General features: G+C 39.9%; 4 protein-coding genes and 1 pseudogene across 8 annotated transcripts; 2 read left to right on the forward strand and 3 right to left on the reverse strand.

Moving 5' to 3' along the window:
* Positions 1-979: 979 nt before the first annotated feature.
* LOC101828161 (vomeronasal type-1 receptor 4) lies at positions 980-3,594 on the reverse strand. The gene has a single exon (XM_040734259.1). It carries the CDS (start codon positions 3,098-3,100, stop codon positions 2,159-2,161), a length of 942 nt encoding a protein of 313 aa, XP_040590193.1. The 5' UTR covers positions 3,101-3,594; the 3' UTR covers positions 980-2,158.
* A 660-nt stretch (positions 3,595-4,254) lies between these two features.
* On the reverse strand, positions 4,255-24,188 carry LOC101826595 (zinc finger protein 551). 5 transcript variants are annotated; one of them, XR_005872577.1, is made up of 6 exons: positions 23,892-24,188; positions 23,259-23,297; positions 20,689-20,812; positions 17,523-19,334; positions 5,839-6,050; positions 4,255-5,684 (listed from the first exon to the last, which is right to left on the reverse strand). XR_005872577.1 is itself a non-coding variant. In XM_013126473.3 (5 exons), exons 1-4 carry the CDS (start codon positions 23,922-23,924, stop codon positions 17,539-17,541), a joined length of 1,992 nt encoding a protein of 663 aa, XP_012981927.1. In that variant the 5' UTR covers positions 23,925-24,188; the 3' UTR covers positions 4,255-6,050; positions 17,523-17,538. The 5 variants fall into 5 exon arrangements, 4 of the variants coding, with proteins under 4 accessions (XP_012981927.1, XP_040590191.1, XP_005087800.1 ...); XM_013126473.3 differs by having other exon boundaries at positions 4,255-6,050; XM_040734257.1 differs by lacking the exons at positions 4,255-5,684; positions 5,839-6,050 and adding an exon at positions 14,839-16,995.
* Positions 6,057-9,255, reverse strand: LOC121135474 (annotated as a pseudogene).
* A 23,662-nt stretch (positions 24,189-47,850) lies between the features above and the next one.
* On the forward strand, positions 47,851-48,756 carry LOC121135446 (vomeronasal type-1 receptor 2-like). The gene has a single exon (XM_040734225.1). The coding sequence runs from the start codon at positions 47,851-47,853 to the stop codon at positions 48,754-48,756; it is 906 nt and encodes a 301-aa protein (XP_040590159.1).
* Positions 48,757-64,108: 15,352 nt separating this feature from the next.
* Positions 64,109-65,050, forward strand: LOC121135447 (vomeronasal type-1 receptor 2-like). Its single transcript, XM_040734226.1, has one exon. The coding sequence runs from the start codon at positions 64,109-64,111 to the stop codon at positions 65,048-65,050; it is 942 nt and encodes a 313-aa protein (XP_040590160.1).
* Positions 65,051-72,089: the final 7,039 nt, after the last annotated feature.

The following is a 72,089-nucleotide window of genomic DNA, read 5'->3' on the forward strand; positions in this document are numbered from 1 at the left end:
TGTCTTCTTCCCATCTCTTCTTCCAGTGGGTGCTGGTGGGGTCTTTCTGTCTCCACTGGTCTCCTTATTTCATGAAGCTGAAGCTGAATCTGGGGTCGCCGGAGGTTGGGGCCTGGAAGGGCTGATGCCTTTCCTGTGTGTGGGGTCCTCTGGATGCCAGGAGCAGGCCCCTGGAAGCTTGAGGGGATGGGGGATGGGCAGGGGATGGGGAGTGTCCCCAGAGAGACCCTAGCTCACCTGAAGATGGGGATGCAGGAGCTTGGGGTCTGGAAGGACTGATGCTTTTCCTGTGTGGGTAGGTCCTCTGGATGCCTGAAGTGGGCCCCTGGAAGATTGAGGGGATGGGTGATGGGCAGGGGATGGAGGGTGGCCCCAGAGAGACCCAAGCTCACCTGAAACTAGGGATGCAGGAGGTTGGGGCATTCATACTATGTTTGTCTTTCTGGGTACCGGTTACTGGAGTTTATATTTGCTTTGGGCCCAACCAGTTCCCCAATAAAAACACAGAGACTTATTATCAATTATGAATGCTTGACCTTAATTAAGGCTTGTCCCACTGATTCTTTTAACTTGATTTAAACTGTTTCTATTCATTTACATTTTGCTTTGAGGTTTTTGCCTTTATTTCATTCTGTATGTCTTACTTGCTTTTTCCTCCATGTCTGGCTGCCTGGTCCCTGGTGTCTTCTGGTCATCTTTTTCCTTTTTCTTCTGTTTTGTTGCTTTCTCAAAACTAAATTTCCCCCTCCTATTTACCCTTCCTGCTCGGAAGTCCTGCCTATACGTCCTCCCTCACTATTGGCCATTCCACTTGTTATGAGATCCACAGGTCCTTTAGGCAGGCAAAGTAAAATAGCAACACATCATTATATAACTAAACAAATGCAACACATGTTTACACAGTTAAACAAATTCAACACATCTTTAATAGCTAAACAAATGTAACACATCTTTACATAGTTAAACAAATATTCTGCAACAGGTTACTTCACTCAAGATGATTTTTAATATATATCCATTTGCCTACAAATTTCCTGTAGTCATTTTTTTAACTACTGACACGACTCCATTATATAAATGTATTACATTTTCTTTAGCCATTCTACAGTTGGGGGCCATCCAGGTCATTTCTAGTTTCCAATTATTATGAATAGAGCTATTATGAGCATAGCTGATCAAGTGTCTTTGTGGTAGAACGGAACATCCTTTGGGTATATGACCAAGAGTGTTAGATCCATTACTAGTTTTTGAGGAATCACAACACTGATTTCCATAGTAGCTATACAAGTTTGCATTCCCACCAGCAATGGAGGAGTGTTCACCCTGCTCCACATCCTTACCAATATGAACTGTCATTTGTGATACTGAATTTATCCTTTATGACAGGTGTGAGATAGAATCTCAAAGTAGTTTTTATTTGTGTTTCAAAGTTGGCTAAGGATATTGAACATTTTTAACATGCTTCTTAGCCATTTGAATTTCTTCTATTGAGAGTTCTTTGTTTAGAAGCATACCTCATTTTAAAATTAGATTGTTTGGCCGGGCAGTGGTGGCACATGCCTTTAATCACAGCACTCGGGAGGCAGAGGCAGGCGGATCTCTGTGAGTTCGAGGCCAGGCTGGACCGACACCCTCCAAAACAATACAGAGAAACCCTGACACGTAAAAACAAAAAAAATTAGATTGTTTGGTTTATTCATGTTTAGTTTCTTGAGTTATTATGTATTTCATATATTAGCCCTATATCATATATGGAGTTGGTGAAAATCTTTTTCCATTCTGCAGGACGCCATTTGGTCCTATTGCCAGTGTACTTTGCCTTATAGGAGCTTTTCAGTTTAATGAGGTTCCATTTTTAATTGTTGACCATAGTGCTTGAACAATATGTGTTCTGTTCAAGAAGTTGTCCCAGTGGCAACTAATTTAATGCTATTCCCCCTTTTTGTGATATCAGGTTCATTGTATCTGATTTTATGCTGAGGTCTTTGATCCCTACAGACTTGAGTCTTATTGCCAGTTGTTGTGGCACACACACCTATAGGATTTGGTGAAGAAGGTGGAGAGAAGAGTATGTTCAGTATTTTCAAACTGGAGTTTTAACATCCTACAATAGATAAAAGAGTATGCCAATATATAAGCAAAGACAGATAATTACAGCTCACGTCAAACTTGAAAGAAGCTTTCTCTTACCACAGCAAGGTAAAAATATGCTGCAACTAGGCTTGATATTGCTGAAGAGAACAAAGGGGCTAACTGTGGGAAAGCATACTTCTAGAAATAGAAATACACTTACTACCCATAGCATTGGAACTTTGGAGTAGGTCGTAAAGATTACCAAAATGGAAGACAATGAATAAGAAATGACAAATATGCACACAAGGGTGAGGATAGTTTGGGAGGCTCTGTCCTCAGGTGAGACTTTCAGAAAGTGCTGAGCACTGTGTATGTGCTTGACTTGTCTCTTGTGTCTGTAGAGGATACTTACCATGGAGACACTTGAACAGGCCATGAGACCAAGACAAAGGCCATCAGTGAAGCACAGTAAGAACATATACAATGCTGTTGACACATTACCAGAAGCAAACCATGAGCAGTATCCATAACTAGTCATACTGGTTGCATTTTTGTTGTAAATGGGTCCTGACACTCTTATTGGTGTTGAGATGTTTAGAAGCAGGTGAACTAGCCAGCTGAGTGAGCACGAGGGACCAATATACTTGGTGGCTCTGTGTTTAAGTTTCATCCACCTGGAGTTGCTGGGACTGATTGTGACAGCTTGAAAGCAACTCAGTAGGCACATGGCATACAGGGACACCCCCCTTGATATTCGATAAATGTACATTATCAATTTACATCCAATGTCATCTAGGAAATACTTAAATCCAAAATCTGACATTGTCTGTGGAATGCCTCTTGAGATGATAGACAAGCAGTTGGCAAAAGACAAGTGTTCTATGATGAGGTCTTTGGGCATTAAATGCTTTCCAGTGACTATCAAAATGACATAATAAAGTAGTATTGAGAAATTTCCAAGCATGCCCACTATAATCTGGGAGAAGAGGAAAATTCCTACCGCCAAGTTGTCAGAAGCCATTTTCATTCCTATTAAAAATGTAAATAAATTTCTTATGGTCAATAAAAACTGGAAATATATTATGGGTATGCATTATTTCATGATGTTAGCTAAAATAATATATTTCTCACTTTTCCGTATTATATAGCTCACTTATTGAAGAAGAGCATCTAAAGCTTTGTTCTTTTTTATCTCTTAATGTTCTTTTCTTCCTATTTAAATTAGAAACATAAAGCTTTGTTCTTTATTGAAGTTCATATTCTGCATTTATTTAAATAGAAAATTTTGGGTATGTTTACTGAAGATTAGTGTTTTCACTTGATAAAGTACCACATGACCTTCAAACAGAAGGTCATGTGATACTTCTTGATGATACAGTGACAGTCTTGTTTCTGTCCCTGCAGTTTTCCTTGAATAACAAGGCATAAATGTATATTACCTCTTGCTTTAAAGACTATGTTTGAATTGTAATAATTTCCCTCCTAAAAGCAATACATTTCTAAAACTTATTTCTTATTCATTATTGATTCTCTTGGTATTACATATACCTATCTTAAAGTTCTCATGGTGTGTATGCTGCATGTATATAAAATATTTTTATATGAAACAGGAATAGCTATTTCATCAACAAGTTCCACTTTTTAAAATATGAATGATAAAGAAATAAATCAGCGATTTGAAAAGATAGCTTTCTAGACACTTTCATAGCAGAAACATCCAAAACAGCTGAAAGATGCAATCATTCCACAAGCCCATCAACAAACAAACAAATCAAGACAACATGTGTATATATACAATGGTATATAGTATTTTGGCTATAAAATGAAGGTTGACACATGCTACAACCTAAGAGAACCTGTGTTACGTGCTACAATGAATTATACTACTGTGTGATTCAGTCTAGCTGTTGCAATTACAATGAATAACTACAAATGCACAAAAACAGAAGTGATGAGCTCCAGCAAGATGGCTCAGCATGTAAAGGTCCTTTCTTCCAAGTTCGATGACCAGAGTTCATTCCATTGTCCCCAAGGCAGAAGGAGAGAACCAGCTCCCAAAACACATCTCCTAACCTCCACACATGTATGCTGTCTATGGGGCACAAACCTTTCCAACAGTCACTGAATCTTGTGATGAAAATGTAAAAGACATTAGAATGATGACTGATAGGGATGCAAGGAGGAGGTAATAAATGTTGGTTTATTGGGCATAGAGTTTGAGTCTGTGATAAAATGTTTTGGAGATTGGCTGCAGAACCATGGGGTTATTTTTCACACGATTGCATTGCATACTTACAAGGTTAGTATGATAAATGTTTGTAGTTAGAACTTGGTTCTAATTCAGAAAATAAGGGCATTGTGGTCAATAAATGAGAAATTCTTGCTATGTTGTTTGCTACAGAGCTACAGTTATGACAGTTAATTAAGAAGACACTGACTTGGACTCATAGGTTAGTGATATAAAGCTTAGGGGTCTCATTGGCAAACTTTCATTTTTGCCTATAAGCAAGAGTTACAAATTTATTAGACAGGTGTATAATATTATATACTTTTGTTGCTGTTGTTTTAATTTGGAATTCACATATTAACAGAATTCTCTGATATCAGGCAGATATATTACACCTTGTGAAACTCAACACAGTGACAAAACAACAGAAATAGAGAAAGCCAAACATACCTGGGTGTATTTTCAAGCAGGGATCAGGCCTAACTCTTCACATGAGAAGAGCACTGTATCTGTATGTTCTTATAGATATCAGGTGAGCTGCAACCATACAACAACCAATTTGGGTGTATATTTACTGAAACATAGAAATAGAATCAAGAAAAAATCTGCCATATTTTAGAATAGCTGAAGGACCAAGAAATAAATCATATTCCTGATATGCATTGATTCCTTACTTGTAATTCATTCAATCTTTAACTCTTAACTCTCAAGCTCTGTATAATTCATCTTTCCTAGAAGAATAATCACCCTAAAATTATACCATTGATAAAATTTTAATTACTAGTATCAATATTCTATTCTACAGATTCCTATAATCTAGCTATTCAGACACAAAAATAGAATGTAGCATTTTCCAGAAGTATATAAACTGATGAAAAGAATGAAAGCAGTTCAAGTGAACATGATGACATTGGGATGTAGCTCATGACTTGTCCAGTTGGTGCAAGTCCCTCCAGTATCATCAGTAAACAAGAAGAATCCAAATAGATCCTCCTTTTAAAAACTAAAAAAATAAGAGGCATGCAGAAAGAGAGAGGGGGTGAGGGAGATGAAGACAGAGAGGAGAGACAGAGAAAGGGACTGACCAAGTGAAGCTAGAAAGATGAAAATGAGTTGATGTCACTGAGTAAAATGAGATATTTTACTCCGATATTTCTCCTATGAGAGACTCAGTACCAGCTTATGGAAGGCACAGGGTTCACACACCTTAGGGAGAATTGGAGACAGATGATGCTGCCCCAAATAGCCCCAATTTCATCCAAAAACCCATTCATATTCCTTGTTTCTAAACCAGTACACCAATACCAGAGTTTTCCCTACCCCATCTATTCATTTCCTTCCTTCCTCCGTTCCTTCCATCCTTCTCTCCTTTCTTTCATCAGAGCTGTTGAAAGAAATATTTAATAAGATTTTTAATACAAATATGAATAAGATAGACACTTAGGAAGAAAATAAGATGTATCCAATAGCACAAGCACGTCTTCCCCAACAAGTGCTTTCTAATGTCTTTAGTTCTTGCTACTCTTCTGGTCACTCACCTTAGTCTTCCATGACACCATGGTGGTAGATGTTGCCATGAGAAGTGAGACTCTGCTATAGCTGTGATGGGACACTTTCCCGGATTTAAAAGTTCACGATCTCTTGGTATTGTTTCCCAGAAGATTGGTGATTTTCAACTCAGTTCTGTACCCATGATGACAGCATCTCCACAAGGATCTGAAGTAACTTTAAACAACGTGGTCCCAAGTTCCTGTCACAAAACAAAAGAAGATGAGCAACTCTGAGAATACAATTAGGAATTAGAAGGGAAACTTTTCTGTCAGTCCTTTGAGAGTGAGTGTATGGCAGAGAGGCATGCAGAAGGAACAGAGCTCCATCGCTATTAAAGTATAGGCTAGTTGCATGGCCTTGTCACTGGAAGGACTTTTCCTATCACCTTACAACCTAAATAGAATCAGCTTCTCAAAACTGGTAGGTCCCAAAGACACACAGGAAAAACACCTACCCGAGGTGCCTATTAACATATTAAAGCAGAAGCATTCAAGAGATGAGACAATATTTCAGTAGCTAAAAGTGCCTGATGTAGAAACCTATGACCTAAGTTTGTATCTAAAAACCAGAGTTAGAACACAGATCCAAGAGCCCTTACCACTTTTGCAGATGACCAAGGTTCAGTTCCCAGCTCATATATGACGGCTCACAAGAGCCTGACGCCCCCACTGACATGCAAGTGCTTCTTCACACAGGTTCAGATATATACACTCAGGCATGCACACACAAAATAAAATAATTTGAAAGGCAGATCCAGTGGCAGAAACATCTGTCCTATCAGTTCCAAAGAGGTTTGAAGATGCAGACAAGAGGATCTCTATGAGCTACAAAGCCATCTCACCTGGGGTTCAAATTATAGAACAAGAGAGTCTCAAATAAGGTGGAAGGTAAGGCCCAACAGCCGTACACAGAGGCACTCACTAACACATATACCACATGAAAACACATGGAACATAACATACAGGAGAAACACAGAAGTATCAACATTTATTTACTAATGAGAATTAAGGTAACAACCAATATTTAGGCATAGGTTAACTTTAGTGAACAAACTGTCAAATCACTCATCTTCTTTACCCTCACCAGAAGGATGGCAAAACAGATGGAAGGAACAATCTGGAAGTTAAATGACAAATTTTCACTGGCTACGTGTTAGTTAGAAGCTGAATGCTTCTTCATGTACAGATGAGACACTGAGGCTGTAGCCCAGCAAACCTCTGCTGAGGAAGGTTAACAGTTCAGTCTGATTTGTGGCGATTCCTCAGGTGACAGTAGTAGGTGGATGACTGGAGGAAGCTATGGTTACACAGGGAGAAGGTGTGAGGTTTCTCTCCTGTGTGAATCCTCTCATGAGCCTGCAGATTGGTCTTGTGGCTGAAGGACCTTCCACATGTGCTGCATGTGAAAGGCTTCTTGGGTATGGCTTCATGAACTCAGAGGTCTGTGACTGGATAGAATTCTTTCTGACAAATGGGACAGACAAATGGTCTCTCATTGATATGTCTTCTCTGGTAGGCTGAAAGGTTTCAGGGATATTTGAAGATTCTGGGACATTCCTCAAATTTGTAAGGTTTGAGGTTTCTGTGGAATCTCTAGCTTTGACCAGTGTATGTAGAGATTATCTCCTGGTTCTGGTATGCAGGGACCCACAGGAACTCTTCCTATAGTTGGAGGTGCCTTTGGCTTGATCTTCTGGCATTCTGGGGAATTCCAAAAGAAACACCAACATCTTCAGGGTCAGGATACTGTCCTCTCTGGAGAATGAGAAGAGAGTCCTTCACATTTATGATGAGACTATTAACAGCCATTTCCTTCAGCATTCTAGAGAGCATTGTAGTCATCTTGACTGTTTTCATACACTGTGGAAATAAGAGAGTCTGTAAAACTGTGCTCAGGAAGGGGTCCCCACAAAACACCCCTCTGTTGTCCAGGTTCCCATTTGAACTGTAGCCAGGAATGTATCTTAGGGGATCTGAGAAGATGTCCCAGCATTCTTTTGTGCTGGAGTTGCTTCTGGTTGCTGTTCTTTCAAAACCTTGATGACTTCTTTTGAGGACATGTTCTTAGAAAAGAAGGCTTCCTGCCCAATCATGGAGAAATGGACCTGTAAAGGGTGACAGATGACCATTGTCGATGAATCTGTGGATGACAGAAAACCTGCCCTCAACCTTCTCACACAGGATTCTGAGACTGTGGGTTGGTTCATCTATCTCTCTCCTCTCTAATGACTTCATCCTGGCATTAACATGTTCTGTTTCCAAAGTCACTATTCACGTTGTGTTTGCAAGTGTTGAGTCACTGTCCCTGGGGAAAAAACATAATTTCTTCTGAGCTCTGGCTACAGTGTTGTCTGTCGTTAAGTGGCCAGTCTCTGTTTTTCCAGATGAGCCTAACTTCATCTGATCCTCCTTCGAGTGCATTGTCTCCAAAGAGGCACACTGCCTCTGCTCTTAGAAACATAACTTGGCATTATGGTAATAGTTTACTCGGAATTGGTTTCAGTCATGAAATTATCATTTTAAAACAAAGCTCAAAGGAGTGTAAATGTGGAATGAATGAAACAAAGTGTGAAATGAGAAGTTGTTTATAGAATAAGAAATTAAAATAAACAGTAGTGTGTAAAGGTTGTAATCATTAATCCCAGCTCTTAAGAAGCAGAGGGGGTTTAACTGACCTGAGTTCCTAGCCATCCAGGGCTACAAAATGAAACCAGGTCTATAATAACAAAAGAATTGACCAAACAAACAAATACATAACCAAAAATCCTGGACCTCTAAGAACTTATTTGTAATAGCAATATGTGTGTATGGGGTGTTTGAAAATTAGCCATTTCTGTCATGGAATTAGAGGTATGAAAATCCAGACCCTGAAAAAGGATCCAATCTAACTACTTGTATATTAACCTTTTCCAGATTTGATAATTTTCACTGAAGCACATGTAATCTTGATGGCATTTCTTATGGGGGTGTCACTGTTGTGTATGCATGTGAGTGAAGCATTTATCTAATCTTTATCAATAAAAAATCAGATATTGGGGTAAGAACCTGAAAGATCAGAGAAACAGGGGAGCAGTCACCACTGGCCTCCTACCTCTTCCGTTCCTTCCTCCAAAAGGGCCAAGATCCTCTCTCAACTATGCTTTATTACTTCTTGTCGCCTATCTGTCTATAGTCTACCAAATCTCTATGGTTAATTTTGATCAGCTAGTGACTGGTTCTACCCATTGACTCCAAGTAAGCTTTACTTGTCAGAACCCAATCAAAATATCAGGCAAAATGTGAGAGCCATGATTCCAACATCCAAAACCTTACTCTAACATTCTGCCAATTCAGTTTCATAGATACCTTCATCCAGAGACTGATGGAAGCAGAGACAGATACACACAGCTAAACACTGAACTGAACCCCTGGAACTCAGTGACAGAGATGGAGGAAGGATGAGGAAAGGGGTCAAGACTGTGCTGGTGAAACCCCAAAGACAGCTAACTGGACAAGGGGGGAGCTCTTGAACCCCAGACTGATGGCTGAGAGGCCAGTAGGGGACTGTTACAGTCTCCATGAATGTAGTGTCAGTGAGGAGCCCTCAGAAATCTCTGGAGCCTTGGGTAGTAGATCAGTATTTACCATGGTGTACGAATGAACTTTGGGAGCCCACTCCACATTGAGGGATGCCCTCTCAGCCTGGACACATGGGGAAGGGGCTAGGTCCTGCCCTGGATGAAATGACAGACTCTGGAGATCCCCCCCAAGGATGGCCTCACCCTCTCTGGGGAATAATGTGGGGATTGGGTGGGGGACTGAGGGGGCTGGTGGAGGGGCAAGGGAGGAGGGGTGGGAGAGAGAGCTGGGATTGACATGTGAAACATGCATGTTTCGAATTTAAATAAAAGCATATACTGAAGGAAAAATAAAAATAAATAAATAAAATAAATCTCAGATATAGATGTAGATACAGAGATAGATAGATAGACGGACAGACAGACAGACAGGTAGATAGATGAAAAAAAAGATACGGTGTTTTCATGACATGCTAAAGACAATTTGGAAAGACATGTAACTGCTTTGATGACCAGTTTCTGAATTCATGTATCAGGATCACATGCTAGTGTCTCAGGCCATATTTTTAAGCACATGCTGAGGTTCCAACCCAGTCCTCATGATTACAACGTAAGCATCTCCTCTACTGAGCCGTCTCCCAGACGCAGGGTATCTCCCCTAAAGCCAGAACCAGGAGGCTGAAGCTACCAAGTTTTCCCTGCTTACTCGGGCTGGAACATGCCACCCTCCTTTAAAATTACATCTTCATCAACTTTCTGTCTTTCACTGCCCAAGCTTGGCTGTCCTGAAACGTGCTCTGTAGACCAGGTTGGCCTCAAACTCACAGATCTGCCTGCCTCTGCCTTCCCCGTGCTGGAATTAAAGGTGAGCCCTGCCACACCTACCTCTAAGATTTTCTTTAGTTCCTTTTCACAACTTGGAAACTTATTTGGGTGGGATCTTGCCCTGAGGTTACCACTCCCTTTATTCCATTTCTTATGTTTTGATGTGCAGTTTTTATTAACTTACATTTTACATTCCAATCTCAATTCTCCTTCCTTTTATTCCATTTCTTAATCAGTTTATTTCCTTGAACGTAGGACTTAGCTTCCGTTCTACTTCCTAGTACTCCTTTTCTCCTCAAAGTTTACAGTTTCAATGTGCGCTGCTCAGTTGGTTCCTTTTCATTATAAGTCTCCGGTATAGTTACCAGAGTATTTTCTAAGCCGTTTAATATTTCTCCTGCCAGCCGGGCGGTGGTGGCACACGCCTTTAATCCCAGCACTCGGGAGGCAGAGGCTGGCTGAAAAATCTATTTTATTTCTCCCTCCCAGGGAGATCCATGTGTCACTCCTAGATTCCTCCTCTTTTCCTAGCATCTCTGTGTATGAATTGTAGCTTGGTTATTGTTTACTTAAAGGCTAATATCCACTTATAAGGGAGTGTGCATTTGTCATTTTGTGTCTGAGTTACTTCAGTCATGATTATTTTCTAGTTCCATCCATTTTCTTGCAAATTTCTTGATGTCATTTTTAACAGTTGTGTAATATACCATTATGTAAATGTACCACATTTTCTGTATCTACTCTTCTGTTGAAAGAGAACTAGGTTGTCTCCAGTTTCTGGCTTTTATAATTAAAGCCACAATGAACATTACTGAGCAAGTATTTTGTCAGATGGATACTCTTGTGAGTATATGGCCCAGAGCAGGATACTTGAATCTTGTCATAAATCGATTCCCAACTTCCCAGAATCCCCCTCTTACAATCTTCCACATTCCCCAAATCATTTCTAATTCTCTCCTACTCCATGCCCACCGAGTTTTATTTTCTTTCTCCTTGCTAAGAACAATAAAAGCAAAGAAAAAGCAAGTGAGAAAAAGTCACTAGTATAATAGTCTAACCTCTGTTGGCCAACTATGCCTGATGTGAAGCCTGCCCTTGAGTGTGGTTAATATACAGTGTCACCTCATTGAGGAAAATTGATCTTTTTTTCCTAGCAGCTTTCAAGTATGAGTTGCTTCTTGGTTAGGGGTAGAAATTTCACACATTTTCATCAAAGGTAGAATGAAACTGCAAGAAGAAAGGAAGCAATGAATACACAGAAAGGGGAAAGAATGAATAAAGAAAAGAATTCTAACTTAATGAGGGATAAGTTTTGAGATCGTGTGGAAGTGATTAGATTTTTACCCAGCAGTACAGAACCTCCAATTCTTGTTAAATACTTCAAGTCTCAATTCTAATCACAGCAATATAGTCAGCCCCCGACCCATGTAAGTCTCAAGTTTACAATTATCCATGTGTTGACATGAAAATAATTCTCATCCGCATGCTCTCTGATGCCACAGTAGCAGGTGCTGAGCTGAAAGGCTGAGTCTGCCGTTTTAAGATGAGACTCTGAGCCCTGATTTATAGGTTTATTATTCCCTGGTCTCCTTTTACTAAAGGTTTGTCAACTCTGCTCTAGATCCATAACGTCATGTACACAGGGAGTTGAGAAAACTTTTAAATGACTTTCCACCAATTGCATGTCAGTGTATGGTGTTCACATCACTGGAGCAAATTCAATGAGTCAATTAGGAATAATTGGAAAGAAAACATCACTGTGAGCCCTCAGTGTTACAAGAGGGATGCAGATGGCACAGAGAGCTAACGCTAAGAAAATGAAGTTGGTTACATGACCTTGATGCATAGGGGACAAGCGAGAACTTTTTTTAATGCGCAGACATCCTTGGAGATTTTTTCAAACTCTGAAGAACAACTGAATTAATAGGCATGAAAAACAGGAGATGCAGTAGATAATCTTTGTCTCCCTTCTTTAAATTACATTTTCTAAAAGACAGATTAATTTTTGCTGTGAAGGTGTCATTCTATTTTTTACTAATCATACTGTAGTCCTTTCCATGTTTATAAAATATCGTATGGATAGTTATACGTGTAGCCTCTCATTCAGAGTTGTTTTGCTCTGAACTTCCTTATATGTGGAATGTAGAGCATACATCCATATGTTTGCTAGTACAAACTTCAGTACAGATTATGGTTACTGGGGTAATTTTTATTAATTCTTTGAGAATAGCATATATACATAAACTGTATTTGATCATGTTCACTGCCTCACCTTTACTCCTAAATCCTCTAGATTTATCCCTACATTTCTACCTCTCTCAATTTCATGCCCTCCGTATTTTATAACCGATTACATCCAATTTCTGCTCTCCATATACTCATTGATGTGTAAGGCCATCCACTGCACTTTATTGGATCTACTAAGAGCCATACCCTTAAGAAAAACTAATTCTCCCAGCCCAGAAGCCATGAACTGTCCATAGTTCCTCAGTTAGGGCTGGGCTCTCAGGAATGCCATCCTATGCTAGAATGTTGAGTAACCTGATCTTGTACAGGTCTCATGCAGGTCACCAAGTTGGGAGTTCATGAGTGCAGCGGTCCTGTCATAGACAATAGATACTGATCCCCCTTGAAGTCTTTCAATCCCTTTTTCTGTCACCTGAATCTTGCAATGAGGAGGGTGATACAGATGTCCCTTTTGGGACAGATCATTACAGAGTCACTTATTTTGGCACTTTTATCAGTGCAATAAACACCTTAACAATATAAAGAAACTCCTCTGATGGATTCTGAATGTTTAACTGATACAGGGACATAGATGTATGGATTTAGAATTTGACACTGTCCATTTAGAAATAGAATACCAGTCATCCCATTCATAAGACCTGTGAGTTCTTGGCCAGATTTGCAGCATCAGACACGTATTTCTTCTTGAGGAGCAAGCCCTGAATCCAACCAGAAATTGCTACCAGTGTATCTATGGGTATATCTTACGGTGTCAATCAAGGATTGTCTGTTGGGTTTTTCTATCAATTGTAATATATGAATTTATCACCTAGTGGTTAAGCATGCATTTTAAAATTGGGTAACATTTGCTATTTTGACCATGCAAATGTGGACTTTTATTAAATGATTGTTAAAATTAAAGTCTTATTTGGGGGTGTCAAGCTGACAATATGGACTTGTGAGGTTACTCTTGTCATCTCATTTGTTTTCATGTAATGATGCAACTGTTTTCTAGGGAACATGAACAAACTGATTATAATATTTGTAAAATGATCCTTTGGCAAAAAAATACATATGCTGGAAGTGTTCCAATCAAAGTTCTGAAGCAAATTAACAATCTCCTCTTATCAGAAACAAGACCATAATAGTTGCCAAAACTACACATGTGCAAAACTATTATCATGTCTGCTCCCAGGCACCTCCATAAAGAGGAGTTATCAGTGCAAACATGTCCAAGTCCAAGAGGGACACCACACACACTCAGTCCTAACAATCCCACAGAAACAACACCAAGCAATCTTGAATATCCCTTACTCCAAGGTCAGGAAGCATGTTTCTGACTAAATGTAATTCCACCGATTTTCCTGCAGGTCAAACACTAAGATCAAGGATGAAACCAAATCCCATACCCAGGTTGCAGGTCTACTGTCAAGCCAGTTCTGGCTCCCAGATGAGTCACCAAAATGATCCAAGTCTTCCATAAAAAAAAAAAAATCAGTGTAGAGTCTGTGCACTGATGATGTGCCTTGAATCTGCAAGGAACCAGTGTCTTTATGTGATGTTTGCAAAAGTAAATCTGAGGTTTAGGGGGAAAGTGCTGTCATGTATCCCGTGATATGGGAAACTTAAAATACCCCCCAAAATTGTAAGTAATAACATAGCTAGTCAGACAATTTGGCTGTAAGATTCAATTGAGTATATCAAAAATGTAATTAATAGAACACTAAGTAGGAATGAGGATAAGGCTCAGTTGGTAGAATGAATGCATACCATTCAAGCTCAGAGCTTCAACTGCAGTACCGTACAGGCTGACGTAATGGAACATCCCTGTAATCCCAGCCCTTAGGAGGGAGAAGGGCTCAATAGCTCCTAGATGAAGAGCTATTGACAGCTGATGGGTACTGGGAGGAGTCCATTTTCTTTAAGGTTGTGGCTTAAAGAAACTGATGGGTGACATATTTAAAATGCACATTATGCAAATGTTCTACTTGGGCTTCACACATATGACAAGAACCTTATGGGAAAATGTTGCCTTCCAGTACTTAGAATCAGTTATTCTACATGACAGAATACTGTTCCTAACACTTTAGTATGAGCAAAATCCTGTGTAACTTTGTTATTATACTCTGTCACATCTGTTCAAATAGATTTGGGCCTGGCATAGTCACACACGTCTTTAATCCCAGCAGCTAGGAAGCAGGAAGGCAGAGGTGGTGGATCTCTGTGAGTTCTAGGCCAGGCCAGTCTACATAGGAAGCTCCAGGATAGCCAGTACTACATAGAATGACCCTGTCTCAAAATGATGATGATGATGATAATAATAATAATAATAATAATGATAATAAGAAATAACAGCAAAATCACTGAGGGAAGATAAAAATATATGAACAGTCATTTTATTAGAGGTGTGCAAATGACAATTAAGCCAACAAAATGAGTGTTTTATTTCAGAATGCTTAAGGAAATGCAATGAAATACACAGTGAAATGCCACAATACACTAAGTAGAGTAAAATCTTAAAGGACATGCCATATCGTGTACATGCCTGGATGGAGAGCAACAGCCACTTTTACATATTGCTAGCGAGAATGCACTAGAGAACAGACACATCAGAGTTGGCATTACCTAAACTGTTCTGTAACTTTAGCGTTACAATCTATTAACACAAAGTGATTAAATCGCACAGCGGTGTGAAAACTGAAATGCTAACAGCAGCTTTAAGGTCACAAATAAACAGTTGTTCCATACAAAATATTGCTCAGCAACACCAGCAATGTTTCGTACAAGAATCACTGATGAGGGCCAGGCAGTGGTGGCACATGCCTTTAATTCCAGCACTTGGGAGACAGATGCAGGCGGATCTCTGTGAGTTCGAGACCAGCCTGGTCTACAAGAGCTAGTTCCAGGACAATCTCCAATGTCACAGAGAAACCCTGTCTCAAAAAAACAAAAACAAAAAACAAACAAAAGAATCACTGATGAACCTTGAATTATACAACACATCTACACATACACAAGCATACATTTTATGAGGACAGTAATTTAAAATTTCAAATGATGTAAACTAATCTGTTTAAGATAAATCAGGGCTTGAAGAGATGGCTCAGCAGTTAAGAGCACTAGGCATTCTTCCAGAGGACCTGGGTACAGTTGCCAGCAACCACATGGTAGCCCACAACCATCTGTAATGCCAGCCCCAGGAGAGCCTTCTGGCCTCCACAGGTACTAACCATGCAAGTGGTGTACAAACGTACATGCAGGAAAAACACACATACACATAAAATAAAGTTCAAATTAAAACAAAAAAAAAACATTGTTTGCCAGGTGACATAGGAAAGATAATAAAACAGCATGTCACAAATATATAGAAGACAAATACATTTGTTTTCATAACCGTAATGATTTCAAGACTTTACCAACTGGGCTTTTGTTTTTGAAGCTAGGGTTATGCTGTGTTGCCCTCATTGAGTCTCAAACTCCTGGCCCCATGGACTCCTCATTCCTCAGCCTTCCTAGAAACCGGAACTACATGCACAAGCCATAGTACCACGCCACGGACTTGGTTAAGTGTCACTTACACAAACAAACGAAGCCATAAAAAGTATCTCGAAATAATATACCTAGATGTCCCAATGTTCTCAAAAATTTCCCACAACCTAATGTGGATTCCACCATCGTTCTTCTCAGAACCCGAGAGAAGCCAATTTTGGTTAAGTAATAAAAGCTACTGCCTCATGAATCACACACAGGTCAGAATTACGCCCTACCCTAGAAAACCATCTTCCCCTTCTTGTTTTCCTGCCTGTACAGCTTTGGCCCAAGGCAGAGAAGAAAAAATATACAAATTCACAAAAACAGTCATAAAGGTCTTGAGGACATCCATGGATGAATTTTTAGTAGAAGCATGTTCCAGGGCCAGAGAGACGCCTCAGCAAGCAAAAGCACTTGCCAAAAGCCTGATGACCTGAAGTCAATCTCAGGAACCCACACGGTAGAACAGAATCATCTCAAAAAGCTGCCCTCTGACCGTCACACATGTGTCATGGTGCATGTGCACCAACACACATACAAGCACAGTGGAGAAAATGTGAGATGATTTCTATATCTATTAACTAAGTCCCTGCCTGAGTCATAAATTGCTGCCCTGCACACTAGTCAACACATTATAGCAAATAGCTCCAATGCAAGGCCCACAGAAGAGATTACCCTTAACAGTGCTAGGAATTACATGACGTCCCAGAGGAAATGTGAATATAATTGTTCACGTGGTTTACAGAAGCATCTGGGATTGCAATAACTCTCCTCTTCACCAGGACTTCTTAGATCACAAACATCATAGGAACACAAAACCTGACGGTCTTACCTGTGAGGGCAGGAGAGGCAGCCATGAAAATCAGACCAATACTCCATAGTTACTTCCTGCAGCTGTACTGTACCTTCCGGAACACAGAAATTGAGGCTATCTATGAAATTGGTCCACCCCGTCATGCTGACATCGTGGGTCAGTTGATAAGTCACACCACAGAACGAAGAGGACCTTCAAGATGAAAGACGCATAAACAAACTATCTTGCCAAAAACTTAAAACTAGAGATTCTATGCAGCAAGTATTTCCCCAGTAGGTGAACTCTAACCTGGAAATACTCATCACAAGCACAGTATGAAAACAAAACTTCCACCTGAACAAGGTACTCTTCCTTAGCAAACTCAAAAGCACAACTCAGACCACAACTTCCAAACACGATTCTTGCTCTAAAAGGGAATGAGGGGTCTCCAAGGCAAGGCCAGAGCAGAGCAGAACGTTTGCATGCAGGAGGGTCACTCATCCTCAGTGTCAATCTTCCAGGTGACAATGGCAACGGGGTTTCTACCATTGCCTTTGGCATAAATCAGGATATGATCTTGGGCACACCAGAAACTGAAATGAATCTCCTCATCATTTCCCACACATCTGAAATAACTCTCACTTTTAAAGCCTGTATCAATTATCTTTAAACTCAAGAGAGAGGGCTGCTGGTCTCCTCCAGTGTTACTACATTAACTCACTACACTGCACATTTCTTACACAATAAAGAAGTTTCTTAGGTGTGAACTCTCTGGTGTCGAACAAGATTAGATCGACGGCTAAAGGATTTCTCACAGTCACGGCACTCGTAAGGTCTTTCTCCGGTGTGAACCCTTTGGTGCTGAAGAAGGTCGGACTTGTGGGTGAAGACTTTGCCACACTGACTACATTCGTAAGGCTTTTCTCCACTATGGCTTCTCTGATGTTGAATGAGGCTGGCACTTTGGCTAAAGGACTTGCCACATTCACTACACTCGTAAGGCCTCTCGCCAGTGTGCAGCCGCTGGTGTTGAATAAGGCTGGCACTCTGACTAAAGGCTTTCCCGCACTCGACACACTCGTAAGGCTTCTCTCCAGTATGAACTCTCCGGTGCTGAATGAGGCTAGAGCACTGTCGAAAGGACTTCCCACATTCTTCGCACTCGTAAGGTCTTGTACCCGTATGAATTCTCTGGTGTTGGATGAGGTCAGACTTCCTGGTGAAGCAGGTGCCGCAGTCCTCACACTTGTAAGGCCTTTCCCCAGTGTGAACTCTCTGGTGTTGGATGAGGATGAACTTGCGACTAAAGGATTTCTCACATTCGCTGCATTTGTAAGGCCTATCACCGGTATGAACTCTCCGGTGCCGGATGAGGTTGGAAAACTGCCTGAAGAGTTTCCCACACTCGCTACACTCATACGGCCTTTCCCCGCTGTGGATTCGCTCGTGTTGAACAAGCTCAGCTTTGCAGCTAAAGGCTTTCCCACAGTCCCTGCACTGATGAGGCATTTCTCCAGTGTGGACCCTTCTGTGTCTAATGAGGTTGAAGATTTGTCTAAAGGACTTCCCACATTCATAGCACTCATAAGGTCTTTCTCCAGTATGAATTCTGTGGTGTCTAAAGAGGCTGGAGTTTTGCCTGAAGGATTTCCCACACTGATCACACTGGTAAGGCCTCTCCCCTGTGTGGATTCTCTGGTGTTCGGTGAGGTTGGATTTGTAGGTGAAGGATTTTCTACATTCCACACACTCATACGGGACTCTAGTACCGTGCTGTCTCTCATGGTAAATGAGTTCAGATTTATAGACAAAGGCTTTTCCACACTCAGTACATTTATAGGGTCTTTCTTGGGGACGATTTCTATCATGTGCAGCGAGGCGACGCTTTTTGCTAAAGGACTTTTCAAGCTGAGCATGCTCATATATCCTTTGTCCCGTGTGACTGTCCTGGTGCTGAGCAAGTTTGTACTTGCAGGAGAAGGTCTTCTCATACTTGCTACACTCATGAGGCCTTTCTGCAGGGGAGGCACTCTGACGCTGCACAAGTGTGTGTTTGTGGCTTGAACCTTTTTGGCCTTCACCGTACCTAAGTTTTTCTCCACTCGAAAGTGCTTCCCCACATTTAGTGCTACTGTGAGACTGTTCACTACTACAAGCGGCCTGCTGCTGAAGAAAGCCTGCAGAGGCAAGGGCCTTCTCCCCATCCATCCCAAAGATGAATGGCTTCACCAATGCATGGGGTCTGCAGCTTGACATAAATGAAGTCCTGTCAGCATCCCCTTCACAGGGCTTTTCTATAGAGTAACTCTTCTGGCACAGGTTAATGTCTTCATTCAAACCAGAGCTTTCCACACATGTTCTGGCCAAGTACAATGTCTGCATAGTGTGTGTGCTTGGGAATTCAGCCTGGCACAAAACATCTTCCAAAGCTGGGACAGGCGTCTCAATGAGATGAGTCTCCTGGGTAGATGGGCTTGCCTCGGTCATCACCCCTTCTGGAGGTGCACCACGCTCAGAAGTTACCTCTTCACCCCCCACTCCAGGACAGGAACCTGAAATCAGAGAAATACATGCTGAAATGCCAATGAAATGATCAGTGGAGAGAGAAAAGCCCATCACAGAGATACGTAAGACACAGAAAACTATGACACAGCTGGAATTAAGATGACTCTGGTACTCTAGGCACTTGGGAATCCAAGGCAAGATGTTGAGGGCTTGTAAGTTTGAGGCTAGCTTATGCTACACAGCCAAGAGCTTATCACACCCCCCACCCCCTCACCCACACCCTCAAAAACAAGAAGAAACAATGAAACCACCGGACTGTTCTAAGAACAAAACGGCTCCAGAAAGACTGAGGGAGCTGTATGCATGAAAGGAGGAACAGGGTCTCCATGCAATTCCTCAGGTAATAGCATTTAGCAGGACCTTTTCTATTGGGATGTGTCGATACTGAGCAAAAGCAATGAAACTAAGTAGGTAGTGATCAAGGGTTAATTAAAGCTATGTAAGTCCCTCACAGAACCATCTGTCAACACTAAGAACCCAATGGCATCAAGATAGCCAAGAGCCAGAAGGCACAGGTGAGAAATCACAAGTTGGCAAAGTATTAAACATGGAGAAGTAAAAGATAGAAATAAGGCATGCTGGGTAACTCCTTTATTCAAACACTGTGGGGCACTTTATTGGTTCCTGATATGATGGGAACATGCCTTTCCCTGGGTGCGTATTACCAGGTCAGGTCTCCTCTAAGACAATCTTGTCTCATGTCAACTCTATGAGGCAACCAAGACCCGCCCCCCCCCCCATCCCGCAGCCCTAACCACATGAGAAATAAAAATTACAAATATTAAAAAAGAGAGAAGAGAAAAAAAAAGAAAAGAAAAAGCAAATGAGTGACCAGGACTAATTCACAGCAACTTAACATAAAATAGTGTATGAGAAGAAAACAGAACTCAACACTTAACGGTTCTTCAAGAACAGCCCACGGTTCATTTAAAATAAACATAACAACCTTGGCAATTTCTCACAAAGGCAGTCATAAAGAAATTACGACTAAACCTGGTGCATGCTTTCAATTCCAGTTTAACTGGAAGGCAGAAGCAGGCAGATCTCTATGAGGAGTTTAAGGTCAGCTGGATCTGCATAGTGAGTTCTAGTATACGCAGAACTATAAAGAGAGAACCTGTCTCGGAAGGGAGGGAGGGAGGGAAAGAAACAGAAAGGAAAGAAATGACAACTACAGGGATCAGGTGAGAACCAAGGCATAGGAGCTAAAGCTGTGAACAGTCACCCTAATAGGGAGACATTTTGAGACTTGTTATGACTCCAGAGACAGCAGTCACTCTCAGGTAAAAAAATAACGGTATTAACCACTGAGGACACTGGGTGGGGATGCAAGGACCTTACCCAGAGACGCCACAAGTGCAAGGTTCTCCAGCATCACAGTGCAGTACAGGAACCTCTGGGCCTTATCAAGGAGCATCCACTCTTCCTGGGAGAAGTGAATGGCCACATCCTCAAAGGTCACATGCTATCACAGTGGGAACAGTTCATCATACGATCAGCTTCTCCTCCAGAATTCCACGTACACCCAGTTGACCCAATATACATCACTCACTTACTACGTTTCCCATTGCATACCATCCCAATGCCACTGCTGCCCAGTGTCTGCTCACTGATTATCACACCCTTCCACAGAAACATGGGGAGATGAAGGGAGAGCTGAAATCTAACCTCGAGGTCTAGGAGGAAGGCCACTACTCCCTCTTGTCAATGCTGTGGCTGCCACAGATACTGCTTTGCAAGATAAATGGTCATAGAGAAGATAGATAAATTTGGTTTTGTCAGACAATACGCCCGAGGACCCCAAAAGTCCTCCAGACACGAGGAACATGGGCTTCCTCTTTATCCCATGACTCTTTGCGGCTCCTGGGCCAACCAGTTCATTCTACCTCTGCATACAGCACTCTCTCTGTGTGTGTACATGTGTACATATATACACAAGTGTACATTCATTTGTATGCATTCAATGTGGGGTGTCACATCCAATTACTCTCTTCCTTATGTTTTGAGACAAGTCTCCTCACTGAACCTGGAACTCAGCAGCTCAACCAGACTGGCTAGCCAATGAACTCAAGAGATCTGCCTGTTTCTGTTCCCCATCCTCAGTCCCAGCGCCCTCCTACCCCACAGGCCCACCCAGCACACGAACACTCTATATGGGTGCTGGAAATCTGAACTCAGCTCCTTGGGCATTAAAAGCGCCATCTGTAAGGAGACCTGATGGCCTCTTCTGACATGCATGGAGACAGTACACTGTATACATAATAAGTAAATAAATCTTAAAAAAAACAAAAAAAGGAAGCTACGTTACCCTGTGAGCTACCTCCCCAGTGCCATACCCAGCACTTTGAATCATATTTTTCCTGTATGATCATAGTCCCATAGCTACAACCTTGAATATCATATAGTCCTGTATGAAGACACCAAGGTAACATACATCTCCCACGAGGGAATATCAGGCCTCGGTACCACTTACTCCAAGTCTCTCTCAGTCTCAATGATCACTGACTACCCAGTCACGGCACCAACATGTAAGAGGACAATAAATACCATCTAACTCCGGCCCTGACCTACAGAGCTGCATGCCTTACTTACACAGAACTGACCTTCAGTTCTCCAAATCCTTCGTCCTGTATACAACCAAACAAGGATTTGTAACCTTCATTCCTATGCCCTCAATGTGGACTTTGGGGCTATCAGTTTACATTTCCATTCCAAGTGCATAGGACTCTATCCCACTCACCTCCCTATCCCTGCTCACATGCAAACACAGCTAAACACGGAGTGCAGCTCCTGGGCCTACCGGTGACTCAGCACGTGGGATCCAGAGAGTCCTTAGGAAATTCAAACAACACCCAACACACACCCCCAAACCTCTCACAGGCCCTACTACAAAGCAGTCCCAATCCTGTTATGAAGACATCCTACTTTATGCTATTCCTTGGTTCAAACCTACCCACCAACCATCACTGGTAAAGCCAGGTATGTTGACTCATGCCTATAATGCCAGCACTTGGGAGACTGGGGCAGAAAGATTGCCACAAGTTCAAAGCCAACTTGGGCTACATAGGGACATGGTAGGCTCCCTTCCGCCCACGCTCATTCAAACAGTAAAGATTTCTGAAGAAACCAGGCCAGCTATGATGCCTGGGAAAGGCACTACAACCTGTCATGCTACCTGCAAGTTGTGCAGCGTGCTCCAGGGTTGCAGCCTCCACGAGTCATCAACCCACGCCGGGGTGGCCTTCTCTTGACACAGCTAGTCACTGAATCATTTCTACTCCTGTAAGTAACCCCTGACCCACATTCCTGTAAGTAACCCTAATAAATCTCACTGGTTCACTAAGTTGGACTTTGGTGGCATCCTTACTTTTTTGGTCTGTCCTCGGTTCCCTACCTGGGATGTATACACATTTGTTTAGGTCACCACAGGATCAGTGTCAACACAGCACTGTCTAGCTCCCTTATTCCATTTCTCATGAGGCAGCCACAGCGAGCCTGAGGAGAATGGGTTGGCTGGCCAGCTTCCTTCACACCCAAATCTCCCATCTCCATAGTCGCATACAAAGTACACATTCTGGGTTTTGTTTTGTTTTGTTTGTTTGTTTTCCAGAGATATATTCCGTGTTTGTCTGCTGTACCCCACTGATCCCTATGGGGAGGAGAAAGCAGATCGGAACATGCCGGAACTAATTCAATCCACCCTTCAGGCTGAGGCACATACAGGTGAGAGAAACAACCTCCAACAATTTCACACAACCCTCGGCCTACACACAAAACTCTGGATTGTGTACCTAACCTGTTCAAGACTGCAAGACCCACGGCTATCCTGGGGAGCAGTGACAACAGACCGGGGACACTGCTAACCTAAAAACTGTATAGGTAGGATGAGGGTAATGGCGGGTTCCACTTACCAGGCCTGGACCCATAACCGGTTCCGAAGACAAGAGAACCTAAAAAAGGGAAGGAGGCTGTGAGAATCTGGCACCCACAGGCAGGTTTCACAGGCTCCAGTCACTCAGTGCCCCTGCCCACCCTGGGCCTAGCCGGCCTGGGATGGCTGCAGACTGTCTATGCTGTGGTGCTCAGTGCTGAATCTCAGTTGTGAGAGGTGACATCTGTGACAAACGCTCTACTCTCTTTTAGCATGTCTCTTCCAATCTGTTCTTCCTCTGAGTCACTTCTGGAAATATTTACAATTCTATTTCCGTACGTGGTCACTGTCCACAATTCTCACTGGCTCTAGTGTCCTAAGAATTCAATTCGAATCCCTCAGGTCCAACGCAGCAGCCTCACAACTGTTTCCGCAGACACTTGGGACACTAGGACACTCCCGTGTCTTTTGTGCCCAGCCTCCCCTAACGGGCCTTTGCCCACTGCAACGTTCACAGATCCCTGGATACAGCTGCCTACGAAGGGGCGCCCCCCACCCCACCCACAGCATCTTCTGCCCGGGACATCAGCTCCGAACTGCACGGTCACGCTGGGGCCTCTCCCCTTGCTCTAGCTCTCCGGTGAGACCCGCAGCACGCAGCAGCAGCACTTACCCGTGCCGGGTCCCTGTATGGGGACACAGCCATCGGTCCGGGTCGCAGGAGTCTCCAGCCCCGCCTGGTGCGGGTCACGTGGGCGGAGTCACTGGGCCGCAGCGGGGCCTCCTTACCGCAGGGCAGCTCAGCTCGCTCCGCTCCGCCCGCCGGCGGAACCGCTCACCTGGCCCCAGCTTCCAGCTAGATCAACAAAGCCCAGAAACGCCAAGGCAAAACAAAAAAAGCCAAGGGGAGGACCACGCCGGAAGTCCAGCTCCAGGAACTAACCACACAGGGCTCACACCCACTCGCCTCCCAAAAATCAAAATAAAAATAAATGGCGAATTGTCATTGGCTCAACTCGGCCCCCAACATCTCGCGTGCATATTGCATCCCGGGAAATGTAGTTTCCACAGCTTCCCGGGCAGGTATCCTACCCTTTCATCTTGACCCCGCGTGGACTTAATTTACAAGAAAACAGGCATGCTGCTGGGAGTTGGTGACTACAGCTTGGAGAGAAGGGAGAGATACTTAAATGAAGCTCTTCTTGGATTTCTGGGGTCTGTTGTAAGGCTGGTCATCTCTATGGTTGGTAATGTTTCAGAAAACATGAAGCTCATTGGGCATCAAGAGGCTAAAAAGGAAAAAGATTCAACTTACATATTCCATAGAGTAAGAGTAATTTAGTCTGTGTGTGTGTGTGTGTGTGTGTGTGTGTGTACTACAATGAACATTTTCTTATTCAAAAGCATTAGTGACAAAACTTACAACTGTATGTTCAGAAAAAAACAAAAACAAACAAACAAAAAAAAAACCCACTATGTCAATTGAGCACATGATGTGGAAGATAAAGAGGGATGTTTAGACTTCCCTAGAGCAGAAGCTGAGGGGACAACTTTGCCTCCTGTTCTCTCAGACAGAGGCTCTCCTGCCTATTTTTCAGTGATTGTATACAATGCACACAGTCTATGCTGACTTTTTTCATTTCATATTTCTTGCTCAACATCCAAAGAAACAGTTCTGCCTTGAGAAGTTACATACCCACTGTATCTACCATTACCCCCAATACAATTATGTCAGGAAATTGGGGTTTGGGGGTGGAGATGGCTCATCAGAGAAGAGCATCGACTGCTCTTACAGAGTAACCAGGTTCAATTCCAAGTGCCCACGTGATGACTCGCAACTCTCTGATACTCCGGTTCCAGAGGGTCTGATTCCTTCTTCTGACCTCTGCAGGCACCAGGCCTACAAAACGATTCACAGACATCCATACCCATAAAATTAAAAATAAAAAATAAATTGGAATCCATTATCAGATGTGGCCTGGTAGATATTCCTAATTAAATAATTCATAAGGCTTTGCTTATGCAATTTAAATCTTAGTTTTATAAAGTATAGTGCAATAATTGTTACAATATTTGTCCTTGGGGCCTGGGGAGATAATTCAACAAAGTTAAGGGCGCTGGTTGCTCTGGCAGAAGACTGGGTTCAGTTTCCAGTACCCAAATGGCAGTTCACAACCATTTGTAACTGAAGTCCCAAGGGAAAGAACACCTTCCCTGGTTTCCTCGGGCACCTGCACATACATGGTACACATACATACATGCATGCAGGAAAACACTCCTTTCACGGATTTTGTTTTTAAGAATCCTGGGACTTTAGTTCTCTGAGAGTTTGGTTTAGTATTTCAGATCCACTGTCCCAGTTTCCAGGGCATCTTGAGTACATTGGCAGTGTCTATAAAACCTAATGGCTGTTTTCTTAGCCTGCTTTGCACAGATAGAGGTGTGTTCATTTACACAGTGACACTTCACCAGCCATCTGAAGCCTGGACTCAGATGTAGCAATACAGACAGGCCTTCCCTTCTTCTTTGACCAGCCAACGGCAAAGTTCCTGTCCAAGGCTCCAGTCAGACTCTTAGTCTCTTAAATGGAGATCTTATCGCTAATTCCAGATTATGGTCAAACACTGAGGGGAATTCAAAGCATGAGCCTGAAAGAGCTAATCACATCCATAGTCAAGAGTAAAGAGAGAATGAATGCATCCATGCTTCAAAAATACTATAAGGATTCAGGCATTATGCTGGCCCTGCCCCTTGACAATGGACAGGATATGCACACTGCCGTGCAGGTAGATATTAGACAGCTCAAAGGGCCCAGTGTTATGTGGTTACGTCATGCGTTATGTGGCTGTGTAAGGAATCTGTAGGCATCTGCAAGCTTTCCCTTTTAAGCCGGTGCCTCCCATCTGTTCGCCCCTTCTTTCCCTTACCCCTTCCCCTTCCATCTCTGTTCTTGGTTGGTCAACACCTACTCCTCCCTTTCCCCAATAAACTCCACGTGGGTTTTGTTGAGTTTTGTGGTTCGTGTTTCATTGCCCACAACTTCAGCGAAACAACAACAAATACACTATTTGTTCAGAATATTTTTGACCCCACCCCACCCCACTGTTCTTCTCTTGGCCTGCCCCCAGAATATTCTTATGAGCCATAAAATCTTAAGAAACACCCACAGGAAAACAAGAGACTTTCCTGGTATCTCCAATCTTGGAGATTTTTCTGCATTGCACAGTACAACTTTTTCTGAACCTCTCCACAGAAGAAATTCTGTCAGGTAGATGGGGTTATCTTTAATAAATTATTGTACAGTGTTTACTTTTAGACCTATATTATTCTGCCCATTAAATGTGAAATTACAAGTTCCTTGAACAAAACCAGGCATATATTTGTCCTTTGAAAATTGCCAAATTATGATGTTAGTAACTGACTGTCCTAAAGAAGACAGATTCAGGGGCCAGAGAAATGGCTCAGTGGTTAACAGCACTTGCTACTCTTACAGAAGACAGAGGCTCAGTTCCCAGCACCAACAAACACATATAACACCAGTTGAAGGGAAGAATGGACTGTACTAGACTTTGTAGGCACCAGGCATGCTTGTGAGGCACTTTCTTATATGCATGTGAGAAACACATACATACACAAATACATGCATGTATACACATACATAAAGCTTAACCAAAATCAAAAAACAAAACAAACCACAAAACAGATTCTAGCACTGTGATAAGATTAAGACAAGCAACATTTTCAGTGGGGATATCTGCACATTCATTACATCATGTGCTCTATGAGGAGGATTTCCCACAGCAGCTCTCAGCGGAGAAAATTGGTGCATCTTATATCTATCTTCATCATGATACATGCTTAGCATTTTAGTCTCTGCTGAGGACATGGACATTTTTTCTCACTTAAGAATTTTCCTTTAAAAATTTTTGGATAATTTCATACTTAGGTACTGTACTTATAGTATTTCCGTATCTCCCCATCCTCTCCCTATCTCTATCTTCCAAATGTATGACTTCTTTAATTATTATTGCTATATGTATGCATATGTTTGAATGTGATTGCATGTGTATGTATGTGAGTGTGTTCAAAGACAAGTTAGTGGCAGTTTCTCTTCTGTTGAGAGCACAATGCTTATAGATATCATTTTCTGGATATGTCCCCATGAGGTAAAGTCATATTCTAATTCATATTCTCTTTTATAGGGGTAATTATCCTGTACTTTATGATTATTACTCGGGAAGGACACACTGAAGTCACAGCAGTATTATCATGGGATTGTAGAGATAGTGAAATATTTCTCTAGTAACCTAGTGGTGTTCTAAGGTACCCAACATGGGTAGTATTATTCATGTGCTTGGGTGATGTTGGCACAAAACCCACTAACAGGTAAATAAAATATGCAATGATGCATCTTGTATATGACAGTTAATATGTGATTGTGATAAGAAATTACTATTTTGCTTGTTTTTACATTGACTGTTCTTTCATTATGATTTGAATGGATATTCTCATTTGTATAAGAAGTTTATGTAAATCAGCCTGCTGTATTTCACCAACAGAAGCTGAATACACAGTGTCTTTAATCAAATCCAAAGGCCATATTGAGTGAGTAACCTATTCTTTTTTGGCACACTACCATATTCACAGAGGGATGAAATTATCAAATAATGCATTTCTTACAAAACATCTCCATCATTAAACTGGAGATTACATTCCAACACATGCATTTTGAGAGGGCAGAAACAATCAGATAATATCAATGGATATTTAGTTAGAACTTGCATATGTGGGTTAATAGGATCTTTATTCATCATAGTCGATAGATGGAGATAAATCATTAAGTACTCATACATGTGGAAATGTATCTGATTCACACAAACATTCTATCAGCTGAAAGTAACCACATACAAAAGGCGACATATATGATTCCATTTTAACAAAATATCCAGACTAACAAAATCCACAGAGACTAAGGAGTAGAGTAGTGTTTTCTGAGTCAGTGGGGAGAGTGAAATGACTCCTTTCATGATAATGGGAAAGCTTTTTTGTTTTTAAACAATCTTATTTTACATACCAATCCCATTCTTCCACCTCCCACCACCACTTCCCTACCCCCCCATCTACTCCTCAGAGAGGGTGAGACCTCCCATAGGGAATCACCAAAGTCTGTCACATCTTTTGGGGGCAGGCACTAAGCCACCACTCCCCACCCCCATCCCCGTGTATCTAGGCTGAGCAAGGGATCCCTCCATAGGGAATGGGCTCCAAAAATCCAGTTCATGAACTAGGGATACACACTGGTTTCACTGCCAACAGCAGTCCCATAAACTGCCCAAACCCCCCAACTGACACTCACATTCAGAGGGCCTCCTTCAGTCTTATGCAGGTGCCCCAGTTATCAGTCTGGAGTCTGTGAGCTCCCACTTGCTTGAAGTCAGCTGTTTCTGTGGGTTTTTCCAACATGGTCTTGACCCCTTTGCTCTTATTATTGATCCCCCCTCTCTACCACTGGACTCCAGGAGTTCAGCTAGCAAGCTTTTAAATATAAACCTTATTAAGTTTTATGTGAAATATCTGCTGGTCAAAGAGCTGCCTCATTGCCATCCAGTTTTTTCTTTGTACAGGATCCCTCCATTGTCCACTCACCACCCCACAAACCTGACACAAATCTTTCTTGTAAAACACTGTCCTACAGCATAATATTGAATGGGTTTTTATTTGTTGCTGCCCATCTTTCTTGACTATAACTGTCTTAGTTAGGATATCTATTGCTGCAATGAAACAATTTGACTAAAAAACCAAGTTGGGGAGGAAAGGGTTTATTTATTTGGCTTACACTACCAGATTACGGTCCATCAGTGGAGGAAGTCAGGACAGGATGAAACAGGGCAGGGATCTGGAGGCAGAAGCTGATGCAGAGGCTGATGGAGGAGTACTGCTTACTGGCTTGCTTCCCATGGCTTGCTCAGCCTGCTTTTATCTGGAAGCTAAGATCACCAGGCTAAGGAGGGAACAAACCAAAATGGGCTGGACCCTCCCCTATCAATCACTAATTAAGAAAATGCCCTTACAGCTGCATCTTATGGAGGTATTTTCTCACTTAGGGTTCCTTCCTTTCAGATGACTCTAGCTTCCAGCACAATAATATTGACAGGAGGCATCCTTTGCCAATCCTCTTTTAATTTTAAAATTACTTTTTGACTGACTGATTTACTTATTTATTTGTGAGTGCGTGCATGTGTGCATGCGTGAGTGTGTGTGTGTATGTGTGTGTGTGTGGTGTGTGTGTGTGTGTGTGTGTGTGTGTGTGTGTGTGTGTGTGTGTGTATACCTACACTATATGTACTGGCCAAGGAAAAACTTGGGGAGTCAGGTTTTTTTTCCATCCACCATGTATGTCCCAACAATTGAACACTTATAGCACTTGGCAGCAATGTCTTCACATGCTCAGTCATCTCTCTGGCTTTGGTCTTTTCTTGATGCATCCCATATACCAAAAATCACAAGCAACACATGTGAGAATCTGTGAATGACAGTTCCTCTGAATTCATTTTTGACAGTCAGACCATCATTCCTTACCCTTTTGGTGAAGATCAAATGTTGTGCCCAGCGGCTCACTCCTGCCCAGTCCTCATCTTCCCACATCTATCTGTCCATGGTGTAAATTTCTCAGGATGCAAAAATAACCATCCGAGAAGTAAAACCTGCAAGTTGGCAAGATACGCAGCCAAACTTATTCTCACTTCCTAGATCTCAGTGCCCTTGTCACTTAACACCTGGTGTTTCCAGTCATCTCAGATTTTTTTTTCATCTGCATTCCCTCTACTCTGGCCTGATCTGTCCCTAATAATTCTAATCATTTCAGGAATTTTAACACGGTGCAGGTGTTGTCCTGAGATGACTCTAGTCTCCATGCAGTCATTGTCACTGCACTAAAGGGTGAAATAATAATCACCTCCCAGCAGGATGACCTCACTGTGTGCCAAGCCTTCATCTCAGGGATGAAAAGCCCTCCTGTGCATGTGCTCTGAGTGTGACCGAGGTGGCTACTGCCCCAGGGAACATACTTGGTAACTTGTCTGCTTCTTTTCAGACAGATTGGTTTCTCTGGAAATCTTTAAGAATATAGTATGACTATGCAATCTTTTTTGAGATATATTGTAACAAAATTGCTCAGAACTAGCCAGGGACTATTTGGTTGAAATGATCTATTTTGTTTAGCCTGCAAGTGTGCTAGGCTGGCCAGGAGATTTAAAACCCTGTTGTAGCACGCTGTCCTAGATCTGAGAATTCACCTCTGAGCATCTTCTGTAACATCCACACAGCCATACATCCCCCACTACTTTCTTACCAGGTCTGGGGAGCAAGGTGAACCTTATGATACCAGATTCTGTTTCTATGGGAAGAAATTTCCTAGGACCCACATGATGAACGAAAATGAATCTTTTCAAAAATGTAACGAAACTGTCATTAAAAAGTGACTAAGAGATTTGCAGGATCCTTGGGCAGGCAGGCTTACTACAATCTGTAGACACATTTAATCAGTGACTCAAACACATGACCAAAGTGACAGTGCCTTGATAACACCTGTCTCAAAAAGCTTGTGTATCTATTGGCATCATGTCAGTTTTCAGTATTTCTTTCTCTTAATCCACTTGTACTTTATGTAGATTTTTCAGATTTTCCAAAATTTAAAGCTAGTTACATAAGTGGTTATAATGAAATAGCATTAATTTTTCAACAAGTGAAATTTTGTTACCAAAAGAAAGATAATTCTTGTTTTGATACATCCTAACTTTAATTTTGTGGGACACAGCTATATTGTAGGAGATTTTTTTCTATCATTTGTTAGTGTGAGAATTCTTAGGTCTCAAACAGGTTCTCACCTTGTGGCCCTGACTGGTTGGTAACTCCCTGTGTAGATCAAGCCAGCCTTGAGTTGGTGGATAGCCTCTGTCCCCGCCTCAGGAATACTAGAAGGCAAGGTGGATTCCACCCCCACCTGTCTAAATCTTCTATTTTAATAACAACATCTATTTAATACCATATATTATACTGATATATCATTTGCATATTATATATTGAATTTTATGGATTGATCTGGTTCTACTTTAAATAATGCCACCTGAACAGCCCTAAGTGAACTCTGTAATTTTGTCTCACCTGTTAACACAAAAGAAATTACAGCACAAAATGGACCTTAATCTACTCATTATTTGTTCCTTATCACTCCTTCAATGTCAGCTTTTTTACTTTGTTTTTGTCATTCAGTGTTTGTTGGAGGTTGTGTGTGTGTGTGTGTCTGATAAATAAGATTGAACCAAGGCCTTGTGCATTCTGAGCAAATGTTTGGTTACTGAGCTATATTCTAAATGCTTGATTACTGAGCTATATTCTATCCCTGCCTAGTATCAGATGAGTAGTTCATATACATGAATTTCTTTTAGTAGACTTCAACTAGTAATTCACACTGTAAATAAATCATCTCCTGCTTTTGGGATCACTCTGTGCTGATTTTCTATTCACACATGTACAGTACTCTCTGTGCCTCATTTGGCTTCCTGTGCAGAGGTTCTGGATTTATTTCCCCACCTCCTAACTTAGATGTATAGTCTGTGTTTTTATTTTCCAGGAAGTTCTGGTTGCTTTCAGTAAGATGTATGTTTAAGCTGAGTGTGGTGGCCCACACCTGCAATTCTGGAGGTAGAGACAAAGATTACTCAGGAGCCCAGGACTAGCCTGTGCTACAGAGTAGGACCCAGTCTCAAAATCCAAAAAAGAAGGTATTCAAAAGCTGTGTATGTGTATGATACACACAGCACATATAACATGTACTTATGAAATACTTCACAGTACTATCACCTAACATTTTTGCTTTTATTTTATTCAATTATCGAATGCTGTGGGAATATGCTATAAACTTATTCTGTTAAATGCAATGTAAATAATACCTCATTGCTAGATTAATGCTGAATTCTGGCCTGGAACTTCTTATGCAGGCCAGGCTAGCCTAAAACTCAAAGAGCTTTGACTGCCTCTGCCTCCCACATACTGTGATTGGTTGCTGGCTGATTCTTTTTTTTTAAGTTTATTTTAGGTTTATGATTTATTCTTAACACAAGTTTTGGCATTATATAGGCTTCAGAAAACTGCACTTTGATGTATTTCTTCTATTCTTGTGTGTCTGTGTGTGTGTAAGACTGTATATAAGTTTGTACACCTAAATGAAGTGTCATAACTCCTAGAACTGGAATTGCAGGGAGTTGTGAAATTAAACGAGGTGTGTGTTGGGAGCTAATCTCAGGTCCTCTGGAAAAGCATCATTTTTTTACATGTACATGTTTCTGTGCGCATATGCCATGCTCTTCATTTGGAGGGCAGGGGACAACTTGCAGCATTTTGTTTTATTCCTCACCACATAGGTCCTGTGGATCAAACTCAGGATATCAGGCTTAGCAACGGCTTTATCCACTGAGCCACATAAATTCCAAAGACAAACAGAAAGTAAGAAACCTTATGGCAGCCTGGATCCATGATATCTTCCCTGCATTGTTTACCATCTCTTCCAAAGGTTATTTTTGGAACTTGTGGTTTACTCTCCCATTTTAAAGATAAAAGGAGAGAGACACTCCTGTGAAATCTGTTGGGTTTTTTGGTTTTTTGTGTTTTTTTGTTGGTTTTTTGTGTTTTTTGTGAATGTTGGCGTTTTCTCAAAGGGAAACAGTCAACAGGATTTCCTCAGCAGACCCACAGCTGCACAGAACTCTGTCAGGGCAATGCCAATCCATTGAACCAGCCAGTGACTAGAGTGGAGACCTCAGAGTGTGTGACTATCAACCTTGCTTTTGGGAGTTACTGTTCCTTGACAAAAGATCTGTTTAATGTGGTGACATGTTGTCTATGGAGACCAAAATAGCAAAGCAGCCACGCTAGTTAGCTATAGAAGCTAAGCGGTGGTGGGACACATCTTTCATTCCAGGACTCAGGATTAGGAGGTAGACAGATCTCTGTTAGTTCAAGGCCACCCTGAACTAACAGAGAAACAGCGCACACAAAGATGATCTTAGCACCTGGGATCACACATCTTTAATTCCAGCATTAGGGAGGTATAAAAATCAAAGAGTCTCATGTGGAGACAGAGTCCCTAGTCACATTGAGGAAAGCATACCAGTCTGAATGAATCTGAGGAGCAGCGAAATCAGGAGCAGTTTGAGGAGCACCCCTTTGGTGATCCTAATCCAATCCCCCAGTCTCATCCATGCTTTGCAACAGAAGACATGTTGGAGCTTTCTTCTTCCACCCACCCGTATCTCCTAAACTTTCCCCTCATAGCCTCCCTACCCCTATCTTCACTTCATTCCAACCCCCAACTCGAACAGACAATTCCTGGGAACCCATAGGCCATTTCTGCCAGAAAAGCAGGTAGGGTAAGCCGACCGCAAATCTTGCCCTCTCTTTCTATTGTCCCAGATCCAATCCCAAAGTGTCATCCCAGAAGCTAACTGAAGACCATCACCACCTCCTCATTTCCTCCAATCTCATCCCATGCTTTGCAACAGAACACCTGCTTCTGGAATGAACTCCCTTCACTCTTTTTTAACCTTATTCCAAGGAGACTAAATAAGCAGATCCTTGTGGAACATTCTTCTCTCCTTCCACCTCCAAACACCTTGAGACAACTACTCTAGCCACATTCCTATGTATCAGCACCCATTACTCATTTTACCTGGAACCCCAAGTGGCCACACCTATCTGATCCACAGGAAATTTCCTTCCAGGCAACACACAGCCACAATTATCTCCTAAGAACCAGAGAAGAAAGAGAAGTAAGGAGCAAAAGATCCACCCAACGAAAACAAAACCAGATATCAGCATCTTAAACTGAAATTTAAAAACTGACCCAGAGCCAGATTCACAGACACTACCATAAAAACACAATCAAAAACAACCAGGACAATATGTGCCTGCTAGAACCCAGAAATCCTACCACTTCAGCCCCCATATATCCCAACGTAGCTAAAGTTAAGAAAAAGAACTTAAAACAGTCTTATGAAGATGACAGAGGTCCTTAATGAAGAAATGAATAAATCCCCTAAGAAACCCAAGAAAACACAAACAAACAATAGAAGGAAGTGAATGAAACTATTCAAGATCTGAAAATAAAAATAGAATAAAAACTGAAACCCAGGGAAATCTGAGAATTAAATAGTTATGTTTTCAATTAGGGGTCTCAGAAGCACAATGCAAGAGATGAAAAATGAATCTTAGGCCTTGAAGACATGATAGGAGAAATGGATACATCAGCTAAATAAAATGTAAAATCTAAAAAAATCCCATTATAAAACATAGAAACACATCATAAAGATCATCCACCATGACCAAGCAGGTTTCACCACAGAGATGCAGGGATGGTTCAATAAATGAAAATGAAAACTTCTATATTCACTATGGAAATCACAATGACAGTTCTTCAGAAACATGAAAAATGATTTACCTCAAGACCCAGCTATACCACTATTGGGTGTACCCAAAGACACTCCATCCAGCATAAGGATACTTGCTCAATTATGTTTATTGAGGCTTTACTCACAATAGCCAGAAACCAGAAACAGATATTCCTCAACAGAAGAATGAACAAGAAAAATATGTCAGAGTCTCCTGAGGCCTGAGAACTGCACACTAGGGAACCCATCCAGGCTGTCCAGCCCACCCAGAGACTGCCAGCATCCTGGCCCTGCCTCCACCAATGAGAAGAGGGAAGCATGGGCCTGTTTCCAGCCCACCTTCCAGTGCCCTGCTCAGAGTCTCCTGAGGCTTAGGGCCTACACATGGGGGAACCCTCCCGGTATAACAGCATATCCAGGGTCTACCAGTGTCCCAGTACTAGTCCTGCCTCCACCCACAGGGAGAGGAGAGCCATTGGAGTATTGGACCTGCTTGCACTCACTGGAAAGGAACTTGGACCCACACCCACTAGGAGAGGAAGAAGCTCCACCTGCACACACTGTAAGAACGGTTGGAAAGAAGACAATATAAGACACACTCAGCAACAGAAAAACCAATATGATACCACGAGAGTCTAGGGAATCTACACCAGCAAGACACAAACATCCCAACACAGATGAATCAGAAGAGAATGACCTTAAAAACAACTTCATGAAAATTATGCAGGCCCAAAACAGGATATGAGAAAATCCCTTAAACAAATGAAAGAAAAAAAAACAACCAAAAAAATACATGAAACCAACAAATCTCTTAAAGAAAGCCAAAACAAAATAAAACGAAACCATCAGACAGATGAAGGAAACAGATCAAGACCTTAAAATTTAAATAGAAACAATAAAGAAAACACAAAGTGAGGGAATACTGAAAATAGAAAATCTGGGTAAACAATCAGGAACTCCAGGTGCAGTCATAAACAACAGAATGTAAGAGATGAAAGAAAGATTCTCAGGCATTGAAGATATACTAGGAAAAACAGACTCATCAACCAAAGAAAATCTATACAAAGACTACTATATACAGTAAAGCCTTCAATCATTATAGATGGAAAAAACAAGATATTCCGAGACAAAACCATTTAAACATTACATATCCACTAGCCCAGTCCAACAGAAAGTAACACCAACAAAAACATAGAAAGTAGATAATCCCACTTTATCAACACCAAAAGAAAAAGGGGTGGAAATCCAAACACAATATCAACAGCAACAACAATCCAAAACAAACAAGAATGAGCAATCAATGGTCATTAATATCCCTAAATATTAATGGTCTTAACATGCCTATAAAAAGACAAAGGCTAACAGAATGGATATGAAGACAGAATCCATCCTTCTGCTGCATACAAGAAACACATCTCAACTTCAAAGACAGACAGTACCTCAGAGTTAAGGGCTGGGAAAACATTTTCCCATCAAATGTACCCAAGAAAAAAGCCAGGGTAAAATCCAAATATCTAATAACTTAGATTTTAAACTAAAAATAATCAAAAGAGATAAAGGAGGTCATTTCATATTCATCACAGGAGAAATCCACCAAGATGAAGTCTCAATTCTGAACATGTATGCCCAAAATACAAAGGCATCCACATTCATAAAAGATACATTCTTAAAACTCAAATCACATATAAAGCCCCACACACTTATAGTGGGAGACTTCAACACCCCACTGTCACCACTAGACAGGACAACCAGAGAGAAACTTAACAAAGAAACAAAGGAACTAATAGAAGTTATGAACTGAATATAACAGACATCTACAGAACATTCCATTCAAACACAAAACAATATACCTTCTTTTCAGCATCACATGGGACCTTCTCTAAAATCGACCACATACTGGGCAACATAGCAAACCTCAACAGGTAAAAAAAATTGGAATAACCCCCTGTATCTTATCAGACCACTGTGCTTTAAAGTTAGAATTCAACAACAACACAAATTACAGAAAACCTACAAACTCATGGAAATTGAACAATGCGCAATTGCACCATTCCTGGGTCAAAGAAGAAATAAAAAAAGAAATTAAAGACTTCCTAAAATTCAATGAGAATGAAGACACAACATACCCAATCTTATACAACACTTTGAAAGCAGTGCAAAGAGGCAAGTTCATAGCACTAAATGCCCACATGAAGAAGATGAAAAATAGTCACACTAGAGAATTAACAACACAACTGAAAGCTCTAGAACAAAAAGAAGCAAACTCACCAATAGACCAATGGAATCTAATTGAAAACCCTGGTATGGAACCACAGCCTACAAACACCTGATTTTTGACAAAGAAGCTAAAATTATACAATGGAAAAAAGAAAGCATCTTCAACAAATGGTGCTGGAATAACTGCATGCTGGCATGTGAGAAGACCGCAAGATAGATCTATATCTATCACCACGCATAAAACTTAAGTCCAAATGGATCAAAGACCTCAACATAAATCCAGTTACAATGAACCTCTTAAAGAAGAAAGTGGGAGGCACCCTTGAATGAATTGGTACAGGATACTGCTTCCTGAACATAACACCAGTAGCACAAACAATGAGATCAACAATGAATAAATAGGACAAACTGAGAAGTTTCTATAAGGCAAAGGACATAGTCATCACAACAAAAAGGCAGTCCACAGATTGGGAAAAGATATTCACTAACCCCACGTCTGACAGAGGGTTGATCTCCAAATTTTACAAAGAACTCAAGGAACAGGTCAAAACATCAAAGGATCCAATTAAAAAGTGGGAGTACAGAACTGTATAGAGAATTCTCAATAGAGGAGTCTCAAATGGCTGAGAGACAGTTAAGAAAGTGCTCAACATCCCTAGTCATCAGGGAAATGCAAATCAATACAACTCTGAGGTATCATCTTACTCCTGTCAGAATGACTAAGATCAAAAACATCAATGACAGTTTATGCTGGAGAGGATGTGGAGAAAGTGGGGGACACTCCTCCACTGCTGGTGGGAGTGCAGACTTATACAGCAACTTTGGAAAACAGTATGGAGATTCCTCAGGAAAATGGGAATCAGTCTACCACAAGACCCAGCAATTCCACTTTTATGCATATACCCAAAAGATGTGCATTCATACAACAAGGACATTTGTTCAATTATGTTCATAGTAGCATTCTTTATAATATCCAGAACCTGGAAGCAATCTAGCTGCCCCTCACCTGAAGAATGGATAAAGAAAAAGTGGTACATTTTCATAATGGTATACTACTCAGTGGGAAAAAACAATGGAATCTTGAAATTTACAGACAAATGGATGGAACTAGAAGAAACCATCCTGAATGAGGTAACCCAGTCACAAAAAGACAAACATAGTATCTACTCACTTGTAGATGGATTTTAGACATAGAGCAAAGAGTACTGGCCTACAATCCACACTGCCAGAGAAACTAGGACACAAGGAGGACCCCAAGAGAGACATACGTTTTTCCTCAGAGAATGGGGAAGGGACAAGATCTCCTGAGCTAATTGGGAGCATGAGGAGAGGGGAGACAGATTTAGAAGAAAGACAAGGGGAGAAGAGGAGGGGAGAATAGGACACGAGGGAGCAGGAAGATTGAATCAGGGGAAGAATGGAGGAAAGCAATAAAGAGAAACTGTAATAGAGGGAGCCATGATAGGTTTAGAGAGAATTCTGGCACTAGGAAAATGTCCAGAGATGTATAAGGATGGCCCCAACTAGCAATCTAAGCAATAATGGAGGGGCTACCTCAAGTGCTCTTCTCTGATAATGAGATTGATGACTACCTTGTATGCCATCCTAGAACCTTTATCAGGTAGCTGATGGAAGCAGAAGCAGACACCTACAACTAAAAAGTGAGCACAAATCCTGGAATCCAGTTGCAGAGAGGGAGGAGTGATGAGCAAAGGGGTCAAGACCAGGCTAGGGAGACTCACAGAAACATCTGAACTGAACAAGAGGGTGCTCATGGACCCCAGACTGATAGCTGAGAAACCAGCATGGGACAGTAAATTTGGAGGTTTAAGCAAACTATGGGGCCTCTGGTAGTGTATCATTATTTATTGTTAGTACAAGAATAGTCTTTGGGAACCTCCTTCACATAAAGGGATACTCTCTAACCTAGACACATGGGGGAGGACTTAGGCCCTGTTCCAAATGATATGACAGACTTTGAAAATCCTCCATGGAAGGCCTCGCCCGCCCTGGGGAGCAGAAAGGGGATGGGATAGGCGATAGGCAGGGGAGAAAGGGAGGGAGAGGGAACTGGGATTGACATGTCAAACAAGCTTGTTTCTAATTAAAAAAAGAAAATGTGGTACATCTGTACAATGGATTATTACTCAGCAATAAAAAACAATGACATCATGAAATCTGCAGGCAAATAGATGTAACAAGAAAAAAACCTTTCTAAGTAAGGTAACTCAAGGCACAGAAAGACAAATATGGCATGTATTCACTAATGAGTAGGTATTAACCATTAAATAAATTATAACCAAACTAGAATCTTTCCACCCAGAGAAATTAGGTAAAGAGAAGAGATTAAAGGGGGGCACATGGATCTTTCTGCAAAGGGGCAATAGAATAGATTTTTCATGCAGACTAGGAGAGGGTGTAACAGGAGTGTGTGTGGGGGGTACCAGGTTGGAGATGAGATGGAGTGGAAGGAGAGACTGTAGAGAGAGACAGCTGGAATTGGGAGCTATTTGAGTGGTGGTATAGAAATCTAGTGCAGTGGAAACATTATAGAATTTGTGAAGGTGATTGTAATAAGGACTCCAAGTAATGGGTTTTATGGAGTCTCAACAGGGGAGCCAGGGGATGCTGCCAGTGTCAGAAATGGGTAAAATTCTGTTGAGTTGTCTGCCAAGGAGGCCCTGTGGAAAATCCCAAACAACCCAGGCTATTGTTAAGACACGAGTTGCTGCTCTTCAAAAACTAACAGTGGGACCTCATAGGCAATGACAACACCCACACAACTCATTGAACATGGAGAGTCATTCTGGTGCCTAACATGGAGTTTTCAGTCCTACATTCTAGTCTCTTGGGTGGGAAGGTACTCTGCAGGATTCTAAAACAGAAATGAGGGAAAACAAGACAGCAACTAAATCTTTGACCTACAACCTGTCCTGCTTGCAAAATATGCTAGGGAAAGGGTGCCACAGATGTTCTGTGAAGATCTAATCAATGTCTGATTTGACTTAAGACTCACTCCATGAGAAGGAACCTGTACCTGAACCTGATGTCCCTGCTTGGGAAACCAAGGAGAGAAGAGTAGATAGCCCAAAGTCCTTAGGTAAAACCAAACACCATGGATGTAAAAAGTCATTAAAATGATTCCTCATAATATTATGTTATATTCATAAATCAGTACCTTATCCATTCATCAGCAGATGGAAAAACATAGAGACACTCACACCCAAACATTATGCTGAGACAGAGTCTATGTTGGGGATCTCCATCAAATCCCTCCCCTCAGAGCTCAAGGTTATCCTGTGGAAAAGACAGAAATGTTGTTAGGAGTCAGAGAGAATGGAGGACGCCTGGAGAACAATACTCTCTGAATCAACCAAGTAAAGGGCACATGAGCTCACAGAGACTGAGTACACAGCAAGCATAGGGACTCCATGAGTCAACACCAGGTCCTATGTACATATATTGCAACTGTGAGCATATTGCTTTTACGGGAATCCTGAATACGTAAATAAGTGGTTCTCTGTATCCTTACCTTCTCTAGAAGCTTCATTAGTTATCTCGTGCCTTGTCTGTCCAACTTTGGCAAAATGGTTTTTGTTTTAACTTACTATATTCTATCCTTTTAAGTTTTGTTTTTATCTCTTAGAAGCCTGTTCTTTTCTAAAAAAGAGACAGGAAGAGAGTTGATCTGGGGGGTTGGAGGAACTAGGATGGGTAGAAGGAGTGGAGTTACAATCAGGGTTTATTCTATGAGAAAAAGAATGTATTTTCAATAAAAATACTTTAAGAAATGGAGATACAAGTGACCTGTGGAATCACCAATTTTAATGCCCCTTATTGATAGTTACTAACTTCTGAAATATCCCCAGATATTAGGTATTGAAGAAAAGCTGTCAGGCCTGTCTAAATCCAAACACCACCATACAACTGCCTTGCGCACCTCCCCCATCACGCCCAACACCTGGCATGAGACTAGTGTGGCTCTCCTTATGACACCCTGTGTACTCCAAGGGCTCAGAGAAAAGTTTTTTTCCCCAACTCCTTATAATTGCTTCTGTGGATTTGCTGTCTTAATCTGGACTTTTTTACTCACAGCTAAGTGGAGCAAGGGTGTCAGAAAGGTATTCTTAATCCCCCATGCAGATGCTGTTATGTCACAGGTCCTGTGGGGAAGAAGACAGGGAATTATAAGTCTGTAAGTGAGGGACCAGAGCCTCGCCTCGACAAGACAGACACACTCGCTCACTACAGCACTCTTCCACTGTGGTTTCACAGAGCACACTGTAAGTACATTTTCTCTTTATACCAATTCAAAGGTGACCGGAGAATCTATATCTAGAAGTGAATAGTGGAAAGTCACTATCACTAAGTATTGAAGTAAGACACAGAAAAGGTTTTCACGTGCAATTGGAGCTATTTCCTGCTGGCAAAGGATGGACTTTCTCTTTTGCCTTTCCCCCTGTTTGCAAACTGATGCCTCCCACAAGCCTCAAGGGGTCCCTTCCTATTTTGTGACACATAAACACCACTCGTTTCTAAATATAATATAAATATACATGCAAATGAAATATCCAGACAGATAAATGATAGATAAATAGATAGATAGGTATATGATAGATGATAAATAGAAAGATGAGAGAGAAAATACAATGTATACATTTGGTATATGTGTATGTGCATACATCCTGGCCAAAGGTGTTGTTAGATGTCATTCTGTATCCCTCTCTGCATTATGTCTTCAAACAACGTATCTGTCTGAATCTTGAGCTTGTTTGGCTTTTTTTTCCTAAGCTGGTAGGCAACAATCCCCCACAATATCATGCAGACTGTGTGATCTGAACCCAGGTGCTGACACTTGAAATAAATTATCTTTTGCCATCCATCTTATCCTGGCCTCCACCCTCTATCATCTATTTCGGAACTTGAATTTTGCTCTTTTCCATCTGTCCTCTTGACTAACATCTATTAATCCTTCTTATAAGTTTTTTATTTTAAATTGTGTATATATAACACATATATATATATATGTGTGTGTGTGTGTGTGTGTGTGTGTGTGTGTGCATGCCTTTTTGGGCTTGTGCACATGTGTATTGTGGGAGTCAGCAGAACTCAGAGGTATCACATTTTTCCTGGATCTAGAGTTCCTGGAGTTGTGAGTCACCCTATGTGGTGTTACAAGAAGAACCCAGATCCTCTGTAAGATCAGCAAGTGCTCTTAACTATTGACCCAATGTGTCCAGTCCCCAAAGTTTACTTATCTGAAAGTCACAGGCAGGTATGTATGTCAAAATGACTTATTAAAAGTGATATCTTTCCCATAAATAAATGAAATACTTTAAACCAGAAGCTTACTTATCCTAAAATCACAGGCAGGTATGTATGTCTAAATGACTTATTAAAAGTGATATCTTTCCCATAAATAAATGAAATACTTTAAACCAGAAGCTTACTTATCCTAAAATCACAGGCAGGTATGTATGTCTAAATGACTTATTAAAAGTGATATCTTTCCCATAAATAAATGAAATACTTTAAATCAGAAGTTTACTTATCCTAAAAATCGCAGGCAGGTATGTATGTCAAAACACAGTGTGATTGACTGTTCCTTCCCTTTACAGACTCACTCAGAATTCCAGTGTAAAATAGTATAGCAAAAGAGAAGTCTTCCAGTTACTTTTGCAAAAGTTTGAGGCAATCTGTTTGGTTTCTAGATTTTTTAAAAATTTTCTCTTTAAATGTTCCATTTCTCTTTCTTTTGAAATAATTTCTTATTGTTACAGACTGGTGAAATGACTGAACACGAAAAGAAATGGTATTTACCACAAAATCTGACTCATTGGAGCTGTCTTGTTTGAATACAGTATCTACTTCCTTACCTTATTTTCCAACATTGTTCAATAGCCTGACAGTTTTTACCCGTGAACCATTGTAACATATTATTCTCTTCTCCTTGTTTAATTTCATACTGGTGTTTGTGTTAAGTCACTCCTGTTCTACACAATGTATTTGATTGCACTCTTGCTACCTTACAACAGTTCTTTACCACAGAAGTTCTATTGAGCAAATGTGTGGCAATATAAACTTCTGTGAGTAGAACAAAGATAGAGTAAGAAGCGCCAGGGATGTCTTCTTATACTGGGACCATCAGAAACACCTTCCTATACTGGCATCTTCTTCATGATAGGTGATGCCTTTGAAATATTCTGTCATCCCCTTGTACAACTCTGTTTGATCAGTTTTCTGCTGACTTCATCTCATCTCTGAAATTAGCATATAAGGTGCTGAACTTTTCAATAAGCTTGCTTGGCACATGACGTAGCTTGCACAATACCTCCTAAGCCAACCTGTTCTATCTTCTTTGTGTCTGTTCCCCTGGACTTTCCTCCTCAGGACCCAGTCAAGGAACAACACCTGCTGGTTCAGGTCAGAGATGTTCCTTAGTTGATTAGGGAGATGGTCTTGGGTTGGCCTTTCAAAGATGTTACCTGGACAGAAACGGACTCTCACACTCTTGATGTGGCCGTCTCCCTCCACCCCTTTATTCCCCTCTTTCTCTGTTGTATTTTTTAGCTGGCTCCTCAAAGACAGAGTTGTGCCAGCATTGATACAGTTTCAAATCCTAACATTTGTAGTAGTTACTGATTCTTTCTCTTTAAATGGTGTTAGACCTGTCTTGCTAACATTTCATGCTGTTTCTTCACAATGTGGAAACATTAACATTATAATGTGCACCAGTCTGTGATTGTCATAATTCTGTATGTTGAAGGATCTGCATTCATTCAGACATTTGGCATTGATGACACTGTCTGGAATATGGTTAATGTTTGCTGGCTGGGTGTACCCAACTTCCTTATAAACGTCATATTGTGTGTCTCCTGGGAAACATATGAGACCTATGGGAAGCAAAATATTTTTCACCCTTATTATATTAATACAATATAAACATAAAAGGCTGTAGCCCCTAAAATAATGTAATTAAGCATTTTTATGAGATTCAGTTTTTTTCACTCTCACAAACGGTAAACCACATGCTGGAACATGGTATGTTTCTTGATGCATTAAGTAGCTTGGGATAAGACAGACATTTGGTCTTATTGATTTCTTCTTCCAGTAAAAATTCCACCTAGGTTTGCACAAATATATGTGCTCACTTGTCATGTGTGAGACACACCAGCAGGAACTGTGGATGAACAGTGGTATTCCTTAATTTTGAAAAGGGTAGAGGAGTATGCTTGGAATTTTCCACGCCTATCGTCATTGCCATAACACAGGATTTCAGTCAATCTCAAAAGAAAATCTCCTCTCAAGTGGTGCTATTACTAAGAGTTTCATACTACACACACAGTAATAACATTCTAAGATGAAGCCTGATCTTTACAGTTTTTTACCAACAGGATGAAAACTAGTTGATTGCTGTGATCTCTCAATCATTTACTACTAACTGCCATAAGCCTATATCATTTTCATTTGGTCACCACTGAGGCACTCCACTGATGCAGCAGAGAAAGCTCCCTTCATGTACTAACCAGTATGGATTTGAAAGACTGTAGTTAGTTCTGTTTGAAAGATTGTAATGAGTTCTGATGGTTCACCTCTCCCTGTCTGTACTTCCCTCTTGTTCTGTTTACCTTCAACAACTGCTTTGCTGCTTGGACTTTGCATGTGTGTTCTGTTGGACCACCCCCATGTCTGCAACACCTCTTTTCCCTCTTCTGAGATTATATTTCCAGTTTCAAGCCCTGCATTTACACTCTCACAAATATGCATACAATATACATACATTCATATACACTCTAATACACATACTATATATAAGCATTGCATATTTAAGATATCATATTATATATTGAATGTTTATTATTGTAGATTTACTTATATAATATAACATATACAACACATTATATTTGCATATAATATTTATATTATGTATACAATTAACATATTTATGTAATATATTAAAAGCTAAGACAAGAAAATGAGAGAGATCATGCAGTATTTGTTTTCCTGGATAGGGGTCACATTGTATAATATAAATTCCAGATCCAATAATTTCTTTACAAATTTCTATGGAGGACCTCTGAGTACCAGCCTCACTGTCCCCTCAAAGTTCACAAGAAGGCTTACAGTCAATGCAGACCTTAAAAGGTTCTGAGGGTGAAATGAACTCTCCACAATATACTTTTCTGCATCAGTTTCTTTATTGTACCTCTCAGGCTCTAAAGTTTCTAGCTTATCTACATAAACAAAGGCAATTCTCTCTGGTGATCAAAGGCTACTGGACTTGCAGTTTTCTGGGTCATTAGAACAGAATAAGAATTAAACAAGCTGGGGTGTACCATTCCCATCTTGAAGCTCCAGAAAGTGACACATAAGGGATGGATCCCCTGACCAAATCTCCTTCCAAATAGAAGTTAATTATCTCAGGGAATGAAGCAGAGATTAGGTTGTGGGAACCAAGGTTATTGACTGTGTGACTAAATTTCTCACTGGAGGTCCCACAGAGTGAGGGGACGTGATCCAACATACAAGCACACAGTAAATTGCACCCAGAAGATTGAGATGTAATCATGACATTAAATATACACATCTCATAAGATTACACACTATAATGAAGCTATAAGGAGACATCAAGCTACTTCAGCAAAAGTGAGCAACAGATTTCAGAGTCAATGGTCCTTCAGACCTTGTCTAGACAGGATCAATCCCCCAGCAGGTAACCATGCCTCTGCTGTGTTGACATCTTGAACTTAGTTGCCACCTGCAGTAACTCTCATGGCCCTGACAAATTTCATAATATCATTTCTACATACAGGTGAATAAAATTCTGTTCTATGAATGTACTACATTTTCTTCTTTCAGAGCTTTATTTGTTTTATTTTGTGTGCTTTAAGATTTTTTGCTAGAATGTGTGTCTGTGAACCACGTGCATGCTTCAGGCCCTCAGAGGCGAGAAGAGGGCATAGAATCCCCCAGAATTGAAGTTCCAGACAGCTGTAAGCTCCGTGTGGCTGCTGCGAACCAAACCTGTGTCCTTCACAAGAGCAGCAATCACCGACATGAGGACCAGCCTCAGGCAGCGCCAGTCTTGAAGGGGATCCGTGACATCGACACACTTTTTTTTTGTCGGAAAGGGTAAGGAAAAGCACAGACATATACTCTCTTGGTGGTTTTCATCTTCTGTATTCTGACTTTATTTCTCCTTTACAGCTACCAAAATCTTTCAGGCAACATAAAAGTTGTGATGTGGTTACATTAGGTTTTTCAAATGAGTGATTATAGTGGATACAGACAAAAATACAGCATGCTTTCCATATTCTTTGCATGACTAACATTTTACATATTTCAGGTGAAAAACAAATTGTCCCAAAACCCACATAAATCCATGTCCAAGAAACTTGTTAGACATTAACACAGTGTAAGCAAGTAAGGTAGTTTAATCAACCCGTTCTTCTATAGGAAGGCTGCATACCATGGTTACAAAGAAAGAATTCATTACTTTACTATTTATCTGAAAAGGTTATCTTATAAGAAATCTTAGAAGAATCACAAATATAAACTTCTATATATGCAAAAGAATCAGTCAGCTCTACTTTAAACCTCAGGATGCATACCCGCTCATCAACAGGTTTCTACATCAGGAAGCTGAGGATAGAAATGGACATAAGGAATTAATCATCACCTTTTGTCAACAACCCATCATAGCAAGGAAGGTATGTCAGCTAATAATTGGGCTGCTTTCCTTTTGATCCCTAACTTTAATGAATTTATATCTCAGCTATGTGCATTTATACAACTTTACTTTGTCCTCTTGGTTTTTTTTTTTAACCTCAAACATATCAAGACATCTTCACCTAACCTGAAGTCATTTTAAGACATTGTTTCAGCTATGATGCACTCCAAACCCAATGAACACATCTCCCATAATTATATTTAACATTATTATAATTTAAGCTATTTGGGCTTCTGGAACTCAATTGTTTTCTAAATCATTAACCTAAGCCAGAATCTATAAGGCTCTGCAATAGAAACCAAGTGACCTAGTTATTGCCTATGCCAGTTTTTCCATTTAACTAACCTCTATCATAATTACTATATTTAATAAAAATTATTAAAACTAACACAATTAATGTATAAATAACACTATTATTTAAAATTCTAATTGAACTACCACTATTATTGTGTAAAATCATTGCTTCATTTAAACAGTACAGCTTAGGAGGAAATCATCTTCATAATAATCCACACATAAAAATGCCCAGTAGAATGGACTGTTTATAAGAGATAATCACACTGGATTAACAGCAATACAGATCTCCCCACACTCATTCACACCATTTTAGATACAAGAGAAAAATAGCAGAGGTAAAAATGCAAAAAATATTCTAATGCCAAGTATTGCAGGGTTTTGTGTTTCCAAGATTCAGGTTTGGTTTTTTTTTTCCGGATGGGCTGATCCCCTCAAGTCAGTTGGTGTCTGTTGCTCTAATGACATAGAAATGGCATGAACAAACATTTAACTGATAAGTCACCACTCCAGGACTGATGTACCACATTTTCAGTATCCATTGATCTATTGAGCAGTATCTAGACTGTTGCAATCTAATTGACATTGTGATAGATGCATATGTATCTCTTCAGAAAACAGTCTTCAAGGAGGAGACATGCAAAGACAATATATCAAACTATATATACTATATGTTTGTATTTATAAGAAATTAGAAAAGTTAAGGCTACTTAAAGGTCTACATTATTAAAGTTAATTATTTATCCATCAATACTGTGATGAATCTCAGGATAAATATACAACAATGTAAAGAAATCGTTCAGGAAATTTGTTCATGGGGAAAACAGATTAAGAAAAGATGGTGAGATAGTGATACAATATGAGCTACTAAAAAATTAATACACATTTAAATGTATTAATCATGAGTATATTGGTGAGTATAAATTTGTCTGTTTCAGGTAAAAAGCATGGTTCCTGAGAACTTGATAATGGGGATTTTGTTCTTCTCTCAAACAGCTGCAGGAATTCTTGGCAATTGGTCAATTCTTCTTTCTTATGTCATGTCTATATTCACTGAGAAAAATCTGATGCCAAAAGACCAGATTTTAAGGCATCTGACTCTATCCAATTCTTTGGTTATTATCTCAAGAGTAATTCCTCACATACTGGCACAGCTGGGCTTGCGCTATCTCCTGGATGACATTTTATGTAAAATTACTCTCTACAGTAATCGAGTGTCCCGGGGCATTTCCCTGCACTGCACCTGCCTCTTGAGTTGCTTCCAGGCAATCACAATCAGCCCCAGCAACTCAAGGTGCATGAAGCTTAAACACTCAGTCTCGAAGTACATGGTTCAGTCCTGCTCACTCAGCTGGCTTGTGCATCTGCTTTTAAACAGCAAAGCAGCTATAGATGTGATTGGTCCTCGTAATAAAAATAATTTTACTAAGATAATCAAGTTGGGGTACTGCTCAGCATTTCTTTTTGGCAACACTGTAAATGTACTAAATCTGTTATTGCTTTGTTTCACTGATGGTCTGTATTTGGGTTTCATGGTCTGGGCCAGTGTCTTCATGGTGAGCATCCTCTACAGGCACAAGAGTCAGCTACAATACATCCATGCCCAGCATTCCTTCAGAGTCTCCCCTGAAGACAGAGCCACAAAAACCATCTTGATCCTTGTGTGCACCTTTGTCTTCTCATACTCAATGTCCTTCATATTAGTTATCTACACCATATTATTTGACAATCCAAAGCTGTGGATAATCAACATATTTACATTCCTAGACACGTGCTTCCCCACATTTTGCCCCTTCATCCTCATCAGTAATAACAAATCTGTTCTCAAGAATCATATTCCCTGCTGTAGGTGAAGGCAATTTAAAATGGTGACTTGTGTGTAATGATAAATTCAAATATTCTTTTGTCCATTATTGATTATAGACTCACCCATTCGTACAAGCTGCAAAATCACATAGTAATTATACAGCCATCTATTGTGAGATAACTCAGAAGAATTAAGAATTCTGGTGATGGGGCTGGACCGATAGCCTCCAAAACAATACAGATAAACCCTGTCTAGTAAAACCAAAAAAAAAAAAAGAGAGAATTCCAGTGATGGATGACAACACCGGCTGAATGTACTTGGCGTTATAAGATCATGAATGAATTGGCTGTTTCTTGCTATAGATATTTCCTGATGCTCATTCCATTTGTAACAAACTTGGGGTTTACTTCCCACAGTTTAGCACTATCTGATCATTTACTGGGAACAAATTCCTCCCATGCACTTTGAGTTTTACTGATTACTGATAACATACAGCTGTGAATAAATACCTGTTCTCCATTAACAGGTCCTAGTTTACTGATTACATTCCTTAGCTATGTGTTAGACATGTTTCTCACTTGCATGTCCTTATTCCGCTGTCCAATGCAATTGCAGAGATATGTCTTCCTGCAACTATCACTATTGACAGGCAGTTGGCCAGTGTTTAGGGCCCAGGCAAAAGCATCCCATATATGAAATTCTCAGAAATCCTAGGATGTAGAATTATGAGGCACCCAAAGTTGTTGATTCATATCTGCCTAGATGGATAGAAAAATTAAGCATGTCCAGTTTTTACTTCACTGTCAGACAGACAAGTGGTAACCTAAACTAACACTATTCTAAAAGATTCTCAAACTTCTTGTCTTATTGACCCAAGATTTAAGCTCAGAGATGTACTGCTCCCCCTTTTCCCCTGAGAAGATAAAGACAAAGGTAATCTGCCCATTTGCTCATCCTCATTGAAGAGTAAACTTTCTAAGAGGCATGTTGTACCACAGAGGTCAGAGCACTGGAAGGCCCCAGGTGTTGCCTTTTGTGCACATTAAATTCAGACCCTCTCTTTGACCAACAGCCCTAAGTAACTGATGGTAAAAGACTCTCTTAGCAGCTTTAGTTTATTGTTCTGTGTGTAAACCTTATCTGCCATGCTGACCCTGAGACACTCAAGCCTCATATTGTGTTTGTAAAACATTACTGTTCCAAATGTATATGTACCCCCAAAACTGGGGAGAGACAAAGAAGCAGAGAGATAGAGAGACAGACAAAGTGAAACAGAGACATTAAACAAACAGAGGAACAGAACAAAAAGACAGAAAGACAGAAAGACTTACAATCATGTGTAAGTCAATTCCTTTTTCCCTCAGATTTTAGTGCCTTTGCTTATTTGCAGTTCTTATGTTTTGAAACCTGAGCGAAAATTTTAGAAATTAGACTCTTAAGGTTTTGGTAACCCATGACTGGGCGTTGTTAAGCAAGTCTGTAAATTTGAGCAGGACTGGAAATTAAGCATCAACAGTGGTTGCAACTATTGTAATGCTGCCTAAATTATTCCATGATGTTAATATATCTCTGTTTTCCTTCCAAAAGCAATGAAATTAGGGATCTTCATGTACAGAAGGCAATTCTGTGCTTGCAAATATCCAATAAACTGTCCAGGTATGAATTTCTCTGCAGGCACAGCCTGAACTCTGTTCCCACTACTGCAATTGAGTGAGAAAACAGAAAGGGAAAAGAAAAATTCAAGATCTCCCACATAATCTGAATAATATGTTTTGTGACCAAATATGTGGTATTCATTCATGATTTGCCTCACAAATGTTCTGCATCCAGTTTCATGGTCTGGGCTTGGGGCTCCACTTCCAGGTTTCCCTATGGTGAGAAGATCAAGGATGCATTGTATATTGCTGTTGGCCATGTCAGAGGAGCAGCACATCACAAGTGAGCTTCTGGAGTTAGCTCACTAGGAAGTGAGAGACCAAAATTATAATTAATAAAAGTCTAAAAACCTGAACAGACACAGAGAAAAAGGGAACTTCTGATGATGGAAAGAATTTGACCCCCTTACCGGGAGTACATGAGTAGCAGCCTAAGTCCAGCTCTCAGAGAAAGGGAGTTATCTTCCCTACTATGTGTCAACATTCCTTTGTCCTAGAGAAAACCAGATAACCACTAATTGTCGGTTGTAAAAATCCCCTGGCCCAGGGCATAATTGGCAAACTCATGACCCCATCCCCCCCACCCCAGATCCCATGTCCCTGGCCTATATTGCTCAAATGTATCTTGCTAAAATAGTCTTTGCATTACTTTATACTTTGTAACAACCTTGAGTAACCATGGAAACCTTGTAATATTGTGACTCTCAGTCTTGTGGTCTTGATATATAAAATCCTCCCTCAGATATTGTTAGGGACCTCTGTCTCCTCCCAGCATAGAAGTCCCTGCCAACTTGAACAATAAAGAAACCTTTATTTTTGCATGAGAGTCAGTTCCTTGTGGAGGTCTGTTTGGGGTTTCCTGAGCCTGGAATAACATGAAGCAAACACTGACAGATGAATCTCAGAAAGACAAGGCGCCAAAGAGTACAACTCCAGAATATCTCTTACTACTACTATGCATTTACATGTCTACCATGGTTGTTTTTCTCTGGTAAGTGACACAGTGTTAATAGGTGTAAGAGGATCTCCACTGCCTTAAATGTAATATGATTATCTCATGGAAATATTCCATTCTACTGGGCAGTTTTACATGTGGAATATTATGAAGATGACTGCCTCTTAAGCTGTACTTTTTAATTGAAGTAATGATTTTATACAATAATAGTGTTAGTACAATTTTGATGATTAAGGGTTTTTAACAAGTGTACTAAGGAATTAAGATAGCGATGACTTTAGTGGTAAAATTAATACAGGTAAAGGCAAGAAAAAGTCTTGACCCCACCCCTGATAAAGCAGAGACTGCAGAGGATAGAAAACACCAATGAGAAATTATGAAAGAGTTGGGACATTTGTTTTATCTCGAGGATCCATATTTTTAAAAAGTTGAGTTCCAGAGGCTAGGCTAGCTCAAATTCTCTTGATCTTAATGTTGGGAGATGTGTTCACAGGTTTCAATGTCCACCATAGCTGAAACAAAGCTTTAAATAAGGACTCAAGGATAGGCTAACATGTTTTTGTTAATATCTTTGAGATAGAACATCTTGGGGGGAACAATTGAAAATTTAGAAAGACACACTTTTAATACTTTAGCAATGGACTCACTGAGGTCAACAAACAAAAATATTGGCAGCCTATCTGTTGCTGTTGAAGTAGCCTTTTTACTAGGATGGATTAGTAATCAAAGATGAGGACTAATTCCTTGATCCCATTACTGCCTTCAGCTTCCTTACATGACTCTATAAGAAAAAATGTTAATGAATGGGTATCCACCCCAAGGGCTTAAAGTAGAAAACACAAACTGTGGGAAAGCTAGAAATAGAAAATATGAGAAAATGAAGAAGAATGACAGGTGCAAACATAACCAGGAGAATACAAAGTGGAAGGGAGGATCACAGATATTGAACATACACTAGAGAAAATAGATTCATTGACCAAAGGAAGTATTTAACACAAAATACCCAGAACATATGAGACACTGTGAAAAGAACAAACATAAGAAAAATAGGTATAGAAGAGAATGGAGAAGTCCAGCTCTAAGGCACAGAAAACATATCCAACAACATCATAGAAGGAAACTTTCCAATCTGAAGAAGGACATGCCTATGATATTACAAGCTTATAGAACACCAAATAGTCTGAGCCATTAAAAAGTCCCTCTGCCACATAATTATCAAAACACTAAACATAGAGAAAAAAGAAGGAATAAGAGATGTAAAGGAAAAATGATAAGGAACATATAAAGGCAGACATATCAGAATTACACCTGATTTCTCAAGGGAAACTCTGAAAGCCTGAAGATCCTAGATAGATGTTCTACAGACACTGAGAGACCAGGAATGCCAACCCAGACTACTATAACTAGCAAAGCTTTTCAATCACTATAGATGGAAAAAACAAGATATTCCATCACAAAACCAGACTAAAACAGTACATATCCACAAATACAGCCCTACATAAGGAACTGGAAGAAAAACTCCAACACAAGAAAGATAGCAGCACTCAAGAAAAAACAAACAAGAGATAATCCCACATCAACAGAAACACAACAAAAGAGAAACACACATACATAACTACCACCAAAAACAAATCCAAACTTAATAGGAATCAACAATTAATGGTCATTAATACTCTTTACTTAATACTTTAATTTAAATTAGAAAAAAAGCTTATTTCACATGTCACTCCCTTCTTCCTCACCCTTTCATCCTCCTCTGCATACACAGCAACCCATCCAGCCCCTCACATAATCCCCATTCTTCTCCCAAGAGAAGGTGAGGCCTTTCATGGGGGATCTCCAGAATATGTCATTTCATACAGGGCAGGGCCTAGGTCATCTCCTATGTGTCCGGGCTGAGAGAGCTTACCCCTATGTGGGACGGGCACCCAAATTCCATTCATATGCCAGGGATAAATACTGGTCCTTCACCTTCCCATCCTTCCCTGCACCCATACCAAGCCCTCCAGCCCCACACATAATCCCCATTCTTCACCCTAGAGAAGATGAGGCCCTCCACGGGGGATATACAGAGTCTGTCATTTCATTCAAGGCAGGGCCTAGGTCATCTCCTTTATGTCCAGGCTGAGAGAGCATACCCCCATGTGATATAGGCACCCAAAGTCCATTCATATGCCAGGGATAAATACTGGTCTACTACACAAGGCCCCATATATTGCCTAGGCCTCCTCACTGACACCTACATTCAGTGGGTCTGAATCAGTCCTATGCTGACCTCTCAGGCATCAGTCTGGAGTTCAAGAGCTCCCCCTGGTTCAGGTCATCTGTCTTTGTGGGTTTCACCAGTCTGATCTTGACCCCTTTGATCATCACACCTCCCTCTCTGCATCTGGGTTCCAGGAGTTCATTTCAGTGTTTAGCTGTGGGTGTCTGCCACTCTTAAGATCAATGGTCTCTATTAGCCTATAAAAAGACACAGACTAACAGAATGGATATGAATACAGAATCCATCATTCTGCTGCATACAAAAATCTCACATCATCTTCAAAGACAGACATACTCCAGAGTGAAGGGTGTGGAAAATATTTTCCAATCAAATGAACCTAAGAAAAAAACTGATGTAGCTATCTGAATATCTAACTAATTAGACTTCAAAATAAAAATAATAAAAAAGATACTAATCACAAGGAAAACTCATCAAGCCTAATTCTAAATTCTGAACCTTTATTCTCCAAATATGAAGGCACCCACATTTGTAAAAGACACAGTACTAAAACTTAAGTCACACATAAAAGCCCACACACTTATAATAGAAGATTTAAACAGCCAACTATCACCACTGGATAGGATTGCCAGGCAGAAACTTAACAGACAAATAAATGAACTAACAGAAGTTATGTTTCAATTGTGTTTAAGAGGCATCTATAGAACATGCCATCTAAACACAAATACACAAAAAATACCTTCGGATCAACACCTGTGGAACCTGCTCTAATATCATCCACATCCGTAGCAACAAATAAAAAATTAGAAAAACATTGATTATATTATAAGATCACCATGCTTTAAAGTTAGAATGAAACAACACGAATTTTGGAAAGCCTACAAACTCATGGAAAATTAACAATACTCAAGTATGTCACCCCTGGGTCAAGGAAGAAAGGAAGAAAGAAATTAGTGGCTTCCTAGATTTCAATGAAAAGGAAGGCACAACATACAACAAGGTATGGGACAGTTTCAAAACAGTGCCAAGAGGAAACTTCAGAGCACTAAGTGTCTGCATAGAGAAACTGGAGTAGAATCACAACAGTGACCTAACACTACAACTGAAAGCTCTAGAACAAAATGAAGCAGACTCACTCAGAAGGAGTAGATGCCAGGAAATAATCAAATTGAGGGCTGAAATCAATGAAGTAGAAACAAAGAAAACAATACAAAAATCAATAAAACACAGAGTTGGTTCTTCAATAAAATCAACCAGATAGACAAATCTTTATTCAAAGTAACCAAAACCCAGAGAGAAAAGATGCAAATTAACAGAATCAGAAAAGTAAAGGGGGGCATAGCAACAGAGATTGAGGACATCCAAAGAATAATCAGGTCACACACTGAAAACCTGTACTCCACAAAATTGCAAAATTTAAAGGAAAGGGACATTTTTCTGGATAAATATCACATACCCAACTTAAATCCATAACAGATAAGCAATATATATATATAGACCTGTAGCACATAGTGAAATATAAGCAGTCATCAAAATTATCATAAAAAATCTCAAGCCCAGATGGTTTAAATGCAGAATTCTACCAGAAATTCAAAGAACAGCTAATACCAATACTACTCAAAATGTTTCCCAGAATAGAAGCAGCAGGCTCATTGCCAAACTCTTTTTACTACAGTTACCTTGGTAACCAATCCACACAAAGACACCACTAAGAGAACTACAAGCCAATCTGCCTCACGAACAATGATGCAAAATACTCAATAAAATACAGGAAAACAGAATCAAAGAAAAAAATCAAAAAAATCATCCACCATGATCAAGGAGAATTTATCACAAAGAGAATTTATCAACAGATGAAAACCTATCAATGTAATCCACCATATAACCAAACTGAGAAAGAAAAATCACACAATCATCTCATTCGATGCTGAAAAAGCCTTTAACAAAATCCAAACACCCTTCTTGCTAAAGGTCTTAGAGAGATCAACAATAAAAAAACATACCTAAACATATGGTATACACAGTAAACCAACAACCAGCATCAAACTACATGAAGAGAAACTCAATGTGATTCCTCTAAAATCAGGAACAAGACAAGGCCATCCACTCTCTCCATGTCTATTCGATATTATACTTAAATTTCTAGCTAGATCAGTAAGGCAACAAAAGGATATCAAAAGGATACTAATCAAAAAGAAATACTAAACTTTTACTCTTTGCAGATGATATGATGGTTTACGTAAATGACCACAAAAATTCTCCCAGGAAAGTGCTTCAACTGATAACCAATTTCTGTAAAGTGTCATGATACAAGATTAACGAAAAAAATTAATAGACCCCTCATATCTGGCTAATAAATGGGCTGAGTAAAATAACAGTGAAACATCACACTTCACAATAGCCAGAAACAATGCAAAATAAATTGGGGTACTCTAACCTAACAAGTGAAAGACCTGTATGGCAAGAACTTTAAGTTTTTAAAGAAAAAAATTAATGAATATATCAGAAAACGGAACGATCTCCCAGACTCTGGATAGGCAGGATCAACATAGTAAAAATGGCAATCCTATCAAAAGCAATCTACAAATAATGTAATCCCCATCAAAATCCCAGCACAATTCATCACAAGCCTTGAAAGAAAAATATTCAACTTCATATGGAAAACAAAAATCCCAAGATAGCTAAAACAATCCTGTTAAATAAAGGAATTTTCATAGGCAGCACAATCCCTGACTTCAAACTCTACTATAGATCTATAGTAAAGAAAACAGCTTGATATTGGCATGAAAACAAATACATAGATAAATGCAATTGAATAGAAGACTCTGATATTAATCCACACTCCTATGAATACCTGATCTTTGACAAAGAAGCTAAAAGTATACAAAGGAAAAAAATCATTGTCAACTAATGGTGCTGACATAACTGGATGCTGACATATAGAAGATTGCAGTACTACAAATGGACTTTGGGAGCCCATTCCACGTGGAGGGAAGCTCTCCCATCATAGACATATGTGAGAGGGCCTAGGCCCTGCCCAGGATGAAATAGCAGACTATGGAAATCCTCTATATAGAACCTCACCTTCACTGTGGATGGAAGTGTGTATTGGGTTGGGAGGGGCTGGAGGGGGCAGGAAAGGAGGGAAGGGAGAGGGAGTTTGAATTGACTTGTGAAACAAGTTGGTGTCTAATTTTTAAAAAATCTATAAAAAAGAAGACTGCAGTAGATTCATATTTATCCCCATGCACAAAACTTATGTATAAATGGATGAAAGATCTCAAGGTAAATCCAGCCACACTGACCCTCTTAGGAGAGATAGTGAGTGGTAAGTCCCCGTGAATACATTGGAAACAAGTAGCACAGACGCTGAGATTGACAATTAAGAAAAGGGACCTCCTGAACGAAACAAAATCATAGACACCAACTATGTCACAAAACTTTGACCTACCTGTCCTGCCTGTGAAATATGCTAGGGCAAGTGTGGAACAGATTTTCTGTGAAGAGGTAATCAAGGTCTGATTTTACTTAAGGCCCTCCATGAGAAAGAACCCATACCTGAAGACACTTCTTGGGTAACCAAGAACCAAAGAAAAATAAGGTAAATTTGAAAACTATGGATCTAAAAGAAAATCAATAAGATGATTAGTCACAATATTCTGTTATATTCCTAGTTGAGTGCCTAAGTCGATCATCACCAGAGAGGTTTCCTCCAGCAGCAGATGGGAAAAGATGGACACTAACACCCAAACATTATGTTGAGAGAGAGAGTCAAAATTGAAACTCTCCATCAAATCCCTACCCTCAGAGTTCAGGAAATCGTGTGTAAGATGAGACAAAAGATTTTTTGAGAGCCAGAGAGAATGGAGGACAATTGGAGAATAATACCCTCTGAATCAACCAATTAAAGGGCACTTGAGCTCACAGAGACTGAAACAGCAAGCATAGGGACTCCATGAATCTACACAAAATCACATATTCATTGATGCATAGTACTTTTGTGGTACTCTCGAATATGCAAATGAATGAGTCTTGGATTCCTGCACCTTCTGTTGGTACTCTTGGAGCTCTTTTACTTGTCTAGTGGCTTGGCTGTCTGACTTAATCAGGAGAGTTTCTTATGTTTTATCTTCTTATGGTTCTCTTAGAAGCCTTCGTTTTTTCTATTAGTAGACAGAAAGAGTGTTGAACCAAGTGTAGGGAGAAATGAGTGGTACAGATATAAGGGAGTTATAATCATGATATGTTGTATTATAAAATAATCTATTTTCAAGTAAAAATACTTTAAAACAGTAAGATGGAAAAGATATTTTGAATGCTAAACTTTTATACCCTTAATGCTCATCACTAACTTCTGAAACATCCAAGATACTAGGTGTTGAAGAAAAGCTGTCAAGCATGTCTAAATCCAGAGAGTACCAGGTAATTGTCTTGTGCAGCCCCCTCACACCCTCTCATAGGACTTGTGTGATTCTCTTGTGATATCCCGTGTACTCTAAGGGCTCACAGAAAATTTTTTCCCAACTCCTTATAATTGCTTCTGTGGATTTGCTGTCTTAATCTAAACTTTTTCACTCACAGGTAAGTGGAGCAAGGCTGTCAGATAGGTATTCTTAATCCCCCAAGAAGATGTTGTTATGTATCTAGAGCTGAATATCACAGGTCCTGTGGGGAAGAAGACAGGGAATTATAAACCCGTAAGTGAGGGGCCAGAGCCTCACCTCTGCAAGACAGACTCAGTCACTCACTACAGCACTCTTCCATTGTGGTTTCACACAGCACACTGTAAGTACATTTTCTCTTTATTCAAAGTCACAGGTGATCAGAGAACCTATATGTAGAAGAGAAAAAGGGAAAGCCAGCATGGCTAAGTATTGAAGAAAGATACAGAAAATGTTTTCACATAAAAAGGGAGTTATTTCCTACTGGCAAAGGATGGACTGTCCATGGCCTTTCCTGCTCTGTGCAAACTGGTGCCTCCCACAAGCTCCAAGGGGTCCCTCCCTATCTTGTGATACATCAACCCCACTCATTTCTACACATAATGTAAATGTACATGTAAATAAAAACATCCAGACAGACAGGTAGAAATAGATACATAGATGCATGGTAGAAAGATGCATGATAGATAGATAGATACAAAGATAGATGATTGACAGAGAGATGAAAGATAAATAAACAGATAGATGATAGAAAGGAAAGAGAGAAAGAGAAAAACAAAGATAGGTAGATAGAGAGAGAGAGACAGAGAGACAGAGAGGTATGTGTTTGATTTATGTGCACGAATGCTGGCCAGAAGAGTGGTTGGATGTCCTTATGTATCCCTCTCTGTTTTATTTCTTTAAACAAGGTCTCTGTCTGAATCATGAGATTTGAACCCAGGTGCTGACACTTGATACAAACACTCTTGTGGTATCACCCCATATCGTCTATTTTGTCAGTTGAATTATGCTCTTTTTCATCTGTCCTGATGGCTAAAAGTTGTTCATCCTCCTTTGAAGATTTATCTGTAATTTTTAAATTATATGTAATTGTGTCTGTGTGTGCATGTGTGTTTGTGTGTCTCTGTGGGCTTGTGCACATGTGTATGTGAGAGACAGCAGAGTTCAGAGGTAGCAGATTATCCCTGGAGCTGGAGATTCTGGGAGTTGTGAGCGAGTCAGTGTTGGCACTGCAAGAGAAGAACCCAGATCCTCTGTAAGATAGCAAATGGACTTAACTATTGACCCAATGACTCCTGCCCCAAAGTTAGCAATCCTAAAATCACAGGCAGGTATTATGTCAAAATGACTCATTAAAATGGATATCTTTTTCATGAATAAATTAAATACTTTAAACCATAAACTTTCATCATGATTGAATGAACACAATATATATATATATATGTATATATATATATATATATATATATGAGTAGCATGGCTGACACACAGTATGATTGGCTGTCCCTTCATTTGTAGACTCACTCAGAATTCCAGCATACAATAACATACCAACAGAGAAGTCTTCCAGGTACTTTTGCAAAACTTTGAGACAATCTGTTGGGTTTCCAGGTTTTTTTTCATTTTCTCTTTAAATATTCTATTTCCCATTCTTTTGAATTAATTGACTTATATTATAGACTGGTGAAATGACTGAACTTCAAAATGGTATTTATCGCAAAACCTAACTCTTTGGAGCTGTGTTGTTTGCATACAGTGTCTACTACCTTACCTGATTTTCCAAGATTGTTCAATAGCCTGACAGTTTCTTAACATGTGAATCAGCATATCTTTTCCTTGCATAATTTCCTGCTTAATGCTGTGTTAAGTCACTACTGTTCTACACAATGTATTTAATTGCACTCTTGCTACCTCACAACATCTTTACCTCAGAAGTTCTATTGAGAAATTGTGTGACAATATAAACTTCTGTGAGTAAAAGAAAGATAGATTAAGAACCACTATGTGGTGTCTTCTTATACTGGGACCATCAGGAACATCTTTCTATACTAGCATTTTCTTTATGATAGCTAATGCCTTTGAGATATTCTGCCATCCCCTTGTGCAATTCTGTTTGACCAGCTTTCTACTGACTTCATCCCATCTCTCCCCTGAAATTAGCATACAAGGTGCTAAAATTTTCAATAACCTTGCTTGGCATATGACATATCTTGCACAAGAACTCCTAAGCCCACCTGTTCTATCTTCTTAATGTCTGATCTGCTGTATTTTCCTCTTCAGGACCCATTCAAGGAAAAGTACCTGCTGGTTCAGATCAGAGATGTTCCTTGGTTGATTATGGAGATGATCTTGAATTGACCTTTGAAAGATGTTAACTTGAAACAAACCCTCTCTTATAGTCTTTTTGGAGCCTTAGCCCTCCACTCCTTTATTCCTCTCTTTCTCTGTTGTATTTTTCAGCTGACGCCTCAAAGACAGAGTTGCATAGACATTGACACATTTCAGATCCTAATCTGTGTGGGACAGTTACTGATTCTCTCTTTAACTTACTGTTAGCTCTGTCTTGCTGAATTTCATGTTATTTCTTTCAATATTATAATGTGTCTTTGCAGGTCATTGTAATAACACTGCGTGCTATGGCTCTGCATTTAGACAGATGCTCAGTATCTGAAGACACTGTATGGAATATGGTTAATGTTGTCTGGTTAGGTGACCCCAATTTCCTGGTAAATGCTATATGGTGGGTATGCTGGAAAACATCAGAGAATATGGGAAGCAAAATCATTTGCAACATTGTTATACTAATGAAATGTAAACATAAATAATCATATATTTTTAAAACTGTAAATAAGTCTTTTTAAGAAATTCAAAAATTATTTTCACTCTCACAAATGGAAAACCACAACATGTGGGAACATGGTATTATATCATGTTGCATCATGTAACTTGAGATAAGGCAGACATTTGGTCTTCTTGATTTCTTTTTTCCAGTAAAAATTCCACCTAGATTTGCACAGGTAGCATTCATTCTCATGTTGAGACACTCCAAGAGTAACTGTGGATGAACACTTGTGTTTCTCACTTTTGAGAAGACTTCAGGAGCATGCTTGGAATTCCCCTACTGTATTGTCATTGCCATAATACAGGGTTTCAGCCACTCTCAAACATAATCTCTTACCAAGGGCTATTATTACTGAGATACATTCAAACTACACATACAACAACATACTAAGCTGTAACCTGATCTTTATGATTTTTCACCAACAGGAAGGAAACTCGTTGGTAATTGTGATTCACTACTGACTGCCCTAAGTCTGTATCATTTTCCCACGATCATCATCACTGTAGTGCTCCACTGATAAAGGAGAGAAAGATTCCTTCACGTACTAACCAGTGTGGATTTGCCAGGTTTTAAAGGTTGTATTTAGTTTTTCATGGTTCACCTCTCCCTCTCTGTATCCTCTCGCAATGTTCTGCCTTCATCATTTCTTTTCTGCTTTGACATTGCATGTGTGTTATATTGCCCCACCCACGTGTATGCAACATCTCTTTTTCCTCTCCTAAGTCTATATTACTAATTTCAAGCCTTATATTTCACTCTCAGGGAGATATTCATACATACGTATGCCATAATTCAATTATATGGCATACATTATGTTAATATAATATAATATACAATATCATATGTTATATAATTATATGTAATATGTAATGATTACATAATTAAAATATTTTATATGCTTGATATACTATATATTTACATATGTAATATATAAATACTGTATTACATAATTAACATAGTCACATATAACATATTAAAATCTAAGATCTGAAAATGTGAGAGTTCATACATTACATAGCTTTCTGAATCTGGGTAATATAGTATCATATAAATTCCAGGTCCAATAAATTCTTAACAAATTTCATGACATTTCTACTTGTAGGTGAAAAAATTCTATTCTATGCATACACATTTTTCCTTTGTAGATTTATATATTTTATGTTGTGTGCTTTAATATTTGCCTGAATGTATGTCTGTGTGCCATGTACATGATTTATGCCTTCAGAGGTTAGAAGAGAGGCTGAGAACCATAGAATTGGAGTTCCAGACAACTACAAAGTTCCATGTGGTTGCTGGGAAGCAGACCTGAGTTCTTTGCAAGAGCAGTTACCTCTATCATGAAGTTTTGGGCTTGGAGGGGATCCATGAGGTCAGTTTACTATGACTTGTTTTTTAATAAGACATGTTTTATCTAAAGTGATTAGGGAAAAACACACATATATTTTATTGATGGTTTCCTTCTTCTGTATACTGTATTTTTCCTCTATGACAAAACAAAACATTCACACAGTATAAAAATTACAATTGGTTTTCTTTGATTTTTGAAGTGAATGGTTGCTGTGAACAGGTAAAAAAGCTGCATGTTTCCTTATGCTGTTGAATATGACTCATATTTAACCATAGAATTGTTTAACATTTTACTTATTACAGGTGGAAAACAAGTTTTCCAAGAAACTTGTTAGAGATTAACATAGTGTAAGCAATCAAGGTATTTGATTCAGCCAGTTATTCTAATCGAAGGCTGCATTTTGTGGTTACAAAGATTATCTTATATGAAGTCTTAGAAGATTCACAAATATAAACTTTTACATGTGTAAACACATCATAAGAAGAAAGTTATGTTGCCTAATAATAATTAGGCTGCTTTATTTTTGATTGCTAATCTTAATCTATATCTCAGCTATGTGGCTTTATACAATTTTAGATTGTTCTCTTGTTTTTTTTTACCTCAAACCTATTATCAAAACATCTTCACCTAACCTGAAGTCATTTCAAGGCTTTATTTCAGCGATGATGTACTCCAAACACTGAGAACATATGTCCCATCATTAACATTGATATAATTTAAGCTTCTGATACTCAGGTGGTTTTCATAATCATTTACCTAATCCAGAGTCTATATGACTCCTCAATGTTTTCAACCTGTGTGAAACTTCCTTGTTTTATTCATCCTCTGTAGCCTCTGCTTCATCAGAGACAGAGGCAACATTTTATCCAACCCTTACTTGTAATAATTTTTCCACTTAACTAACCTCTATCATAAGTCCTTACCATATTTAATAAAAACTATTTAAGCTAACATAATTATTGTATAAATAACACTAATGTTGTTTAAATTTTCTACTTAAACGAACACTATTTTTGTGTAAATCATTGTCTCATTTAAACAGTACAGCTTAGGAGAAAATCATCTTCATAATAATCCACAGGTAAAATCCCCAGAATAATGGACTATTTCCAAGAGATGATCACATTGCATTAACGGCAGTGTGCCCCACACAATTCACACCATGCCAGATACAAGAAAAAATGGAAGTGGCATGCAAAGACACAGAGGTAGAGAGAAACACTCTAGGGCCAAGGATGTATGGGCCTTGTGTATCCAAGATTTTTGTTGACGTTGGTGTTTTGTTTTGTTTTATTGGTTTTTGAGACAGGGTTTCACTGTATTGCTTTGGAGCCTGTGCTGGCACTCATTCTGTAGACTAGGCTTCCTCAATCTCAAAGAGATCCAACTGCCTCTGCTTCCCAAATTATGGGATTAAAGGCAGGCGCCACAAATGACCAACTACTCATTTTGTTTTCCAGATGGACTGATCCCCTGAAGTCAATTGGCATCTGCTGCTCCTCTGACTTGGCAATGGCATGAGCAAGCTTCTTAAATGGTAGGGCATCAATCCAGGATCGATATACCACATTTTCAATATCCATTGATATATTGATCAGTGTCTAGAGTAGTGCTGTCTCATTAACATTATGATAGATGTATAGCTATCACTTCAGAGAATAATCTCTATGGATGAGACATGCAATGACAATAATAAACTATAAATATCATACATTTTTAAACCGAAGTCTACTTGAAGGTCCCTATCATTAAGGTTTGTTATTTATCCATCAATAGTACGATTGAGCTCACGATAAATATGTGACAATATTAAAATCCTGCAAGGAATTTGTCAATGGTGAAAACACAATAAGAAATGATGGTGAGATACTGACATAATTTGCGCTATTAAAATGAAGACACATATAAATGTTTCCTTCCTGAGTAGTATTGATGATGTTAAATTTGTCTGTTTCAGATGACAAAAAAATCATGGTTGAGAATTTGCCAATGGGGATTTTGTTCTTTTCACAAACAGCTGTTGGGATTCTTGGCAACTGGTCAATTCTTCTTCCTTATGTCATGCCTATATTTACTGGAAAAAATCTGATGCCAAAAGACCAGATTTTGAGGCATCTGACTTTAGCCAATTCTTTGGTTATTATGTCAAGAGTAATTCCTCACATACTGGCACAGCTGGGCTTGCGCAATCTCCTGGATGATACTTTATGTAAAATTACTCTCTACAGTAATCGAGTGTCCCGGGGCATTTCCCTGCATTGCACCTGCCTCTTGAGTTGCTTCCAGGCAATCACAATCAGCCCCAGCAACTCAAGGTACATGAAGCTTAAACACTCAGTCTCGAAGTACATGGTTCAGTCCTGCTCACTCAGCTGGCTTGTACATTTGCTTCTAAACAGCAAAGCAGCTATTGATGTGATTGGTCCTCATAATAACAATAATTTTACTAAGAAAATCAAGTTGGGGTACTGCTCAGCATTTCTTTTTGGCAACACAGCAACTGTACTACATCTGTTATTGCTTTGTTCCACTGATGGTCTGTGTTTGGGTCTCATGGTCTGGGCCAGTGTCTTCATGGTGAGCACCCTCTACAGGCACAAGAGTCAGCTACAGTACATCCATGCCCAGCATTCCTTCAGAGTCTCCCCTGAAGACAGAGCCACAAAAACCATCTTGATCCTTGTGTGCACCTTTGTCTTCTCATACTCAATGTCCTTCATATTAGTTATCTACACCATATTATTTGACAATCCAAAGCTGTGGATAATCAACATATTTACATTCCTAGACACATGCTTCCCAACATTTTGCCCCTTCATCCTCATTAGTAATAACAAATCTATTCTCAAGAATCATATTCCCTGCTGTAGGTGAGGGCAATTTAAAATACTGACTCATGAGTAATGATAAATTCAAATATTCTTTTGTCCATTATTGATTTTAGACTCACCCATTCGTACAAGCTACAAAATCACATAGTAAATATACAGTCATCTATTGTGAGATAACTCGGGAGAATTAAGAATTCCAGTGATGGACGACAACACCGGATGGATGTACTTGGCGTTATAGTCTCATGAAAGAATGGGCTGTTTCTTGATGTAGATTCTTCTGGTAGCACATTCCTTTTTGTTACAAACTTGGGGTTAACTTCCCACTTCCCACAGTTTAGCATTATCTGATCATTTACTGGGAACAAATTCCCCCCATGCATTTGGAGTTTTATTGATTACTGATAACATACAGCTGTGTGTAAATACCTATTCTACATTAACAGGTGGTAGTTTACTGATTACATTCTTTAGCTGTGTGTAACACGTGTTTCTCACTATGGAGTCCTTATTCCTCTCTCCATTGCAATTGCAGAGATCTGCCTTCCTACAAATATCCCTATTGACACTATTTGGCCAGTTTTTAGAGCCCAGGGGAAAGCATTCTATCTTTGAAATTCTCAGAAATCTTAGGACGTAGAATTATGAGGCACCCAAAGTTTTTGATTCATAGCTCCCTAGATGGATAGAAAAAATAAGCATGTCCTGTTTTTACTTCACTGTGAGACAGAGAAGTGGTAACCTAAACTAACACTGTGCTAAAAGATTCTCAAACTTCTCGTTTTTTTGACCCAAGATTTTAGCTCAGAGATTTACTGCTCTCCCCTTTTCCTCTGAGAAGATAAAGACAAAGGTAATCTGCCCATTTGCTCATCCTCATAGAAGAGTAAATTTTCTAAGAGGCATGTTGTAATATAGACGTCAGAGCCCCAGGTGTTGCCGTTTGTGCACATTAAATTCAGACCCTCTTTGACCTACAGCCCTAAGTAATTGATGGTAACAGATTCTCTTAGCAGCTTTAGTTTATTGTTCTGTGTGTAAATCTTATCTACCATGCTGACCCTGAGACACTCAAGCCTCATATTATGTTTGGTAAAACAATTACTGTTGCAAATGTATATGTACGCCCAAGAACTGGTGACAGACAAAGAAGCAGAGAGATAGAGAGACAGAAAAAATGAAACAGAGATATTAAACAGAGGAACAGAACAGAAAGAGAGAAAGACAGCAGAAGAATAAAGAACTAGATGTTAGATTCTTACATTTATTGATAACCCATGACCGGGTTTTCTTAAGCAAGCCAGTAAATTTCCAGCAAGACTGGAAATTAAGCATCAACAGTAGTTGCAACTATTGTAATTCTGCCTAAATTATTCCATGATATTAATATGTCTCTGCTTTCCTTCCAAAAGCAATGAAATTAGGGATCTTCATATACTGAAGGCAATCCTGTGCTTGCAGGTATCCAATAAGCTGTCCAGGTATGAATTTCTCTGCAGGCACAGCCTGAACTCTGTTCCCACTGCTGCAATTGAGTGAGAAAACAGAAAGGGAAAAGAAAAATTCAAGATCTCCCACATAATGAGAATAATATGTTTGTGTGACCAAATACGTAGTATTTATTCCTGGTTTGCTTCACAATTATTCTGCATCCAGTTTCATGGTCTGGGCTTGGGGCTCCACTTTCAAGGTTCCCCTATGTTGAGAAGATCAAGGATGCATTGTATATTGCTGGTGGCCATGTCAGAGGAGCAGCACATCACAAGTGAGCTTCTGGAGTTAGCTCACTAGGAAGTGAGAGACCAAAAATTATAATTAATAAAAGTCTAAAAACCTGAACAGACACAGACAAAAAGGGAACTTCTGATGATGGAAAGAATTTGACCCCCTAACTAGGAGTACATAAGTAGCACCCTGAGTCCAGCTCTCAGAGAAAGGGAGCTAGCTTCCGTACCATGTGTCAACTTTCCTTTGTCCTACAGAAAACCAGATAACAACTAATTGCCAGTTATAAATATCCCCTGGCCCAGGGCATAACTGGCAAACTCATGACCCAATCCCCTCTACCCCAGATCCCATGATCCTGACATATATTGCTCAAATGTATCTTGCTGAAATAGATAATTTTTGCATTACTTTGTACTCTGTAACAATCTTGAGTAACCATGGAAACTTTGTAATATTCTGACGCTCAGTCTTGTGGCCTTGATCTATAAAACCCTCCCTCAGTTATTGTTAGGAACCTCTGCCTCCTCCCAGCATAGAAGTCCCTGCCAACTTGAACAATAAAGAAACCTTTATTTTTACATGAGAGTCAGTTCCTTGTGGGGGTCTCTTTGGGGTTTCCTGAACCTGGCATAACAGGAAGCAAACACTGACAGGTGAATCTTAGAAAGACAAGGTGCCAAAGAGTACCACTCCAGAATATCTCTTACTACTGCTATGCATTTACACATCTACCACGGTTGTTTTCCTCTGGTAACTGACACAGTTTTATGGGTGTAAGAGGATCTCCACTGCCTTGAATGTAATATGATTATCTCATGAAAATATTCCATTCTACTGGGCATTTTTACCTGTGGATTATTATGAAATGATTGCCTCTTAAACTGTACTTTTTAAGTGAAGTAATCATTTTATACAAAAATAGTCTTAGAACAATTTTGATGATTAAGGGTTTTAACAATGTACTAAGGGATTAAGATAGAGATTACTTTAGTGGTGAAATTAATACAGGTAAATGCAAGAAAAAGTCTTGACCCCACCCCTGGTAAAGCAGAGGATGCAGAGGATAGAAAATATCAATGAGAAATTATAAAAGAATTGGGACTTTTGTGTTTATCTTAAGGAGCCATACTTTAAAAAATTGAGTTCCAGAGGCTAGGCTAGCTCAAATTATTTTGATCTTCATGTTGGGAGATGTGTTCACAGGTTTCAATATTCACCACAGCTAAAACAAAGCTTTAAATAATGACTCAAGGATTGGTTAACATGTTTTTGTTAATATCTTTGAGATAGGACATCTTGGGGGAACAATTGAAAGTTTACAAAGACACACTTTTAATACTTTAGCAATGGACTCACTGACGTGAACAAACAAAAACAATGGCAGCCTAGCTGTTGCTGCAGATGTAGCCTTCTTCTAGGATGGGTTAGTGATCAGAGATGAGGTTAATTCATTGATCCCATTTCTGCCTTCAGGTTCCTCATATGAGTTAATAAGAAAAAATGTTAATGAATGGGTATTCACCCCAAGGGCTTAAAGTAGAAAAGACTGTTATTTTTCATGTATGAAAGTTTAGATTTATGATTCTTTTAAGATTTTTTATGAGATTACATTTGCCGATAGATAATAAAATGATTGATACTTTTTTTTAACAGCAAGATGCAGCAAGTTGGTAAAAATTACTGAGAAAAATGTCTCCCCTGCTTACACTTTGTTAATCAATGATAAGTTGCTTGAAGATGATTGTATGTGAACTCTTGGGACCTTAATACTTGCTAAAACCATGATATTTTCCTGAGGTAGCCTGAGAAAAGACAGATATTTGATTTCATGTTATCGCTCATTTTTACCTAAAACTTTTTCTTAGGTTTGTGTATAGATGTCAATCAGGAATGGTCAGAACCTCAACAGGTCTCGTATGTTCATAATGTTTTTTGCTATCTTTGGTTTTTAACATTTCTGTGTGAGGTAAATAATTGTCCCTTCAAGTTTTGTGAAAAATATGTGTTGGTATTTGAGAGGTTTTGAAAGGCCCTGTTTTGGCACATATGGCAATAGCAAGCCTTGCCCTTCTCCTTTCTCTCTCTTGTAAACCACAGGTTATTTCCCTAAAGCTAGCTTTTAAAGACTATTCACTTATTTGGACACCTTTCTTATGCCAAGCTTTTTCCTGAGCTGACTAAAGTACAGCAGTCAAAAGCCCTCTTTGGGTCTAGACCATGATGGTGAAACCCACAAAGACAGCTGACCAGACAGGGGAGAGATGTTGAATCCCAGACTGATGCCTGAGAGGCCAACAGGGGACTGATGCAGACTTCATGAATGTAGTCTCAGTGAGGAGGCCACAGAAATCACTGGGGACTTGGGTAGTATGTTTACCATGGTTTATGAATGATCTTGGGAGCCCATTCCAAATAGAGGAATGCTCTCTCAGACTTGACACATGTCCAAGCATCTAGGTCCTGCCCTGGATGAAATGACACACTTTAGAGATTCCCCCAAGTAGGGCTTCACCCACACTGGGGAATGATGTGGGGATTGGGTGGGGGGCTAGGTGTTTGGTGGAGGGACAAGGGAGGAGATGTGGGAGAGGGAGTTGGGATTGACATGTGAATCATTCATATTTCTAATTTAAATAAAAACATTACAAAAAAGAGCCCCCTTTTGCACACCTAATAACATGCACGTTTCAACATCCCACCAAATCCCAACACATCTCCCCTTTTATCATCTTAAAAACTATACCTGATTCCCATCAAGCCCATGGAATCACCAGAGACTTGGGGTCAGCCCAAAATATCCAGCCTTGCATCTGCCACCTTCAGGCTTGGAACAGCCTCCACTGGGAGAGATGAGTGGTAGGCATTCTACTACCCCTCTTCTTCAACTTTGAAGGCCCTTGACAAGGACACATCACACTGCACAGCCAAGCAAGTCTCCAGGAAACTGGAAACATACCATCCAACACTGCATCTGTCACTATTAGAGATTTTACACTACCCCTACCAGGAAATCAAGGCCAGAGAACTAGGAGCTCCCACCTCACAGTCCAAAACAACCAGTACACATCTACCACCATTGGATCCTTGGCACCATCACCACTGGGAGAGAAAGATCAAACCCCTAAGCCAAAGGCACCAGCTACACCAATTGAAGAAAAAGAGACCAGCTAAATCACAGCACCCACCTGCACCCACTGGAGGAGGAGATGGGTAGACAACAGTAAAAGAATACATTCAACAACATAAAGGGTAATATGACACCACCAGAGTCTAAGGGCTCTACACCAGCAAGACCTGAACCTCCTAATGCAGATGAAGCAGAAGACCTTAAACATAACTTTAGGCAGATGAAAGCGGCCTTCAAAGAGGAGATGAGAAATTATTCCCTTAAAGAAATGGTAAAAAGACAAGAAAATGGAAGAAATGGAGGAAAAGATGAACCAACACATGCAAGAAATCAACAAGGCACTTAAAAAAAGCAAGGAAAGACAAGAAAAAGCAATCAAAGAGGTGAAGGAAATGACTCAAACAGTTCAAGACATGAAAGCGGATACAGAGGCTGTAAAGAAAACACAAACTGTGGGAAAGCTGGAAATAGAAAATATGAGAAAATGATGAAGAATGACAGGTGCAAACCTAACCAGGAGAATACAAAGTGGAAGGGAGGATCACAGATATTGAAGATACACTAGAGAAAACAGATTCATTGACCAAAGGAAGTGTGAAGTCCAACAAAAAATTTAACACAAAATACCCAGAACATATGGGACACTGTGAAAAGAACAAACATAAGAAAAATAGGTATAGAAGACAATGGAGAAGTCCAGCTCTAAGACACAGAAAACATATCCAACAAAACCATAGAAGGAAACTTTCCCAATCTGAAGAGGGACATGCCCATGATATTACAAGCTTATAGAACACCAAATAGTCAAAGACCTCAAAATAAATACAGCCACACTGACCTCTTAAAAGAGAAATTGGGTGGTACCCTTGAACGAATTGGTACAGGAGACAGCTTCCTGAACATAACACCAGTAGCACAGACAGTGAGATCAACAATTAATTAATGGGACCTCCTGAATCTGAGAAGATTCTGTAAGTCAAAGGACACAGTCAAAAGACAAAAATGCAGCCCAAAAAATGGGAAAAGATATTCACTAACGTTATATATGACAGAGGTCTGATCTCCAAAAATTACAAAGAACACACAAAGCAAGTCTCCAAAAAAACCAAAGGATCCAATTAAAAAGTGGGCTACATAATGAAATAGAGAATTCTCAATAGAGGAGTCTAAAATGGCTGAGAGGCCCTTGAGAAAGTGCTCAATATCCTTAGCCATTAGGGAAATGCAAATCAAAACAAATATGAGATACCGTCTTACTCATGTCAGAATGGCTAAAATCAAAAACACCGAAGACAATTTATGCTGGAGAGGTTGTGGTGAAAGTGGAATACTCCTCCACTGCTGGTGGGAGTGCTGGTGAGATTTCCAACCACTTTGGAAATCAGTATGGAGATTCCTCAGGAAAATGGGAATAAACCTACCACAAGACCCAGAAACTCCACTCTTAGGCATATATCCAAAAGATGTCCATTCATACAACAAGGATGTCTGTTCCATTATGTTCATAGCAGCATTATTTGTAACAGCCAGAACTTGTAAGCAACCTAGATGCCCCTCAACTGAAGAGTGGGTAGAGAAAATGTAGTACATTTACAAAATGGAGTACTATTCAGCAGAAAAAACAATGTAATCCTGAAATTTGCAGGCAAATGGATGGCACTAGGAGAAACCATCCTGAGTGAAGTAACCCAGTCATAAAAAGAGAAACATGTTATGTACTCTCTCATATATGGATTTTAGACATAGATGTGGGGAGTGCCAGCCTACAATCTCATGGCCAGAGAGTCTGGGAAACAGAACCTTCCTTCAGTGGCTGATGGAAGCACAGGCAGAATCCCATGGCTAAGCACTACATTGAACTCATGAAATCCAGTGACAGAGAGGGAGGACTGATGGCCAAAAGGTTTAAGCCTGGGCTGGTTTAACCACCAGAAACAGCTGACCTGACAAGGGGTAGCTCTTGAATCCCAGACTGATGGCTGGGAATCCACAATGGGACTGATCAAAGCGCCCTGAATGGGTCAGTGAGGAGGCCTAGGTTACCTATTGAGCCTTGGGTAGTAGATCAGTATTTATCCCGGGTATAAAAATGGATTTTGGGCTCCCATCCAACAATGAGAGATGCACTCTCACCCTGAACTCTTGGGGTAGGGTCTTGGCCCTGCCCAGCATGAAATGACAGACTATGGACACCCCCATGGAGGGCCTCACCCTCCCTGGGAAATGA

The sequence above is a fragment of the Mesocricetus auratus genome, unplaced genomic scaffold, assembly GCF_017639785.1.
Source record: "Mesocricetus auratus isolate SY011 unplaced genomic scaffold, BCM_Maur_2.0 Super-Scaffold_100038, whole genome shotgun sequence".
Taxonomy (NCBI): domain Eukaryota; kingdom Metazoa; phylum Chordata; class Mammalia; order Rodentia; family Cricetidae; genus Mesocricetus; species Mesocricetus auratus.

Excerpts from the sequence above, each read along its gene's own strand:
- LOC121135446 (XM_040734225.1), top strand. The coding sequence starts at position 47,851 with ATGGTTCCTGAGAACTTGATAATGGGGATTTTGTTCTTCTCTCAAACA.
- LOC121135447 (XM_040734226.1), top strand. The coding sequence starts at position 64,109 with ATGATGTTAAATTTGTCTGTTTCAGATGACAAAAAAATCATGGTTGAG.
- LOC101826595 (XM_013126473.3), bottom strand. The coding sequence starts at position 23,924 with ATGGCTGTGTCCCCATACAGGGACCCGGCACGG. Across the intron at positions 23,298-23,891 it reads CATACAGGGACCCGGCACGG|GTTCTCTTGTCTTCGGAACC; the intron begins GTAAGTGCTGCT and ends TCCCTTTTTTAG. Across the intron at positions 19,335-20,688 it reads TGCACTTGTGGCGTCTCTGG|GTTCCTGTCCTGGAGTGGGG; the intron begins GTAAGGTCCTTG and ends CTCTGATTTCAG.
- LOC101828161 (XM_040734259.1), bottom strand. The coding sequence starts at position 3,100 with ATGAAAATGGCTTCTGACAACTTGGCGGTAGGAATTTTCCTCTTCTCC.